This window comes from Electrophorus electricus, chromosome 11 (genome assembly GCF_013358815.1).
Source record: "Electrophorus electricus isolate fEleEle1 chromosome 11, fEleEle1.pri, whole genome shotgun sequence".
NCBI classification, from domain to species: domain Eukaryota; kingdom Metazoa; phylum Chordata; class Actinopteri; order Gymnotiformes; family Gymnotidae; genus Electrophorus; species Electrophorus electricus.
In genome coordinates this window covers 10,151,733-10,213,830 of record NC_049545.1, presented here as the reverse complement: position 1 = coordinate 10,213,830, position 62,098 = coordinate 10,151,733, and the positions used below count along the sequence as shown (strand labels likewise).

General features: G+C 40.1%; 5 protein-coding genes and 1 pseudogene across 6 annotated transcripts in view; 1 reads left to right on the top strand and 5 right to left on the bottom strand.

Moving 5' to 3' along the window:
* The first annotated feature begins 2,444 nt into the window (after nucleotides 1-2,444).
* mat1a (methionine adenosyltransferase I, alpha) lies at nucleotides 2,445-10,194 on the top strand. Its single transcript, XM_035531767.1, has 9 exons — nucleotides 2,445-2,521; nucleotides 4,976-5,053; nucleotides 5,806-5,928; nucleotides 6,021-6,133; nucleotides 6,227-6,370; nucleotides 7,054-7,272; nucleotides 7,395-7,577; nucleotides 7,842-7,991; nucleotides 8,907-10,194. Exons 1-9 carry the CDS (start codon nucleotides 2,449-2,451, stop codon nucleotides 9,006-9,008), a joined length of 1,185 nt encoding a protein of 394 aa, XP_035387660.1. The 5' UTR covers nucleotides 2,445-2,448; the 3' UTR covers nucleotides 9,009-10,194.
* Nucleotides 10,195-10,434: 240 nt separating this feature from the next.
* zgc:154058 (uncharacterized protein LOC795538 homolog) lies at nucleotides 10,435-31,371 on the bottom strand. Of its 2 annotated transcripts, none has more exons than XM_027023520.2 (8): nucleotides 31,282-31,371; nucleotides 30,582-30,787; nucleotides 27,414-27,461; nucleotides 25,882-25,968; nucleotides 23,495-23,562; nucleotides 19,180-19,307; nucleotides 14,721-14,898; nucleotides 10,435-13,040 (listed from the first exon to the last, which is right to left on the bottom strand). In XM_027023520.2, the coding sequence occupies exons 2-8, from the start codon at nucleotides 30,644-30,646 to the stop codon at nucleotides 12,796-12,798; spliced, it is 819 nt and encodes a 272-aa protein (XP_026879321.2). In that variant the 5' UTR covers nucleotides 30,647-30,787; nucleotides 31,282-31,371; the 3' UTR covers nucleotides 10,435-12,795. The 2 variants fall into 2 exon arrangements, with proteins under 2 accessions (XP_026879321.2, XP_026879322.2); XM_027023521.2 differs by lacking the exon at nucleotides 31,282-31,371 and adding an exon at nucleotides 31,059-31,197.
* A 1,493-nt stretch (nucleotides 31,372-32,864) lies between these two features.
* On the bottom strand, nucleotides 32,865-35,852 carry ftr14l (finTRIM family, member 14-like). Its single transcript, XM_027023518.2, has 6 exons — nucleotides 35,433-35,852; nucleotides 34,914-35,009; nucleotides 34,534-34,767; nucleotides 34,218-34,377; nucleotides 34,055-34,114; nucleotides 32,865-33,388 (listed from the first exon to the last, which is right to left on the bottom strand). Exons 1-6 carry the CDS (start codon nucleotides 35,850-35,852, stop codon nucleotides 32,865-32,867), a joined length of 1,494 nt encoding a protein of 497 aa, XP_026879319.2.
* A 933-nt stretch (nucleotides 35,853-36,785) lies between these two features.
* Nucleotides 36,786-48,101, bottom strand: LOC113585813 (annotated as a pseudogene).
* Nucleotides 48,102-52,345: 4,244 nt separating this feature from the next.
* On the bottom strand, nucleotides 52,346-57,892 carry si:ch211-198a12.6 (uncharacterized protein LOC563253 homolog). Its single transcript, XM_027023516.2, has 2 exons — nucleotides 56,503-57,892; nucleotides 52,346-54,628 (listed from the first exon to the last, which is right to left on the bottom strand). The coding sequence occupies exon 2, from the start codon at nucleotides 54,490-54,492 to the stop codon at nucleotides 52,912-52,914; it is 1,581 nt and encodes a 526-aa protein (XP_026879317.1). The 5' UTR covers nucleotides 54,493-54,628; nucleotides 56,503-57,892; the 3' UTR covers nucleotides 52,346-52,911.
* Nucleotides 57,893-58,346: 454 nt separating this feature from the next.
* The window catches only part of stox1 (storkhead box 1), a 15,148-nt gene continuing 11,396 nt past the window's right edge, over nucleotides 58,347-62,098 (bottom strand). Inside the window, exons 2-4 of the mRNA XM_027023515.2 lie at nucleotides 61,533-61,685; nucleotides 59,105-61,415; nucleotides 58,347-58,770 (exon numbers count right to left, since the gene is read on the bottom strand). Coding sequence (XP_026879316.2) covers nucleotides 58,617-58,770; nucleotides 59,105-61,415; nucleotides 61,533-61,685 — 2,618 coding nt within the window. The 3' untranslated portion in view covers nucleotides 58,347-58,616. The remainder of the gene's footprint in view (nucleotides 58,771-59,104; nucleotides 61,416-61,532; nucleotides 61,686-62,098) is intronic.

Below are 62,098 nucleotides of genomic sequence, written 5' to 3'. Positions count from 1 at the left end.
TGACCCCCAGAGCAGTATAACCAATGTTAAATTTACTCCTACAGAGTTTGTTACATCAACCTTTTTTGGCAACAAAAAAGGTTTTCATACTACCTGTTGATTAAGTTTTTTTTTCGTAGAAAGAAGCTATACAAGAATATGATACAAATTAACTAAAACCTGTTATACCATATTGTACTTCACACCTTCGACTGAAATCATGGCCAATGTTTTACTGAAATCTGATACTTGAAAAGTGAGTCAGAGTGTGTTCTCTGATGAATATTAATGTTTCTTCTTTCTCTTATAAGCATGTAACTCATAAATTATATAATCATGTCTATATGGGCAGTAGTTTTGGCTAAAAAAGTAAATAAAAATGACTAGACTGTTTCATCTTAAACTCAGTCACACAGCAGGATATATATGTACACACTTACTGTTTGTGTTTTGAATGACGCAATAACAGCAATGTCAACAGTCTGCTCACTGTGCCTTGAGCCCTATCACTTTATTGTGTCATGTGTCTTATGGTAGTGTATGCATGCCTGTTGGTTATTAGCATGGCTGGGTATCATATATTTAATGTTGCGATGTTTATCAGGGCAGTGCCATGTGGTATTCCTTTTTTCAAAGTTCAAAGTTCAAAGTTTTATTTGTCACGTGCATAGTCATACATGACATAACTCTCAGTGAAATGCTTTGGTAAATGCTCTGTCCGAGCTGAGGAGAGATACAGGGGACTATAGGGAAATGGATGTGGTTTGATGAATAAATAACTATGTAATGAAGGATGCACAGGGAATGTATGATATGTATATATACACAATGTCTAATTTCCATGTTTTTGTTTTACAATTTACAGGGTTTTTTTTACCTTTTTTTAATGATTTTATGATGTTATTGTGGACATCATACCCAGAGTACACAGAGTAGTCCCTACAGTTCATCAGTTGCCCTGATTCAGGGCCGGAATGGCCTGTGGGAAGAAGCTCCTCTTCAATGTTGGTCTTCAGGGAGCAAAAGCACTTCCCTGACCTCAACAGAGCGAAGAGCCTATTGTAGAGATGGGTGGGATCCTTCACAATCCTCCTGGCCTTGGTCTGGCACTGCTTGTAATATATGGTCTGCAGGTCAGGGAGTTCCGTATGAGTGATGCGCTCTGCTGAACGCACCACCCTCTGGAGTGCTTGTCTGTCCTGCTTGATGCTGTTCCCAAACCAGACTGTGATGTTCCCCGTGAGGATGCTCTCAATAGTGCAGGTGTAGAAGTTCCGCAGCACCTCGGAGGGCAGTCTGAAGTCTCGTAGGCGTCTGAGTTGTTAAAGACGCTGTCGAGCCTTCTTTGTGTGGCGGGACCAGGACAGGTCCTGCGATATATGAACTCTAAGGTACCTGAAACTGTCTACTCTCTCCACCATTCTGACTTAGGTACCAATGTTGGCATAACTGGTATTTCCTTTTCAAGATGTTTTAAAGCACAGGCACTTCAATACTATAGCTATAAAATAAATAAACATTAAACAGCCTGGTTTTTAATTTTATCACATCTGTCATACAAGTTCAATCACTATTTTGTTGTACTTTCAAGAAATAAGATTTTGGCAGACAGGCCTAACTTTCTTTTTTGGCAGACAGGCCTAACTAACACAGACCTCCAATCAAATTAACCAAAAGCTGGAAATAATCCACCCCATCCCCGTGAGTACTGACATATCTCAATTCTGTCACGGCTAAATATTATTATGTAAGACACTAAATATTATTATGAACAACAAAAATCTTGTTAAATATGAAGCAATTATTTTTTATTTGTAAGGCTTGATTAGCTTTTGGAGTTCCAAATGACATGGCATCAGAGTGTGAGACACTGAACCTAGCACTCAGGGCTCACAATTCCCAAATTCTCATAGACATCTGATCACAGGAAAGCAAGACCTACCGCAGAGCCACAAATACCCTATGGACTGCCATTAACTCTACACTATTTGTCAGAGTATAAGGGGTTAACTAAGAGCTCCTAAAGCTTTGAAGCCCCTCCCTCCAACAACTCCCCCTGGAATGGCTAGCCCTACTGGTTCACATGACATGCGTGTATATGTAGGTTTGTGCATGTGTGTGTGTGTGTGTGTGTGTGTGTGTGTGTGTGTGTGTGTGTGTGTGTGTGTGTGTGTGTGTTTGTGTGTGAGTGCACGTGTGCGCATGAGAGTGTGTGTTTGTGGGTGCACACGTTTTCTCCTGGCCATATATAGGAGAGTGTTTGGGTCTGAGACCTGTTGATAATCAGTGATCTTACTGTATCTCTCTCTTTGTTTTTCTCTTCCAAGGTCTTATATACAGCCTGTGAGGAATATAAAGAACACTGCAGTCTTGGCCTACTTCAGCTGAGGTTGGAAACTATTTAAAAGCCCCTGCCTCAATCCATTATTGTTTTTTAACATAATTTCAAAGCTCTGTTACCCTGTCAACATGGATGGAGTGAATGATTTTCATGATGATTCCTTCATGTTCACATCAGAGTCAGTGGGAGAAGGCCATCCAGGTGAGTCTTCATCTTCATAAAAATACTTTAGCGTATCTCCTATTTTCTGTATAATGTCTATAAAAATCTTTATTTTATACAGCTATATGAAATATTTGTAATGCTGTGTCCTCTGTACCAGTCCATTTTATGGCAGTCTGTAATAAAACTGCCTGTACATTTAAAATTTTCTAATCCTGTGTAGTATCACACATGCAGTCCTGCTAGCAACCACCTGCTGACACTGCATTCCACTTGCTTCAACAAGTGCTCATTGAGAGGCCAGTGAATGCTAATCCCTCTCACATGACAGAAGGAAATAAACGTAATCTAGGTTAGATGTGTGGCAGCAATTGTGTGACAGGTGCAATAAAGGTAGTGAAGCTGGACTGTTACAAATACCAACTTTGACCATTCATGAACTATTGCACTAGCCTGTGCAGAAGAACTAAGGTGTTGTGCATGTGACTGGATTTTAGACATTGACCAGCAAGGTGATTTACACTTACAGTGAAAACATTTACCATGTCAGCCACTCAGGTTCTATTTCATTCAGTGAGCACTGTTACTCACATGCCCTGACGCTTAGCTACCTGAAGTGTTACACTGCATTAAATTAGTAGCTCTTTGAACCTCCAGCCCTATTAAACATATAGCAGTACATTTAGTACATTTGGTAATACTTCAGCATTTATGTGTGATAAAACTAGCATTTTCAATGACATTTTGTATCAGATACACAGTGTATCAGATTTGGTTGCTAGACATCTGAGCATTTGAGCATTGTCTCACAGCACAGAATAACCCACTGATATTGCAGTTTTTGAAGTTTTATGTGGGAATTAGCCAGACCTCTGATTTCTTATCAGGCAGATGGCTGTTGGTTCATACTGCAAGGGCAGCACACTTAAAGCCTGGGCAAAATGAGTGATGTCCACCACAACTGAAGAGAATGCAAACAGGCTGTGTTTTCACTGAATGCATTCAGTAATATCCATTCAACCTTATGAAAGTTAAGCGAGAATAGAATTTTTCATTAAGACAAATCCCTCATATAGTCATTAGCTCTCTCTCAGTCAACCTTTGAATCTAAATCAATGTTAAGGGTTATTGATGTGTGGGGAAATGTATAATCTATGCTTAATCTTTTTGGTTTAGTTTTAGACTTTACAACAGCAACACCTGATTCCATTCATTTTAACCCGTCGTCAGTTCTCTGTTACCTCTATTGCTGTCTGATGTAACTCACATAAGCTGTTGCCTCAGTGCAGAATGGCCTTGAACATGTCTAAAGCAGAAGCCGGGTGGTTTTGTTCCCTCAGTACTGCTTAGCTATGGTATCTCTATGCTATAGTATCTTTATGGAATGGTATCTCTTTACTGGAACAAGAGCAGCATTTTATGAACTTAGCATGCAAATCCCACTACCTGGTGGGAGTTCAGATTCTCAGGTTTTCCTTCATCAGGTTTTCCACTTCTGGCACGCTCATCACAAATCACCCAGATTCTGTAAGGCTGATTTGTGACGATGTCTGTTTTTAAAAGCAGTATACAGGTAATTCTAAAGACAAAGGAACACTTTAACTGAGGCAGAATGAGAACGGCCAGAGGAGGACATCATTCTCCTTTGTTATCATATTTTGTTCTCCATCTTGATCCATCTTCTTCTCTTGTGATTGTTCTTTTCCTTTTTTTTGTGACAATTTTAAGTTGTTTAAGTGTGAAATTTATATTTAAATTTAAATTTAGTAGGCTTAATGCAAAATCTTAGTAGGCTTAATGCAAGATCTTCATAAATGCCTTGGAATTATTAAAGTTAGCCATTGTGCATCACTATGGCTCATGTAGTTGTTTGTAAATAGACTTTTCAAAAGTCAGAGCTGGTTCATTACTCATTACTTTCACCGAACGCTCGCCTCCCGCGAGTCACATGGTTTGGCCCGCTACATGAAGTGGGAGGATCTTTTGTTTGTTGTCACACCTGCACACACCAACACCTTGTCTTGTCTTTATGTATATAAACCCTTGTCCTTGTGTGCAGGGTACTGGTCATTGTACTCACAGATGTTAATGTAGTGTGTTTAATAATAAATGTTCTTTTCTTAGTTGTTAAATGTATCCGTGTTTATCGTGTTTGTTTGATGTTGACCGTGTTGTGTTCGTGTTTATCATTTGTAATACGTAAGTGGCACTCTTGTCTTTTGTTTTGTGTAATTAAATGTACGTCCATGCCAAGAGAGTCTGTGTGTCCTGCTCCATGCCCTGCGGCACTCTGGCCAACATGTTACAATTACATCTTTGGTTGCTGTTTCTTTGGTGTCCATGCCAAATTCAATTTTTGCATGGAATCTATGTCGTATGTGTCATGAATAACAGGTAAGGTAATATTGCAGAAACTATAGACTGTGGAAACATTTGTGGAATGTTTTCAGTTTGAATAAACAGATTTACTCATTGTTTTCCTCTTTCCTACAGATAAGATTTGTGACCAGATCAGTGATGCTGTCCTTGATGCACACTTGAAGCAGGACCCTGATGCCAAAGTGGCCTGTGGTGAGTAAGTACTGTGACAAGTCTACAAGACACAGTAACTGCACTGTGGGCTCACACTAAAGCTCAGTGGATCGTATTCAAATTTGTGAAGTTAAAAACTGTAATAACTGGAGAAATGTGACACATAGTTATATTTTGAACATGATAATCATGAACTCTGGCATTAAGGGCAACTCATCACAGTATTTCAGCAAAGGCTTTTTAAACCTAAAAAATAGAATGAAAAGTGATCACAATAGATTACCGAGGTGTGCAGTCATTGAAACTGTTACTGGTTGTAGTCTTTTAGCAGCTATTCTGTAATCTGTAGAGGAATACATTTTCAAATGTAAATTTAATATCTGACTTTCCCAGTCCTTGGCTCTGCTGTTAATCTGACGTTTTTTGCCTACCTTCTGTTAGTGTGACTATTATTATTCTCCATCTGTTCAAACCAAACTAGTCATGTCACTAGTAAAGATCTGCTTTGTTATAGATTATCTTTATCTGCAGAAATTGTTTATATAAATGTTTAGTTCTAGTTTTTTGCACTTCTAGGTATCAGCATTAATCCCTGTATTTCAACAGGATTCAAGTTCAATGGTATCTTGGACTCTAACCTACTGTACTGGCTAGGCTGTACTCTATAAGTAAATGACAGCACTTTGTAAGCTCCTCTGGATAAGAGCATCTGCCAAAATGCCATAAATGTAAATGTTGTTTGTGGACATTCTGATTCTTCATTTTATATACACTGATTATCTTACATACAGAGACTGTATGTAAGACTGGTATGGTGCTTCTATGTGGTGAGATCACATCACGGGCCAATGTGGACTACCAGAAAGTTGTGAGGGATACCATCAAACAGATTGGTTATGATAACTCTGATAAAGGTAAGAATGCCCAAACAAATGGTTTCAAGTCCAATTTTAGGATTTGCAGAAGTCTGTGGATTTCATTTAAATCCATATCTCCCTCACATCAGGTTTTGATTATAAGACCTGCAATGTACTTGTGGCTCTGGAGCAGCAATCTCCTGATATTGCACAAGGTGTCCATGTCGACAGACACGAAGAGGATATTGGAGCTGGAGACCAGGTAATAACTCACCTGAAAGGACAAAAGTGTGAATGAGAATTGTGAATTAGCAAGAATTGTAATGGAGATATAATCTATGCTTTCTCTTTGTAGGGTCTGATGTTTGGTTATGCCACTGATGAGACTGAGGAGTGCATGCCCCTGACCATTGTCCTGGCCCACAAACTCAATGCCAAGATGGCTGAACTCCGTCGTGATGGGACTATTCCTTGGCTCCGTCCAGACTCCAAAACACAGGTTAGAATACATTGCCATGGTAGATGGATCTGTGATGGTGATGGCTACAATGTCTTAGAAAACACATAATGCCAACACACCAGGGCTTCAAGGTGCTGAATGTAGCAAAGCAGTCTAGTTCATCTCATCAGATGCTGTGGTCTTAAAAGTGTTCGGTTGGCCAATAGCTGTAGTCCTTGTTGAATAAGTCACAACTGAGTGGTGATCTCTTTTTATGGCTGTGATAAAACTGAACTTCAATGACAGGTCCATGGTCCTTACAGCTAGTGAAATGCTTCTGTGTGCTTGTCAGTTGGCCTTTAGAGTATACATACAACCCAAGCTGTTGTCATCTCTGGAAGATGAAACCTTTTTGCTATTTTGGAGTTCTTGACATTGTCATACTGGAGGTCCAGAATTGCTCAAAGGATTTATGTCATGTGGTATATGTCTTTTAAGAGGCTCATTTGTCTGATTTCATAGCATTGCCAATTGTTCAGATTACAGCAGTGCTGTTATTTCTGTTGCCAACAACCTTAGAAACTTTAATTGGCCATGTTTTCAGTGTTGGATGCCTTATTATGGTCTGTTGTTTTTAAATTTGGTACCACTAAATTGTGAGGAATATCAAAAATGCATTCCAAAACTATTCACAAGATATACAGTAAACTATGAGCACCCTTTTGGCTCTCTGCTCTCCGAAGGTGACTGTGCACTACAAACAGGAGAACGGAGCTGTGATTCCACAGCGCGTGCACACTGTGGTCATCTCAGTGCAACATGATGATGTCATCTCACTGGAGGAGCAGAAGAGGATTCTGAAAGAGAAGGTCATCACGGCCGTGGTGCCAGCCAAGTACCTTGACAACAAAACCATTTACCACCTGCAGCCTAGTGGTCGCTTTGTCATTGGAGGTCCTCAGGTAAACCACTTCATTCTTTGGCACTCTTTGCTGCTTGTTCTCAAAATGTTAAAGCATGATTACTGACAGAATGACTGGTATAGTGAAAGAACAGGCCCATTAGCATCTGCTCTGTCTCTCAGGGAGATGCTGGCGTCACGGGGAGGAAGATCATTGTGGACACATATGGAGGATGGGGCGCTCATGGCGGTGGGGCCTTCTCTGGGAAGGATTACACCAAGGTGGACCGCTCTGCTGCCTATGCTGCCCGCTGGGTGGCCAAGTCTCTGGTTATGGCCAAACTCTGCAGGAGAGTCCTGGTGCAGGTGAAGGAACCCATGACACATTCACAAGAGTGAGCAAGTGTGTGCACGTGTTCTCTCTGTTATAAGTGTGAACATCATGTTTCAGTAATTGCTGGCAAACTGTAGATGCTGTGGACTAATTGTATTTAGGATGAAGATAAATGTGAATACAAAAAAACAAACAAACATATTGGCTTCATACATTGGAGGTTACTTGAGTTCATGATCTACTTGATGATTATCTACAGAGCGTATGATTAAAGTATTTCTTCTCTTGTTGTTCAGGTATCTTATGCTATTGGAGTTGCCCACCCCCTGTCTGTCTCTATTTTTACCTATGGCTCTTCTGAAAAAACAGAGAAAGAGCTACTTCAGATTGTCAACAAGAATTTTGACCTTCGGCCTGGTGTCATTGTTAGGTATATATCCATATTGGTGTTTGTTTTTGTTTGAGCCATGAAACAATGTCAGCGCTTGAAAGAAATGCCCTACAAAACAGTCAGGCATAAGTGCTGGAAAGGATGGAAGCTCCAAAAAAGTCAGATGTGCTTGAAAAGATAAATGCTGACTTTTGAGTGTTTGTAATTTGTTGTACACTTTTAAACTGAACAATCTAAAAAGGAATTCCTATGATTGTGAACACTTCGTTTCAACCATGAACACTTCGTTTGAGTGAGTTGTCACCATGTTATTTTTTATTAATTTGTAGAATTGTATCTCTATCATATAATTCAATTATTTTGTAGGACGACTTTGAAAATAGTGAATCACTTTGAAATAATTGTGTTGATTTCACAATTAATTGAGTTTATTGTGTTTTTCATTACAAAACATCCACGGTAAAATATATGGCATATTGTATTGTTTCGTGAAACATTCTACATCACTGTGTTACATTCATTACACGGTTTACAATGGCTAGTTTCCATATGAAGCAGCTACTGCTCTTAAGATGTCAAGAGGGTTTCTGCACACAGTAGTATCAATTCATCAAAGTACTACAGGCAAAACAAAAAAAAAAGAAAAAGAAAACAAGACCAGAAACATCTATTTCTACCTAATTTTTTAAGATTGATATTCTGTGATAAAGAGCTTACAGTTACACAGGGGGTAACAATAAATGAAACGTAAGAAAAGTAAATCTGGATTAAAATGACTAAATATTAACTTGCAAATGTAATGAATAGAAGAAAAATTCCAAAACAAGAAGAAACAGCTGTAAAAGTATCTGCTCAAAGCCCACCATACTCATTAGTTTCTACCATTGTACATGATTCATTTGTGCTGTCAAATTTGCTCTACAAAAGGCAATCCAATATTTGAACAGTGATGAATTTCTTCCACTGACAGGACCTGAAACTGAAGTGGCCGATTTACCAGAGCACTGCCTGCTACGGCCACTTTGGCCGACCTGAATTTACCTGGGAGGTGCCCAAGGACCTGAAGTATTAAGCTGAGCAAGACAGTAAAGAGACATCCATGAGACAACCACAAAGGGGCAGGATAACAGAGAACAACCTCACAATCTTCCACCTCTTTCCATAATATCCATAACGAATGAAAATTATCTCTTGCTGTATAGAAGTTCTAGGAGTGTAGGAATCTTTTATTACTACACAATCCAAATTACCATACAGTCATGCAGCATTTAGGCTCTCACCTAATTCATTTTAACATGTAGAATGTTCTTACGCATTTCTAATTTGATTTACAAGTTATTCTAGCAACAGTTTTATTGAATATCAAACCATCATATGGACAGTGCTTAGCATGGAATGATTTCTTGCTTTACCCGCTCTATTTCAGAGCCCAAAGCATGGATATTAATATTTATAATTGAAATAAATATAAAATCATTAGTCTTAAATCTGTACTACAGGCCAGTTCCAACTTAGTACATTGCATGACAGTACCAGATCAGACTCACAGATAGAAATGTTCCATTTTTGAAATAGTGAATTTCACAGATTTTAAGTTCATTATAGCCTGTAACAATGGGTCATAAGTCAAAGTTAATTTAATTAATTTTTGATTTCTCCAAGTATCTTAATATGTTATATACAAGTTAGCATCTGAATATCTACCTGTGGTATATTACTTTCTTCTAGAACTTACTGCAGCTTAATGTTTTTTCTATCTAAAAAAAAATTAAGTTGTAATATTAAAATGTTTGGTGTGAGGCTATTATTGATGCTAAAACATTGCAAGCAGCACATAATATACAATTATTCTGTGCGTTATGTCTAATATGTTAAAAACAATCTTTTATAGCCTCTATATGGCATTAATTGTGTAATATAAGTGTTGTAGACTGGAGGCAGTGGTAGACTGATCACACAAGTAAGGAATTCCTGCCTGTTTACATGTACAGATTCACTGTAGTGTACAAAAACATTACTCAGCAGAGGCCAGTGTTTATTAACTAAACCCACATCAAGCTGTGACTAAGAAATACATCAGCCACAGTGGGACTGTTATCTTTCCATATGTCTCCAAAAGATGCTACTCCAGTAGTAACCACTATAGTATTACATGCTTCCATAAGGCAAGTTCTTTTTCAATGACTTCTGTATTAAAGATTTGTAATATGATCCATGTAAATAATTGTGAATAATTATTAATAAACTATTGGAAAGCAGTACCATTTGTCATTGTTTATAATCTGTATCTGCAGTTGCAGTTTATGTGAAAATCAAAACTGTGCCTAGAGACAGCGCACAAACAGAATGTGCATAATTTGTCACATTCTACTTACATGCAACGCACAGAGACAGAGCCATTCAGCTAATTTAGAATGAGATTACATGTCTGACAACTTCTGATATCCACCTTATCCACATGACACAACCGAATTTCAAACAACAAATTATACTTTTATCTTTATTTTTAATACATCTTAAGGCAAATATACAATCACATCTTTTAATTTGTATAAGAAACATTTTAGTCTTTGGTTTAAGTGAAAAAAAAAAAAAAAAAAAAAGAGGCACAGGACGGTACTTTTTTCTAGCCATCGCATAAGATCCTTAACCCGACTGTGGAAGAGTCTGTTCTGTGAGAGAAGTATTTATGCATGTGTAACTGCTGCTGAGATCACTGTATTTTAGTGCTCATCACACATTGCTCGGCAGCAACCTTCCTGTGACTGAGTTTAGGCAACACCTCTGAAACTGGACCAAGTAACCAATGGCCAGCCACATTCTAAAAAAGTCATCATTGTTGAATGAAATGTCATCATTGTGAATCAAAGTCATCACTGTAAATGCAAATCCTCTTTGGTGGGAAGACCCATCTTAAGCAATATCATAGAGGTACTGCAAACTCTGAAGTCAAAACAGGTAAACTGCCACCGAAAACATATAGACCATTTTTAAACATTTGCAAATAAAGCATAATACCTCTGATAACAAATATGCTTCAAGCATTTGTCAGCTTTCAATGTAAAAACTATCAAAAACACACCCCGAAACAAACAAAAATCTCTAATTTTTTTTACAGTTTAGTTCTGGCATTGCTAAACTACTAATACACCATTACTGACTTCAGGCTGGTGTCAACAGAATTTCCTGAGCATTAGACTACAGACTGCAACAAGAAAAGCAGAAAATAAAGACTGAAATTAAAATAAAATGATGGGTAAATTATGCAGTTTTCAGTATGAATGTACCCAGAGAATGTAACATTTTTTACTTCCTAAGGTCACTTAAATTGGCCAAGACAAAAGAATAAGAAACATAAGAGCTTAGCAGAGTATTTTTTTATGAAATGTATAACTCCTTACTGAAAATCTTGCAGTCCCGCTGCAATACCATGTTGTGAAAAATATATATTGAGTTTTGTGAAAATAAAGAACACTGCATGTACGAACAGTCACATGAGGGCTGTTTGAGCTCCATTATAATTTTCATCCTCAATTTGAGTGTCATTATGGAGGGTGTTTATTTTTAATAAACTATTTCTGTTATTTTTTTTAGTCAAAACAGCCAGCATGCTTTCATGAGCTACATAACAAATCACTTAAAACACAAGGGGCAGACAGCAAGGTGGACCAGTGGCCAAGCTTTCCAGACATGGAGACTAACGTTGCATCTACACAGAAATTATACACTTCCAAAATGTCAGACTGGACTGTGGAGAGGACTCTGAATCTCAAGATTCAGGATGGTGTTTATCAGACAAGTTCAAATGAATATTTTGCTCTAATTGTGAATTGCGTACAGACCAATTGCTGCACACAAAGATGTAAACACACAACCACTTCTCAATAAATGTCAGTCTTCCCCTCTCACTGTACTGTCCACAGCCACTGAGAAGAGCAAGAAAGTTTAAACCACATTTACAATAAGAAACCAACAACAGGCCAAAATATACATCAATATATGAATGTTTTTGTTGGCCTCACTGGCATCTCTTTGATAACATCTCTAGTATAATACAAAACACACTTTACATATACTGGAGCCTTAGACATTTTTTCTTGACATTCTGATAACTGACATAATTAGATTATTCATAATGATGTCCATTTGCAGGGTTTCTTAGCCCCTCTTCATAAGGCACAATGGCAATGAATGATAGTCCCCCTGAACTGAAGATGAAATGCCATAATACAGGCAAAGAAATCTACCTCAGGCCTCTCTGCTATGAGAGCACAGGAGGTGGTATAGGCAATGAGCTTAACCAGATTTGGCTGAATACAAATGGGTAAAACAAATCTTTTCACTGGTTAAATATTTCTGGTCTTAAAGTAAATTTCTTGAATATGTGTAAACTGGCATATCAACACTTGGCATGTGTTTATATGTGTGATTGCTATTGACTTTAGCCCAGCCTGCATCTTACATTTTCTATAAACACAAGTACTCACAAAACCAATTATAAAAACACACACACACACACACACCCACACACACACACACACTACATACAGTCCATGTAGTCCAAGATAACACTGCCTCTTAACATTATAATTTCAGCTCTTCAGAGTTCAACATGGTGGAGGTTCCAGTGAGGTGTTGATTTAGTATCTCAACGATGTACAAGACGTGAACAGGGTCCTTTGGCAAACTTTACCTCAGGGTGGGAGATCCATGGTCACATTTCCATCTGGGTTTTCCTCTGCTGGTCCTTAGTGTCTTGCTCTATACCTTCCCTAACACATGTGTGAGTACATGTAAGCATTTGTGTTAAGAGCGATACGGACATCGAGTGCACCTGGGCAGGTCTGCCTCATGCCTCCCTAAAGCATGGCCGTGCCCTCCGACTGATGTGAGTTCGCGCCACTGAGGGACTCCATCTTGTGGTCTCGGCTGGTGCTTCCCAGCACCCCTCCTCTTGCCAGCACCATCATGGTGTCGCTGGATATGCCAGCAAACTCGAAGGCGAACGTGCCATAAAACAGCATGATGATGACACAAAAGACCCACTCAAAGATAGCTGAGGCGTGCTGCAGCACAAAGCTCTCCTGGACGAAAAAGACCCCACCTGGAGGACGGCTGAGTTAAGGAGCTCCCACTCAGGAAGCAAAAGGCCCACAATGGTAATCAGTGTTCATCAACTGTCTTTAAGAATTAAAAAAAACAAACAAAAAAAAAAAAAAACACAAAACACTCCCACATGACTCAGATATTAAAAATGTAGTCTTATTAGCCTCTGCTTATCTATATAAAATCACCAACCATTTCGTGGCAAATGTTGAACAGTAGGTACAATATGTAGGTGTACAGTTAAGAGTTCAAGGCACAAGTTGTGCTAGCCACATTAATGGTCATTGCTGATTACAAGACAGCTGTTAGTTGGATATTCTGGGTAAGTGGACCACTCTAAATTCAGAAGTGACACTGACCCCTAAAAGAGGTCTGAAGTACAAGTCACATAATTACTACAGGAGACTCCATCTGCATGTGGTTGAGGTATTCCATTTTTTCCCCCTGAAATATACCTGTCATCTATACCAGGTTCACTAGTGCATTTCCAAGAACACACTACTCAATCAAAAAAAAAAAAAGGATTCCGTGCAGATATATTTGGGTTAAATATACCCAAAGCACAAGTTCATCACTGAACCACAAATCGAATAGGGAAAAGGTGTGATGCTCCCCAGAACTGACCGTCCTCCAAAAATAACTGACTGTGCAAGAAGGGCCATAGGAAGTCCACCGGGAGGCCTCCAGCAGTGTGACAGTAATATCAACAACAGGCAACAACAGAACTTGCACTTCTGGATTGTACTGAAGGGTGGAAAGAACCCTTGTTTGAAGACTCATCTGAGCTTAGATAAAATGTGTGCAACAGCATGATTCTTTGGTCTGAAATAGCCAATACCTTTGGATCTAGCTATGCTAAATACAATTTTTAACACAAACCTAAATGCTGCATGTTACACTCAGAACACCAACCCTACAGTGAACCCTGGTGGTAGCAACATCAAAGTTTGAATAGGCTTCTATTCAGCAGGGTCTGTAAAACTCAAAGATAGAAGAGAAAAAAGATGACTGTCCACAAAGCCCCGGAGGAAAACAAGTGCACTGGGATCTGGAAAACTCGGGACAATAACCAAAACACAACGAAAGTGATGCTGCAGGGGCTTAAGAAAGGTGAATGTTCTGGAGTTGCCCAGTCACAGCCTAGACTTCAGTTCAACTGAACATCTGTGCAATGACCTTAAAACTGCTGTTTACAATCAGTCCCAATCCAACATGGAAATTTCCCCAAGAAGAATAGCCAAAAATTCCAGTGTTACTTAAAAACACTCACAGCTGTTTTATCTCACTCACATTCATTCATGTTGGCCCTCTTTTGTTCTCCCTGCTATTTAAAGCCACAAGTACCAGCCATGGGTGCTGCGCATTGCCAGTCATCCTGGGTCTGGAGCAGCCACCTCTACATGCTCTCCAGTGCCCCACCATTCCTGGGTTAACTTACACATTGAGCCATTACAGCAGCCTTGTCAGCTTTTTTGTTTTGAGTTTCCTCAGGTCGAGCTGTTATGAAGAACAAAGATTCACTTTTACTCACCTCTATACAAAAAAAAAAAAAAAAAAATGAAGTTGAAACACAGGTGAAACATTTCAACATTACATCTTTTTGTAGTCACTGTAGCTAATAAAACGGCCACCGAGTACAAGCACAATGTAGGCAAACCTTGACATGATTTAAGGATACTGAGCACCAGTGCCACAAAGGCCAGCAAGGTCATGCTGAGTCGCAGGTGGCCCACGCTGTATTCGCCCTGCGTCTTAGCCAGGCGGTAGGTGAGTGCACACTGCAGACACACAAACAGCATGCTAGTGGGGAAGGCCACGCCAGCCCCCACGTAGTGCAGCACCTTCGCATTATCCACCTGAAAAACACACACACACGAACAGAAGCCGTCTCAGCAGCATTCGCCATCGAAATGCATACAACACATGTCATGACAGCATCCAGTGGACACAGATGCAACAAACACCTTCACTACGTAGTTAAATCTAAACCAATACAAGTTTGTGTACCCATGCCCGGTGCTGATCAGAAAGCCTGAGCAAGATGGTATGTTTTAAAGAAGTAAAAAGATCTAAACTAACACACACACACACACACACGCGCGCGCGCACATGTAAGGGAGTTGCAATACTTCCAAAAACATCAGACACAAAATAAGCACTTCAGAATTTTTTGGTTTCTGTGACAGAGTGTAGGCAGGAGCATAAGGTTGAAATAGCCTGACGTTGCCAAGTCAGCCACAAATGGGTTTCCCAAAATGACCCAGAAACACAGCACAGCTCAAGCAGTAATTACTGTTTGCACAGATTTCCATTTCTCTAGCTTTCAGCTATTTCCACTGTTGGGTACACAGGATTGTTATATTCAACAACCCAGTCAGTATATTTTAAACAGGTCTACACACCAATCACTGTAAAAGTTCCCCACAATACATGTGTAAATATTTGTTGTCTGAGGTGTCACTTTTATGTCACTGAACTATGGTCTTAACATTTTTAAGTTAGCAATCTATTCCCAGATTACTTCTCAGTGGCAAGTCTACATGCTCCTCCTCAACCTCACCAATAGAGGGCAGCAGACTTCACTGATTCCTCTAAGCTCTTTGCCACACAACTCAGTATATGTGAAACATCGGAGGGCAATTAGCCATACAGCATCTGTTCAAAACTCTCTCCCACATAAGTGTAAATGGAAATTTAATCCCAAATGACAATAGATGTTCCCTGGGTTCCTTACACATAATTAAGTGTAAGATGCACTGGGAGAGCAGCAGACCCAGGCCCTATACCAGTATAGTGCTTTCTTGTTCACTGGCTCCCAGCCACAAAGCACAATGGAGCAGCCAGTGGTCATGTGACCCATGCCACAGGACCCTGACCAAGCAATAGTGCCTCCCACACTGACCGGCTGATCAAACCTGATAAAGAGCCCGCGGCCAATCACCCGCCACAGTGACATTTTAGAGATTTTAGCCAGATTTTAACATGAAAGGAAGCATGTGAAAAGTCAACAACCTTGCAGTCCAAATGCAACAAGCCAGCAGACCAGGCCCCACACCTGAGGAAACAGACAACCATTTTGGAATTTTTTTCAAAAGAGAAGAGTGTTAGAAAATGAAGGAGAGACTTCGGATTCCTGGCTAACTGGCTTATATAAGCCCATGTGTGCTGGTTCTTTTCTTATGCAGCTCAGCCTCCAAGTGCCCAATTAGTGGGACACACACACACACTCAGACAGACTTGCGGTAACATGTGGTGTTTGAACACCAGACCTGGTTAAAGATAAGCCTCTTACATCTGGCAGTCTCAGTGGACTGGGTTGTATGGCATGTAAATGCAGGACACCACCAGCGCCCAGGAACACCTCCTCTAGACTGTGCGAGTAGATTGTGGCACTTAAAAGAGTAGTGGCCTGTAGATAGCTAATGTGGCCTGCCCAAGCAAAGTTATTGTACAGTATGGAGAATAGAAAAATGATCACCAATTTACACTATAGTCTAGCAATGGAAGGCAGCAGGCATAGAGCGCCACACACTGGCAGGTGTGTTAACTTGGCAGGCTCTAAATGTCACTGACTAGCCTCACTCACACACCATATTGTTTTTTTTACCATAAGAAGATAAACATAGTTTATTCATCCAGGCCTCAGAAGGTCAAACATTTCAGTGGCCTACACACACTCTTGATGGAAGCTTTGGGTGGACAAATGTATATGGGGGACCACACACACACACACACAAAAAAAAAACCCAGACCAACACATGCAAATGCACAGAACGAAGCCATCACAAACCTCAATACACAGACTCACTGATAAACAAACATGCTTAATAAACAGTAGAGTGGAAAAAGTAAGAAAGATGGAGAGAAAGAGAAACAGAAGGAGGAGAGGCACACAGAGTGAGAAATGAATGGGATAGAGGAGAGTGAAAGAGAAAGCAAAAAGAGGAAGAAGCCAAGAAAGACAGATAGAGAGCTACGTGGCGGTGTCTTCCCAGCATGCACAGACAGGTTCATCAGAGGCTACCTCTCCTCACCCCTCCCCATGCCTAAACACACCTGCACCTGAAAAGCCCCTCTGTTCCTCCAGCCTCTATCGCTTCCCCCTTCTCCTTTCCCTTTAATCTCCTCCTCTTCTCAGTCCACTGGATGATTCAGAAAAACAACTCAAATTACAAATGTCTCAACAAAGTTCTATTTATAAAGTTTTGGTCAATGCAAAAGAACAGCCAGAGGGCTCAGTAAAAACAGCATTCCCTCTGCACTAATGGGCCTGATGTAAATCACAAGCTGCTGGAGGCAGGAGGTGTTGAGCAGGACCTGCGGACAACCTGTGTGTCAGCGGAGTGGTGTGGTGTGGTAGGGGGCTGGAGAGGAGCTGGTGCCCAGGCTGAGGAGACGCACACGTGCCAGCCAAAACCTGGCTTGCAGTCACCCTGCCCCTCTGATGCATTTAAGTCCAAGCACACCCGCATGCACACACAAGCACCTGATGACACACACACCTAGTAAATTTCCCTCCGTTTCGTAACATACAGGATTCTGGAAATGAAAGGAATGGAAAGAAACCCCCTCTCCCCCAGCACTGGCTGCCTAATACTTGTTCATAGATGAAATGTCTTCCATAGAGGCTCATTCCTCAGCACTAACCAAATATGTACACACTTTGTCATCCATTTGATCGCAGCGTAGATCATCTCACTCTGTATGGGAGCTTTATTTAGCAGCTGGAATCCCTATTCATTCTTCAGTGACTGTTAACAGAAGTTGTATTGAAGCACTATATGGCAAGCAGAGGCCACATGAGTTCCTTCCACAAGCACAGGAGAGTAAAGACACTGGTTCTGTCATTCCACATATGGAAGGGCCACACACACACACACACACACACACACACACACACACACACACACACACACACACACACACACACACACACACACACAGTTACTTAATGGTTTGCAGACTTCATGTGTTCAGTCCAAACATGAAACTTAGTGTTCAGCAGTGCTTTCCACGCATGTGGGAGGTCCTTCATTTGTTTATAATCTGTGAGCCAGTCATTCTAACAGCCTAGAGACATGAGCTGATAGACATTTTAAAAATTATGGAATTTCTACAGTCTGACAACCTTGATACTTTCAAAACAGTTAGCAATACAGGACTCCCAAAAATTTAGAGAAACCTAGTAACTCAGCCAGTTGTTCAGCTATCAGCAGTACAGGTCAAAGTCAGACTCACTAAGCCTTCACAACACCAGGGAAGAGTGGCAGTGCCCGCTGATACTCCTTAGGCACCTACAGAGACAGAATACAGCCAGACTACTGCTTCTCATGCCTACATACAGGGTAAGCAAGCTTTCTTTCTTCTCAAACACACACACACACACGTTTGATGGGAGTGCATAGTTAAGATGTGGACGTTTACATTATCAGGGGGAGAGCTTGCTCTCCCCCTCTGTCTCTATGGCAACTGGCCCATAAAAACCTCTGATGCCCTATTGGCCGACCTCCCTGCATTGCTTGCAAGCTGGGCACTCAGCCAATAGTCAAACATCTCAGCTGCCTAAAATTCATTCCCTGGAAGGCCAACGCCACTACAGAAATAAAGAGAAAACATGTTCATTTCAGAGTGAAATAGTGGCCACAGCTGAATGATTCTCAGTGTCTAAGGAGATTATGGAGGCTGTCGTACATATCTATTAGCACCAGCGTTGACTGGTCTGGGGGGGAGGGGGGGGGAGAGAGAAGAGAGTCAAGTGAACCATAGTTACAGAGGGAATGGTACAAGAATGCAGTGGCAATATATATGCATCCCCCCCCACCCCACCCCCCACACACACACACACAAGCCAAGCAGCTGAGCGCCTACCTCTTAGGTAGCAAATTAAAGTGGATCACACAACAACACACTCATCATGGCCCACTTTCCCCAGAAAATCCTGATGGTAAGGTGGCTTTACATGGCCTATGTTCACACTAAGCTGAGGGTAACCAGACAGGAAGGCCTATCTGAGTGCTCTGTTCAGGAAAGCAGAGGAAGCTTTCCCACCCTGCAGCAGTGCTTTAGTCCACACACCCCACCCCATGCGCTTGTAGACACAAAGTAGCCTGTGGTCATCAGGTTCATGTGAGTGTTACCTGGAAGTTGCCCACCATGATGAGTCCCGCTGAGCAGATCCAGCCAGTAGAGAGGCTCGCCGTGTTCAACACACAGTTCTGGTGTTTCTCAATCACATGTGCATAACGCAGCAAAACTATCACCATCACTAAGAGAGAGAGAGAGAGAGAGAGAGAGAGAGTACAAATGGAATCAATACATTTTATGAAGCAACAAATACGAAACGTGATGCAATACAATGTAAATTTGAGAAGTTAGTTATGGTTATACATGCATGGACAGGACTATATAAAACAAAGATGAAAAATCCATGCAGGGGATCAGATGTTTACTTTCTTTAAGAGATCATGCCAAATTGATCCATGCTTGACATTTATCAGTATAGCTTTAAAACTACAAATAAAACAGCACTATGAAACAATCAGAACCTGCTAGTCACAATACCCCGAGCCCAACACATCACACATCACTGTCACCCCTTGTCACTTGTGAGTATTTACACTTGAACACACCAAACATACTACAGCTGATGATTAACATGCAAGTACGCTCCGTGCCTATGCAAAATAAAAAAAACACAACACCCCCCCCATCCCGCAAAAAAACACACTCTCCCATGCCTGGAGGTGCAGAAGCCCTTGTTTAGTAACATTAAATTTAAACCACTGCTTCCTGAAAGTGCAGGCTTCTTATAACAAACATTCTAAGTTCCTTTTAATTCCAACCTCTTCTTCAACACTTTACTTACATAAAATTTCCTACAGTAATATGAAGGTAATGACACATGTTCTCTCAATAGTTAGCTACTTTCCATGGAGCAAAATATTAAGTTTATCTACTTTCCATGGAGCAAAATATTAGTCTTGCACAATGCATTGGTTGATAAAGTCACACAAAAAAAAAAAACCTTACACAGGTTATGTCTATTATCTTGTTCTGTGACTGAACAGCCAATCAGAAAACAATTAGGGCACTCCACAGCATGGCCTGTGCACTCCATAGCAGGACCCATGCACTCCATGGCAGGGCCTGTCCCTGCACAGGCCTGTCCTGTGCACTCCACTGCAGGGCCTGTCCCTCCACGGGCCCCTGCACTCCACGGCAAGGCCTGTCCCTGTACTCAGCTGGCAAGATTCTGCACAACATCCATGCACACACACATACACACAAAACAGCCTAATGTCCGGTGTTCCTTAGAACCTATTAATTGTTTTCCTGGAATAGCAGGGGGTGTGGGGTGACTGAGGAAAGGGGTAGAGAAGGGGTAATGAGGTTGATTGTTATGTGCTGAGAGGAGTCTAATGCGGGTTTGCCTGCTCCATTTGCTCGTCTGGGTTAATGCTTAATGAAAGTGGACTTGAGCCAGCCGGCTCAGGGGCAGCATGGTGAGCGATTGCCCTTCATGCCATTAATGGCATCATCAACCTCGCACTCCAAGGGAATGGTTTCAGAGTTTTCACACGCATAGCAGGCCCACATGCCATGTTCGCTAGCATCCATCTAACAGCGCTGCTGTCACAGGCAGAAAGTGAGAAGTTAAAAGGCAACAGGCTTCTGTGACCTTCCGCCCCTATGTGAGATGGACGAGGGGCAGAACTCGGGCTGCACGTGGACATATTTCATGTGCTTCACAGTGAGGGCAGTACCACGAAATCTGTAGAACATGCATGGGTGCCACACACTTTGCCTGACAATTCAAAGAGAAATTAGGTGCATTACCAGCATGGAAAACTAAACTACATGCCCTTAAGGCAAAAGAAATTAGCCCTTGTCTTTTTTAACAAAGTTTAGCTGCACTAGAGAGAGAGAGAGAGAGAGAGAGAGAGAGAAAGTGCAAAAAATAACAGCTGTTTACTCCATTAGATTAGCACCAGCTCAACAGTGTCCACGGACAGACGCCAGCCATGCCTCCGGACAGTCACAGGAAACAAGCGCAAGTCCAGCACACGCAGCAATTCTCAAACAGCTAAATTTATCTGTGCAATGACTACAGGGTGCTTAGGGCTGACCGTAATGGGATACCAGGTTGACATTCTTTATCGTACCTTGACACTTGTGTGGAAGAGCATTGCTCACTGCATTCTTAGCCAAGGGGAGATCGCAGACTCGCATGCAATTTACCCAAAGCAAATGCAAGAGATGTCATGAAAGATTGATCTGAACAGTCTATAGACAAACGAGAGAGAGAGAGAGAGAGAGAGAGAGAGAGAGAGAGAGAGTGTGAGTTTGTGCACAGGTTTCTTAGAGCTGAATACTCCTCCCCAGAAAGCAGCACACAGAGGGGGGTACTTTTATTATTTGTCCATGCGGTGCACACCACACCTCAGACGTGTACGGCTTAACTCTAACCAGGTTCACCATCTCTGGCGGCCCAACTGAACGAGAGGTCGAGTCAACAAAGGTAGTGAACGACCTGGAGAACAGGGGCAGGGACAGGGCCATTGCTCTCGCTGCAGGTTCAGTGGTGAGCAGCCCACCCCTTCATCAGCCTGGCCTTACGTAAGCTTCCTTAATAACACCCACAGAAATTAGCCCAGTTGTGACAGCTTGAGTTCCATGCGAGCAGCTCACCAGTGAAGCATGTCACAGACGACGTCATCACGGCAGCAACAGACAGGCAGCTCTGGCAGTCGTATTACAGGAGCTGTTAAAATTGCGCTGACTGTTAACACTGATGGTGGGCATAGTATTAGTCACCCCATGAGTGTATTGACTGCCCTGTTAAAGTTGATAAGACTGTGGCTGGTGCTTTTTCATGGCTGCAGCTCTCATAGGGGAGACATAAGTTGTCTAACAATGTCAGGTCATGGAAAAAACATTTATTACCCCTGGTCTAATGGTCTAAACTAGGGTAGTATGTTTGCACAAAGGCCCTAGGTTGCCTTTCAGTTGCATAACAAAACATGAACTCCCAAACATATCAGACTGGATGTGAAAGTGAAAGTGCTCAAAAGAGAAGTCAAATTTCTGTGTGATACATGGATGAAGGAGGTCCCAGCTGCTTGTGCCTCATGCTAACGGGAAGGTAGTAGAGCTGGGCTTGGCAGTTTGATGACAGGCTCCCAGCGTTACAGCACTGACTCCTGCTCTTCACAGCCATCTTCATTTTTTTGTTCTGCTCTGCCTTGCTGTCTTTTGGGAGGTGTACCTCAAAAACTCATAAGATGCAACTATGGGGTGTGCAAACAACTGCTTTAGAGCAACACAAATCTACATGAGCAAGGATGGTATTGACTCTACTGGCGTTTACAGTCCTGACTGGGTGTAGTTATACAAAACCCCTTCCAGAAGGTCCCCTCTACACAGCTAAATTACACTTGCATTGTTTAAACATAGCAGTAGCATACATCATGAGGCACAGAATAGCCCACTCAGATAGCACAATTAGGCTAAATAAAGGGGAACTTGCAAAGTAAATCCTCACCCTGGAACCCGCAGGCTCTGTTGGAAAAAGCACTGCCCTTTCCACATCAAACCAGTGAGTCTGATCTGCCTACCAGGAGCAGTCTCTCGCGCTCACATTAACTCATGGGATATGGAACACCACCAAGCATCAGCAGGGGGACATTATGGGCCAAACCAACTGCACAGTTCAGAGGTCATGTTTTACCTCCAACACCAAACAAAAAGCCTTTTCCCACTCAGACTCCATTGTGCCTGCAGCACAGTACACACTTGTTGTGACAGGTTTGTTCTGGTATCTTACAGAGTGTTTCATTTGCAGAACTTGTCCGATTGGCTGTTCTCAGTAATGGCTCTCCAGTCAGTCCCAACAGCTTGTGCCCGCAGATCTAATTATAAGACAAATCTCTTGACCCAAATCACATTAAATGCTGGGTGATAAAATGTCACATTTGCTAGCAGCTAAGTGCATACCTCACCAGTAGACATCTCCGATATGGAATGTGGTCTACTAATATTTTGATAATTAAGTAATTGTTTGTTGTTTATGAACTTGCTTTTTGATGACTCCTCACTGTCTGAATGATGTGGTTCTTGCAGAATTTCATGATTCATCTTCAGGTTTCTGCAGCCCTTGTATGGTAAACGCTGTTGGTAATACATTTCTAATGCTGCAGTGCAAATGGCATGGAAATGGCTCAGTCAAGTATGAGGGAAGGAAGCATGCTCCCACAACTCTTCCCCCCTGCAACCTGCCCACATGCCCCCCCCTACACACACACACAGAATTTCCTCTGTGTATGTGGTCTATTATGGGTTATTATTATCTCACAACCTAAATTAAAAAAAACAAGCTGTTCTTGTTGTTTTTAGTGTTAAGGAAATGTTAAGATTACTTATTTGTGATGTACAGCATGGTAAATACACACTTACCCATGAAGGATCCTGTACTGCAGATAAGACTAAAGAAACAACTCTCTGGAGGCAGTGTACCACACTTACTGCAAAAGAATACATGCAGACACACACACACACACACACACACACACACACACACACACACATACACACGTTAAACGCTGAACATCTTATTCTGAATGGCCAGACAGGCTGAATCAGTTATCTATTTTTTGTAAAGATTGGTTACCATACTCAGAGCAGAATAACGATATGGCAGTCCTAGATCAGTAGTGCTATTCCCAAATGCTCCATGATCATAAACCTTAGGCTCTCTCTCTCTCTCTCTCTCTCTCTCTCTCTCTCTCTCTCTCTCTCTCTCTCTCTCTCTCTCTCTCTCTCTCTCTCTCTCTCTCTCTCCTCTCTCTCTCTCTCCTCTCTCTCTCTCTCTCTCTCTCTCTCTCTCTCTCTCTCTCTCTCTCTCTCTCTCATTCCTGTCATGACCCTATGATCCAGCTGACCAAACCAGCTCCTCCTCAGGCTACTGGGAGTCACCACAGGAGCTGAGTGACAGGAGAGACAAGTGGGAGAAACACATCAGGAGCTGAGAGACAACACGACCACACCAGTAATTCATCACCCAGCCGTCAGATCACATGCGATGCAGGAGCAGCAGGACTAATGCAGGAGGAGGAGGTGACCCAACAGAAAGCTGTTCCAGCCATACCCAGCACAGTGGTCCCACCTATGAGACACCACAATAATGCATGTTCACCAACAACAGACTACCCCTTCCACACCCTGCTGCATAGGTTTCATTTCAAATTTGAGGGGGGTAGGGGATTGACTGCTCACATCATACAACCCAATACATCAGATGATGCTGCCAACAAGAATTATTGGTTGGGACACGCCCTGACAAATCTGATTAATAACAGCTAGGCAAAAAAAAAAACAACAGCATCTCATCTGGCATCTTTATCTTTAACTCCCTTTACACTGAATCTCAACGAGGGCAGAATGTACATACTCTCAATCACCAGAATGAATATGGATGTTAATATTCTATAAATCCTTATACAAAACACTATGATCAAAACTGTGCCCCATTTTCCTTTTGTTGAACAACTTATGTGCAGACAGCCTCTTTTCTGTATTTCTATACATAGCACACACTATGCACCACCTATAAACACCTGCAGCGTGTGTGATAAGTGGATTTGATGAAGGTCTTCTGCAGTTTATAGGGTGTATGTATGCTTTTGTCTCACACCAAGTCTGGCCTTTCACCCACTTTACTACACCTCTGTGGCAGGAAGAGAAGATTACTGGAAAGGAATAACCCCTTCCCCTCCCAATCAGACCCACACCCACAGAAACACACCCGCACAACCAACACACAGGCAGCATCCACAAGGACTGAGCATACCCAGGGACATCCAAAAATAGCACATGCATATAAACACAACAAATTCCATAGGATACACTGCTTTGATGGAACAGAAAAAAAAATAGCTTATGGGAAGATGAGGTGCACGTCCCATTGCACAAGAACCTACAGTATTTACTATTGATTCTTCACCTAAGCAACTAAGCAACCAAAACCCACTTCCCCTAAAGTCCAAGTTCTCTTCCTGGCAAAATTGGGGGAATTCCTTAATCAAGAAGGCATGCACAAGCTCATCCCTGAGCAGAGGCAGACACACACACACACACACACACACACGGAAAGAGTCTTTAGGCTTCTCTCCACAGCAAACATCTCTTAGACTCCACACTCACTAAGGCACAGGTCACACTAAAATACACTACAAGAAAGAGAAGACACGGGTTTTCTCTCTCTATCACACAGAGACACACTGTCATTTTTCCCCACCCTTTCTCCCATACTACAACAAGTGGTTATATCAAAATGACAAAATAGGAGAGAGAATCAATGGAAGTTTGAAGAAAAGCAGGAGCTCAAAAGCAGAAGTGGTTGTATGAGCAGCAGACAGCAGCAGTTAGGAGGAGCACTCACTGAGCACATGGCCCAGGCAGGATGTGAACTACTCCTCACAACACCCGCTCAAGAACCATGTGTTCAGACACACTTTGAAGATATGTTACACCACATTGGGCCATAGAGTAAATCACTGATGCCAAAAAGTTGAAACGTTCACCCCTCCCTTGCTTAAGTAGCTGACCAAGCTGTGATTGGCAATACAGCTTGTATAGCAGGTAAATTATCCAATTGGTAAGTTCATGGCATGTCCATTGGTTCTGTCTTATAAGTTCTAAATGCCATCCAACACTCTTTACATGGTCATATATGGAAGCTACAGAATATGTACGCTGTTACAATGTACAAAAGTGCAAAATACGGAGCACACAGAACATACTAGCTAAAAGCAGACAGAGATGATATAGAGGGTTTGACAGACCTGATGAGCGGGACATCGTCCAGAGTACAGCATAGAGTTGGTCCTCTCTGCATGGACAAATCCTCCTCACATGACTGATTATACATCCTGAAGCACACACGGATAAATGCATTGAAGACTGAACTACTGACTGTGCCAAACTGGTGGCAGGGCCATATGATCTCCAGACTTTAAACAACCCTCACTCACACCAGGCAAATCTAAGCACTTTATACATGATGAGACCGACCATCTGGTTTTGAACATAGAGAGCTGGGCTGTTATTAGGAGCTGCATTCCAGCCCCTGGATGCTTTGAAAAAAAGGAATAGTCGATAGTCAAGTCAGAAAACAATGTTAATTAATGAAAAAAAACAAAAAAAAACATTAAAAAATAGATACAAATTTATCGAAATGTATTTATTCATCACTAAAACAATTGTGACTTGTATTATAAGTGTAAGGAATCATCCCTAACAGAAAACATTAAGAGCAGAGGGGTTTTTTTGGGACAAACCATGACTGTGTAATCCAGGCCCCTGGAAAAACTCAAACACTCAGCTAGGTTGATTCAGAGGCTGTATGCACTAAGACTGAACATCAAACACTAACATCACAAGTGTTTGTGCAATCAATAGCACTGATCTACACTTTGTACCATTTTACCAAGATTCATACTTCATACTTTTAGCCTAGTTTCTTTAGTACTTATTGGTTTACAATCCACCTTTATAAGCCTAGGTCATGGCACCAATCTATTGTACAGCCTGCCACTTGTTCTTTTGTACATGCAGCACTGCAGACTCGTTCGGCACACTTGAACACCACTCCATGACCATTCCGAAAGGCTGGCCCAAAGAGGGCATATGGCAGCATCTGGGTTTAAACCTGGGGTCCTGGTCCTTAGGGAGCACCCTCTGCCTTTACTAGATGTTATGGGGAATATGTCCCAGCTACTAGATTAAACATTCCTTTGACTAAATCATCCATGTGCTATTATCCATATAAAGTCAGGGAGATTAAATCATGAACCTAAGTTGTTCAATATCATTTTTCTCTGAAATGATTTACCAAAAGCTCTTACTTCCCTCACATTTAGAGAACTTTAGATAAACAGAAGGTTTAAACTGGTCAATGGCTAACCTGCCGAATATGCACACATTCTTTCACCATTTTGTGGAGTAACCAATTAATTATAAACTGTACTGCATGAAATCAAGGGGACATCAATTTCAAACAGGAATTATTTAAGTCACACTTCAGTTTAAACAGGTAAATCATCATCTACCTCAGAGTCAGGTCTCATCTGAAGTGTATACATAAATGCCTTGTATTGGTACTACTGGACAACATGAAGCTGGATGATTTTTTAAAAAATATGTGTAGAACTTTATAATGTCTGTCCCAGTTCAAAAGTCTTGATTCTGGAGTAAATGAAAGAATGTTCCTTGATGTGACAAACTTTCCTATTGAACAGAGCTGTGTTACTGCAGACAGGCACCAAAAACTGCACAATGCTCTGAAACGTAAAGAAATATGAGCTCGAAATCTTACCAGTTATCAACAGGACACACATGCTGGTTGTAGAGGGCCATGGCATACCTAAAAGATATGACAAGGTTCATTAAGCAGTGATTATAGTGCCTGGGGACTTTGAAAGTAGGATTTTGAAAGAAGAAATATATTCCTCAAACATGCAGAATCTAACAACTTTCCAAAACTTGGGAGAAAGAAAAACAGACTCAAAGAAAATAGAATTTGTTGAGGGTAAAGAAATTAGCTCCAATGCATGCTAGCAAATTAATGTCCAGAGACAAATATTAATGAAAAGTAATCTCATTACTGCAATGACACTTCATTGACCTGCTTTCCTATTTTTCCATGAATTAATGAAAAAAAATAAATTAATGAAAGACCAGAGAAATCTGGGCATCTGAGTGAAACGACCAGCTGATTTGGAGCTTACACCAGAACTTCATTCCTCACACACACCAGTGCAACCAGATCAAAGAGCATCCAGCCAGAGAGACACTGACTCTCAATATGTCAGTGCACAGAGGACCATCGGGACACCATCCAAGTAAACACATGCCACATGAACAACTACATTCTCAGGTTCATAAGACTGGCAGAGAAATGTGCCATCAAGGAAAATCAGTATATAAAGGGACAGCACAAGATAGAGACATCATGCAGTAAACAATACCATACACTCATGACACCACCCTCCTGTTGGCTCTCCTCTTGGCCACTCAACCTACACAATGTGTGCCTGTCTGGTGTAACTGCATCTGACAGTGTGCAGGGTCAGCAACAGGCTAAATACCAATTAGAGCCGTTTCCATCTCTCCTTGCATCTTTGTGCGTGTGTGCGCGCATGTGCATGTATGTATGTACATAGTGGGACGCATCTCTGCAGCCCAGTCCCGCACTTAGCATCACACTGAGTGAAATTACATTTGGGAAACAAACATTCTGCCATCTGCCTCAACTAGTGTTGTGAATAATAAGAAAGGCCGTTACCAGGTCACCCTTAACACCAGTGGGAAGGGGGCAGGCAGGGAGCAGACGTCTGAACAGAATATTAAAGCAATTATTCTTAACAGATTTTTTTATGCAGATGTTTTACATGGGCCAAATCATCTGATGTTATAGAACACAAATTAAACGTATTCAATTATAAACTGCAAATATGAACAGTCATGCCTGTTCACAGCATCTCTCTGCTGCATCTTAGATAGATGAATTCATGCAAGATAATCCAAGTGTAATGTGTGGGGTAAACCAGGGGTAACATGTGGGGTAAACCAGGAGCATGCTGAAGGGCGGCAGCTCCACTGTCTTGGCCATTCCTAACTGAGGCCCTGAAGTGGCTTGAAATGGAGATATTTATTAAAGGCCGAGTTTACATGCATAGTGTAAAGGCACACTCCAGAACACAAAGAGAACAGCATGAAAACAACGTGTATGCCCGAGGGTTGAGTGGGAGAGAAACCACTTTTTCCTGGTTCCTATTTACCAGCCTGAACATAAAGAAAATTGCTATGGAAACTTACTCTAAATGGAAAGGTCTTAACAATATAGTCTTAAGATGAAATTATCCAAAGTAACAAACAAATAATTTGTTAGTAAGTTTGACCCTATGCCTTTGGGGCATGTTCCAGTAATAGATTAAGCATAAGAGGCATGTACAAGCACAATAAAAATGTAGCACATTCAACACAAGAAAAATGTCAGCAATACCTTTTTTTTCTGGGAATACAACTCTTGATAAATCCTTCTTTAAGGCCATAATTAGTTGTTCCTTTTATGAGTCAAACCAACAAGAGCATCTATTTAGGGAGTAGCACAAGTTAGTCCACATTTTATTGGGAACCACTCCCAGATTGTCACTTAGGGAAACATAGAATGCCAATGCTCCACCTGATCACTGAGGCAGCCAATGAGGAGTGTCTGGTATTGTCTGGAAAGTGCAGCTAACGGCTGCACATTTGTGCTTTACTCCCTCCGGTCATAGCGGAAGCTTTATGTAACCACACCTGGCCCACCACACTCTGGATGAGGGAGGAAGGGGACTCCCGAGTGCTCTCAGAACCTATGAGCATTCCACAGGAAGGAAGTAGGGAAGAGGACTGGGACGGCTGTGTACTTCTATGCCACCTCGAAGAAAAAGGGAGAAAGAAGACTGTGTGGCACATACTCCTCCTGGGTCTGCATTCTAGAGAATTTACCTCAGAGCAGGAGAGAAGCTCCCTCAGCCCCACCATGGAACAGGTGCAGGGTCCCATTGCCCGATCATCCTTTTCCAGAAAATCCTGTTCCATATCCTGGGCCTGCACCTTGTTCTTCAGTTGACTTGTGATGTCAAGACTGATTCATGTTCATTGTTAGATTTGTATCGGTGCAGTGTGCCACCAAATTCCAGCTGGGATTTCAAGTGTGTTTACAATAAAGCCTGAACAACATGTTAGTTGGTTTTGTATGTATGTTATTAACTCTGTATTCATTACCATTAGTAATGGAATGTCACTATATGACAAACAGCAGAGGGCATGGTTATGCCCTCTATCTAGTTATGCCTTAAATGGGAATTTTATGCCAGATAATATTATGCAATATAGCTCACTTATTGACCGAAAGTTACTATTAAATGATATTCAGATGGAAGCGCCCCTGAGCACAATATGTACAAAGAAAAAAAAAACCTCCAGGAAACTTCTTAGTGATGCTGATTCCAGAGTTCATCACAGAAATCTCAGATGACATTTACTGACGCTAGTGTGAAACTGCCTTTAAAAAGTCTATAGGCCTATGCCTTTAGGAAGGAATAGTTACAAGACTGGCAAAAGAAAGCAATCACTTGAAGATACATCAGCTTTTAGAACAGTTTTCTTCCCTATAAACTTTAAGACTGCTCAAAATAAAATGAATGATTAAGCAAACTAATCATTTCCTAACTCATTTAATGTTTTCTTGGGTGCAAACTACACCAGTATAAACGACTATGAGCCGTTTGTACCAACAGTAGTGTGTATGCACGCTAGCGTTACCACACTCTCTCGGGAAAAAAAAAGAAACAATTCCATCCAACATAGCCAATGGTCGTGAGCCAAAATTAATCTAAATCCTTGCACATGCTAGGCTCGTATTATAACAGGGGTAAAAGAGAAATTATGTCACGACATCTGAAAGAGCTCCCACAGCAGAAAGAGGGCCACTCACACGACCCATATTCCAGTGATGGTAAGGGCGGGAAGGCTGACGGGCAAGATCATCCACAGAGACATCTCCTCCACGCGCTCCTGGGCAGCTCTCCGGGAACGTTCCACTTCTTTCTTCGCCTTCGCCAGCCTGTCACTTTTTGCTCATAAATGTGCATTTACGTTCGTGTCAGGAACACCAAAGCGTTCATCTCCGAGATCGTAAGTCTAAGTGGAACACGAGAAATTGACATAAGAAAGCGAGAACTGTGATTTGATCACGGTAAACTGGTTTATTTATGTTACGCTAGGGTCCCTTTCAAAAGGCCACAGAAGAGCGTCTCAATTTCAATTAGGTTAGCCAACTAAAGGTTGAAACGTGAACTTTCCAAATACTTTTTCCAGAGCAAAATGGCTGAATGTACTAGTAGCAACTTCTGTTAAATAGCTATACAACTGTAGCTACTGTATGTGGCGAAAAGGTTTTTCATTCTCTTACCTTCCCCCACTTCAAGGACAGCAATCGTCTATTATCCCACCTTTTGCTACACTCCAAATCTTACGAAGTGCAGGCTGGTCTGTATCTATGTGCAATTTACATCTGTCTCTCTTTTCCAACGTACACGACTAGCTCAAACAGAAACACTGAATCCCCCCCCCCCCCGCCCCCCAATCTTGTATCCTTTTCACTTTGTAAAAACATGTATTGCACTCGCTCTCACCTCCTCGTTTAGGATACTAGACGCTCTGTTGTATTTGATTCGGCGCTGTTTCGTCCTCCGCTGATCTATATGTACGTTAAATAAGACAGCTGTTTGGCGCAGCTCCTCCCCTCGCCTAAGACATCAGATAGGTGTAGACAGCGGAAATCAGAACTACCTTTCTACATATTGAGTAATCTTTCCACGTCTTTTTTGGTCTTTGCAATACTTTGTGAAGGCCTAACGTATTTTTAGTCTAGTGATTATTTTCACTTTATTATTTAAAAGCAACTTTGACGGCTTAGTTTAATTATCGTTGATTTTGACATTCCGCTTTAACTATGATCGTGAGAAAAAGATCTAAGCCTCTATTACATGGTCAGCCGAAAAAGCTTCTTTGGCAGAGACGCATACATTAGTATTTAATCAGTGGGTTGCAAGATTGAACTAACTGAAACCCGAGATTCCTAGAGACTTCCAAGAGACTCAATATTATGTCACATAAGGAAAGTTGTGGAGACCACAATGAAGATGCCTTCATTGTAGGCTAAGAGAAGACATATTTCGATCTAACCGGTTTTGAAGATCCACATCTATGTTTTTTCCAGACTCCTACTTTTCTGCATGCCTAGTAATATTCACATGTCAAGATCTCTAAATAAACAACATTTATATTCACAGAAATATAGGCTCGATTATATACACATTTATACTCTCAATATGAGTAAGAAACAGCATTCTTAAACTTGTAAGAACATCATGTCCAAGTTATACTTGAATGCTGAATTTGTTGCAATGGATGATTAGAATATATAAATATGTACATATGAGTGTAGTTTTCATGAATCATTTGTGGGAACAGCCAGGATTTGGGCCTTGAGGAAATTAACACTGGTAAAAGGGATGATTTTATTGATTTTCAGGAAGGAATCTTTGGATTGGATAGTGGTACAGAGTACAGGATATTTGTCAAAGGGTCAAGTAATTGTCAGGAGTCAAATGACCCTAGCTAATGGATGGCTGATTTTATTGTGCCTTTGAACACTGTAACCAAAGTTTGTTAACATATAAACATTTAGGATGAAGAATCTGTTAAATTAAATGTGAATATTCTTGCACTTGGCACAAATACAGGACATGCATGTGTTTTATACATTATAAAAGACATCTTTTAAGTATGTGGACATACAATTTCAAACAAAGAGAAAGGATACTACATAAACATTATTTTAAAAATTTGTAAGATACTCAAATTTTGTTCAAACCAAATCAGAAATCCAGTAATTTATGTGGCTTTTTAATACTAAGCAAAAAAGATAGAATTATACCATCTAGTGGTTGGGTGTAATTATAACATCTACTTTACATCTATTTATTGTAGCTTCTCTCTTTCTTTTCTTCAGTTCAGTTTTGCAAATGACAGTCGCTAAACCAATAAGAAAATTGGATATTCAAAAGCCAAAGTCAAGCTTTTAAATATACATGTCCTTTAGTGTCTTTAGAATGTATTTATAAAAACAACAAAGAACTAATAAACTTAAATATTTGAACCAGCATTATATTAATGTGTGTGTGTGTATATAGAGTGTTCTTACATTCCTTTCTTACAGTATCCTTAGAGTGGTTCCATAACCCCAGACTCCAAATCCAGCATAGATTGGCTGGATGAATGAGGTATGAACCTTGTGGAGGAGCGTCATTGTGTCAGACACACTGTAAAACGCTAGTGTTCCAGCGCTGTGGTCTACATACACTGCTATTTTTGAAGAACTGGGCACTGGTATAGTGGTACGTTTACTGTTGTGAATAAAGGAGTACTTGGACTCAGAGCAGTACAGGCTCCAGGATTTGTCATTCCAGCCAAAGCTGCAGGCATTATCATTGCCTTTCCTGTTAATGTTCTTGTAAGTCACAGCTATGTCAGCCTCAGTGCCGGTCCATTCCACTTCCCAATAGCAGCGACTTGCAGACAGGACCTCCCTGCAAAGCACCTGCTGCCAGTAGTCAAACCTCTCCAGGTTTTCAGGGTACTGCTTGAGATCACTGCTCATTTGCACCATGGTGTTTACTTTGGAAAGGTGCAGGTTTGGGTGAGTTGTTAGAGGATCCAAGGAAAGATTACAGGAATCTTCACAGAAAACAGGAAAGAGAAAGATTATTAAAAGTTGGAGTTTTTCAAGTGTTTCAGATGCATGCACATTAATAAATATACTTATGCTAATGCAGATTTATACATTTGTTAAAAAAAAAAAAGATAAACTATAACTTCTTGATTGAAGTAAACAATACTAGTACTTTTCTTAATCAGGTTTACAGTTTTATCTGCTCTAATTTGATATGGGATGTAGGTACACTTAGGCTCCTGTCTGAACATGTTGCATCACAAAAGTTTGTTTTATGTAGTGAATAAAATGACCACAGATGAACATGAACAACATGATGAACATGTACTTATTTGTGACCAGGTGAGCTACACACCGAGACATTCATGCATAAAATAATGGAGACTAAATATCATTCATTGCTGAAGTCCCATACAGTAACTAAAGTTTCACTTTTGTAATATGGATTACCGACAGCATTATACGTTGTATTGAATGGCCTGTTAATATTTTGCAAATTGCAAGTGCACTTTTCACCATAATCTCTTTTCTAAGAGTGAATATTAATCAGGACTTTACAGTTTAAGGTTGTCGTGCAGTTTTAAGGTCAAATTATTAACTTACTTTACAAATGTATAAAGTTATACTAAAAGTGTCTTTAACTCTAATTTGACTTGAATGAAGAAACTTACATTGTAAAAACTCCTCCCTTGTTTTTGGGTGCACAGTCTGCAGAATTTGAACATCTCTCACTGCAAAATTAAATAAATAAAAATACAAATGTCATAAATACTTAGAACAAATGAGTTAAGCTCCATCCATGATTAAGAAACTTTAAAGAAATATTTTACCAACCTGCATGTGAGATCTTACTCAGTTCTTCCTTACTCACATCCTCTAGCTGCACTTTAAGATCAGAGATAGCTTTCTTTGCCTTATCAAAAGTGTGCTGTGGGACAAGTGCCGTTTTGGACAAGTCCTCATACCCTGATGGTCCAGTTAGAGCCTGCCAGCTCTGGAATCACAGGCACAATCTTATTCTATCATATTTCCATTATTTTTGTACAAAATTATAAAAGTGCATACACATGTTCCTAAAAATGTTCTCATACTGTTTTTTTCATGTTTATAAAAGTATAATATTTTCATACTGACTTTCTATGCCAGGTACCTGTAGGAAATGGATGTGATCCTCAGAGTGCGAGAGCTTTTCCAGGTCATTGTGTTTCATCCTCAACAGTGTGATCTCTTCCTCCATCTGGCCCTGGTGTCTCTCTGCTTGAGTCAAAAGGGCTACCTCTTGAGTTCGGACCATCTCCTTCACATCCGCATGCCTCCTCTCCAGAGCCTGAATTAACTCTGTGAAGATCCGATCATTCTCTTCTAACAAACTCTGAGATGAGTGCTGTGGGAAAACAGTACCGGAACATACACAAGGTGAAGCAGATAACACAAGGTACAGATACAGTATTGCAGAGAGGAGAAAAAGAGTGACAGAGGGTGTTCAGTTGTTTCCAGGATCAAAGCCCTACCTTCAGAGACTCCACCTACCTTAAGAGACTCAGCTGCCTGCCTTAGATCCTGCCACTTTTTTACTCGCTCCTCAATCTTCTGCTGAGAGGTCATCAGTGTAACCCCAAGCTCTTTCTGCAGGAGTAGAATGTAGTGCATACATCACTGTCCAGACCAAAGAGACTGTAGGAGCAAACAAACCAGGAAATGTGCACACACAAGATTACTGACACCTGTGAGGGTAATCATTAGCTTATGAGTGTGTGCTTTATGGTTTGTGTTGTTCATCAGAAAACCTGAGTATTACAGTACCTTCCAAGATCTTTTTACAGGTTCCTCAATTCATTATTTTCCTGCTTTTGTATCCAGCTCGGTTTCACATTGTGCCTTGACATTTTTTTTACAATATTATAAATCATTTAAATAATTTAATATTCTTAAGATATCTAGTGACTTTTTGGTTGCTGCAGTTGCCCTTATTTCTTCAAGGCCCTCACTGCAAATCTGAGAAGGACTGTATAAATAGAGAATGGAAGTAGATAAAAAAAACAAACCAACCTGCTTCTCTGTCCTCTCAGCTGCGGCTGTAACAGTGTCATGTTTTTTGTGCTCTTCCATGATACACAGAACGCAAACACACCTCTGATCAGAGCGACAGAATACTTCCAGTAACTTGTCGTGCTCTGCACATATCTTCTCTCTCAGCTGCCCTGTCGCTGTCACCAGCTTGTGCTTCATCAGAGCTGGATATTCATAGTGAGCTCGCAGGTGAGTCTCACAGAACGAGGTCAGGCATGTGAGACAGGACTTCACGGCCCTCATCTTCTTCGCCAGGCAGAAATCACAGAGTACATTTTGCTGACCATTCTGGCTGCTCGATCTTCTGTATCGGTTGTATCTGTCAGAGAAATCAGGCCTCCGGGACTTACCCTGCGTGCCGTAGCGGCCCTGGTCCATCATACTGCTGCGACGGGACATTTTTTAAAGCTCTCTTAAGTACAGGAGAGATCTGTGTGTGCCACCTAGTTTCACTGAAACTGTTGTGTCACAGGCTTTATATGGAGGAATGTGAAGAATGAATGAAGTGAAGGGTAAACCTGTATGCCTTGTTGGAGGAGTATGCTATTCTAACAAAGGGGTCAGAGGGAGGAGGCAGAAGTTAAATAAATACATGGTACATTTATAAGTGTATTCCATATAAGGGTATTTGGTTGATAATTATTTAAAGAGAAGTAGAGGTGGTTTTTCACATGCAAAATACTCTGGAGCTAAAATAAAGAACTGAAACAATTTCACATTTTACAAGAATTTTTTTTTTAATACTGGGGCTTTTCCATTTAAAAACTGACAAATTCAAATATTTTTATGTATTGTTTAATAATACAGAGGAAATTTATCTCCTCTCTGACATAACAAAATAATAAGCAATGCATTTCTTATTAGCAGTAGTGGGAATACACTCACTATACTTTGAACAACTTTTTTTTTTTTTTATTAAAAAATCAGTGGTATGTTTCTTCAGGTACAGCATTTTGCATACTAAACTTTTCTATAACCATTGTGAACTGAAATGTTGAGTTCAAGGCACAGAGATTTTAGATTTTGGGGTTTTAGGGGTTTTGTTTTTGCTTTTCTTTTTTCCTCTTTTTTTGCTTCAAAGAAATGAATGGCCAGAGAGACTGAACTTCCAACAAAATAAATTAGAAACAGATTCACAATGAGCACAGTAACATCCATGACAATAACATACATGCAACAAATGCCTGAGAAATAACAAATCATTTAATATTGATATTGAATACAGTATTGCTACAATATTTTGCAAATTGATCTAGGGGCATGATGAACATAGAAACAAAACATTGAAAAAAGAAATGTAAGCATAAAATGTTTCAGAACCTAGAACAAAGATCATTTTGAAGCAATAACAGCCTTCTTAAGACGAATCCAGAATCTCATGTTATTGAGAGGGTTCTGGCTCCATTTCAAATAAGTGTTCTTTTTTAGATACTTATGAAGCCCAAATACGTTCTTGGTCTCCTCCTCCACATCTTCTAGAATTATGATGATGATGATGATGGGATTGCCTTGCATCACTAGCCAGGACTGGGGCACCTGAAACTCAAATCAGACTCACTAGGAATTCTCAATAAAGTGTTTAGATACAACCACTATAATTTTACGACTGCCCAGGATTCCTTCATCTATTATATTGGAGATGATGGCCTTGCCTACTTCAAAGTCCCACATATGGAGACAAAGCTGAATGGGTGGTATTCATTCTCTAGACTGTCCACCAGTTCATCCAACACCCAGCATTCATCTTTGCTAGAGTAGATCACAAAAGCATCATAAGAATATGATTGTTGTTTGGAGGCCTGATAACCTCGGAGGAGGATACAAGCATATTGCAGATAAAACTGGAACTTATAGGTCAAAACCGATGCAAGCACAATAAGAATGACAGCACATATGGAAAATAATTATCAATTTTCTAATGTGTACACAACTTTCAGTGTCAAAGTCAGTGACTAAGTTTTGAGCTGGGGGGCAGCGATTTACACAAAATATTATAAGGGTGAGGAAATATTTTCTGATTTTTTATAATCTACAGAATAAAATCTGTTTGAGTGCAAAGGCAATTGATTGGATTAAAAGATCAATCAAAAACTGAGAGGTTTGATGGTAGATTTTGCAGAGTATTAAGTTGGATACTCACAATATTGTTCTACCGCAAGCCATGTTAGGCTTGGAACATTTGGCTGTGTCAAAAAATCGAAAAACATCAACTTGTTTCGACTAAGAAATAAATGCCGTAGTCTTTGCAGATCTTTAAACGTTTTCCAGATTATGTGATCAATGTCAGTTTGACATGTCAAGAACATCCAAAACTGTAAGATTTGCAAATAAATACCCCAGTATATCTCGTTGAAAAGTGTGGCAAAATATTTTCAGTACCTTAAGACTGTTAAGACCTTGAAAAGATGGATGGCAACTGAAAGTAACACTTGTGTATGAAAGGTCTAAATATGTTGAGTACTTCAGGTTTTGTAAGTCTCCATATTGCCCAATTACATCTAACCTTGTGTGGTGGAAATCTAATACATCAAGCAATTCAAGACCAGAAAATGGTTTTCTGTCTATATTTATGTTTGCATTGAGGCTTAGATTGATGTAGCGAATGTTAAACATATCTTTGTAATAATACGAACATCCTTTGAGTGAAATTTGGTTTCTACTCAGATCTACATACTGCAGGTTGGTCATATCACTGAAACCCCAATACAGTTGGGGTTAAACTGTTATTAATCACCACCAGTTTTTCTAAGGAATGTAGATGAGAAAGTTTAGGTATTTTTGATAAATATTACCTATATAAAATTCTTTAAGATGATGAAATGGGACATATTCAATGACTCTTAAATAGCCTTCTTTCAGAGTGATTTTTGTTGCATTAACCCTACAATGGAGCACATGGAATTCAGTATTTGAAGATTCTTTTTGGAGAAAATATATTTCTGTGAAATTGATTAAGCAGAGACTATCAAGATAATATGGATCAACTGCCTTTAAAGAAATGGCTGGAATATAGCTTCCAATTATAAGTTTGCTGACATTAAGACCACTGAGTGCTTTTAGACTATCCCTCAGTGTGTTTAAGGAAACAAAGGTACCCTGTATGTTAAGCTCTCTGAGCAAGATATATCGAAATGCTCCTGGTTCTATGTATAATATTGAATTCCTGGAGAGTATTAATGTTATATTTCCCCTCATCTCATGCAGTACAGTCATGTGATTTACTTTTATGATGGATATGTGTAATCTGTGTAGGTTATGTAATGAATTCAAGGCATCGGGTCCTATATGTGATATCGGGTTTCCAGCCAGAATTAAAGTAGTCACATTCTTCACATTGTGAAAAGCATCATCAGCAATGTACTGGATATGGCATCTGAAAGGGAAAGAACATTTAAAGATTTGCTTTGTTCATTTAAAATCCAATAAAGGTAGGATAAGATTAATGCTTGAAACTGACTGCTGTATAGACAAACCTCATTTGCCTTGTAAGATCGAGGACATGTAAACCATACAGCCAGTGTAGTACAGACTTGTACAAAGAGGGCAAGAAATTAAAACTGAAGTCCAGTATCTCTATAGAATAAGGAATACTGCTAGGTATATAGGCAAGATTCCCTTATTCACACGAATAGTATCCATCCTTTAACTGTGTGAATCAAAATCATGAAATATGTAGTTATTGAAGTAATAAATTTTGATTAAATTTTGATTTTGATTTGAGACTGATGTGGAAAAACATTGCATACTCTTTATGTAAAATAGGGATTCATAATCATAGCGCACCAAATTGATCACAGGAACAACATCAAATACATCTATTTTTTTCTTTGATTTACTTAACAAAGCTTATCTTTGTGCAATCCTCACCATTTCCATTTTGTATAAGAATGAAAACTATATAAAGAAACATACCTCCATCCATACAAATGGCTGCCATAATAAAATATGACCAACTACCCCAATAATGTTGCCTAACAGAGTGTGAAACTAAATCTGTGAGGAAGTTTTATTGTGCACATATGAAATAAGGAAGAAATTTAGTCACATGCAGATGATGTCAGCTAAGTGCTGGAAATTTAGCAATGAAGAAACAGGAGGCTGTTTTGAGCCTCAGATTCTCAGTGGTTACTTGTGCATGGAGAAGCTTCCCATCATTTTTTTCTTATCCAGAAAAGGGGTGCTAGTCTAACTTCAGGTGGTCAGGCCAACACCATTAGAGTGTTGTCAAACTTAAGAAGCAGGAGAGACACAGGAGGAGGAGAAAAGGGAGGGGCATAGAGAGGGAGGGGAGTGGGTCAGGCCTCAGGGGTCTCAGCTGCTTGTTCAGAAGTGCACAAGGTGCAGAAAATCAGAGACATTCAGAAGAATTATATAAGTACAAATGTAAAATTTCTATTACTGTAAATAGTTAAGAAAGTACAAGGTGAACTTATCTCCAAAAATCATAAAGTTGAAATCATCACTGAAAGATTATTAGGAAACATTTTGAACAAGATTAGTGTATTGGTTTTGTTTTGTACAAAAAGTGAAAAAAGTACATCATGCCAAAGTTTGAGCCCAAGACATTCAAGATCTCACAACTTTTATCAAGGTCTCAGCCATTGTTTAGGCTTGTTCACAATCATCATTAATCTAGATGATGCAAATTTCAAAGCTTTATCAAATAAAACATGAAATATACATGAGCAAAAGTATGTTTGAAGCAAAAAGATTTCATAAGTTTGTGAATAGAACACCTCTCCACCTGTTAAATACAGAGGTGAATTAATCATGCGTTGCACTTGTAGTGTTGTAGCCAGTGGCACAGGAACATTTGACTGGTAGAAGGAGGGATAGATTCAATTAAACAGCAGAAAATTATGGAAGCATACATCATACTATGTGCTTTTAAAAATAAGTCGAAGAGGAGGATGGCCATGGACTACCTTGAGAGGTGCTAGCTAAAGGTTTTACCATGTTTCTCATAGTCCCCTGACCTAAACATCATTGAAAATTTGTGTATACGCTGTGTGCTTAATTATTAGGCAAGTTGTATTTTGAGGATTATTTTTATTATTGAATAATTACAGTGTTCTCAGTCAATCCAAAATGTTAATAAACCCCAAACCTGAATATTTAAGAAAGTAAAAGTGAGTTTTTGGCTTTCTTAGGAGAATGTCCATGTGTGTATAATTATTGAGCAACTATTAGTGTGCAGAATCATGCATCTAAATGAAAAATGAAAATTCCCATCTCACTTGTTTATTTTCATCTAGTTAAAGTGAGAATAAATAACTCAATTTACAAATAAACATTTCTGACATAAAAAAAAAACTAACAAAAAACCCAAACCAAAACAAAAACAGTGACCAATATAGCAAGCCTTTCAATAACAGTCTTCCATTAGGGAATCTGTCAGTTTCTTAATCTGTTAACAATCAACTTTTTGTGCAGCAGAAACCACAGCCTCCCAGACACTGTTCAGAGAGCTGTACTGTTTTCCTTCACTGTAAATCTCCAGTTTAAGAAGGCCCACAAGTTATCAATAGGGTTTAGGTCAGGTGACGAAGGGTGCCATGTCATCTTTGCATCTTTAAGGTCTTTACTGGCAAGCCTGGTGAGAACTGGTGAGCTGGTGTGAGGTCAACAACCTGTATCTGAATGTTGACAAGACAAAAGAAATGGTTGTTGACTTCAGGAGAGCAAGGTGAGATCACTCCCCACTTACCATCAATGGCTCCTCAGTGGAGATCGTCAAGAACATCAAGTTCCTTGGTGTTCACATAGCAGAGAACCTCACCTGGACCCTGAACACCAGTTCCATCACCAAGAGAGCCCAGCAACGTTTTTACTTCCTTCGGAAGCTGAGGGAAGCCCATCTCCCATCACCCATCCTCACTACCTTCTACAGAGGTACTGTAGAGAGCATCCTGAGCAGCTGTATCATTACCTGGTTTGGGAACTGCACCGCCTTTGACCGCAAGACCCTCCAAAGAATAGTGAGAACAGCTGAGAAGATCATTGGGGTCTCTCTTCCCTCCATCACGAACATCTACATAACGCGCTGCATCCAGAAAGCCACCAACATTGTGAAAGACCCCACACACCCCTCACATGAACTGTTCACCCTTTTGCCATCTGGAAGAAGGTACTGCAGCATGCAGTCCCGCGCCTCCAGACTGTGCAACAGCTTCTTCCCAGAAGCCATTAGACTCCTGAACTCTGGCTAACTCCAATTCAGATTCCAAAATGGGCACTTTTATACATGCTTATAGACAGTCTCACACACACACACACACACATACATATCTATACACACACATTGTTTTGCATCGGACTAGTGCTGAAGTCAAACCTCACACAAATAAACTATGCACTCCTGTTGCAGTCTTGCACATTATCCTACTTGTTGCTAGAGTACTGTACTAAACCAGCACTGTACTCTGAACTGTTCTGGCTGCTACCGGTGATTGCTATGTTCAGGGTAGCATGTTACTGATTGCTATGCACAACACGCTTTACATATGCCCAGTACTGTGTACTGTACTAAACAATTGCACTGTCTGCTCATTTTGTATTTTGTATTTGTCCTGTCCTGTATTTATTATTGTTTATTTAATGTTTATTTAATGACATTTTGCACTATATTGGACTGTTTGCACTTGTTGTTTTTATGTTGCACCATGGGGGAACATTGTCTCGTTTTTGTTGTGTACTTGTATATAGCTGAAATGACAATAAAACCTCTTGAACTTCAACTTGAAGCCACGCAGTGGAGTACTTTGATGCATGCGATGGAGCATCGTCCTGCATAAAAACCAAGGTCTTCTTGAAAGATGCAGATACTTTCCTGTACCAGTGCTTGAAAAAAAGTGTCTTCTAAAAACTGGCAGTAGGTTGGGGAGTTGATTTTGAGTCCATCTTCATCCCAAAAAGGTCCAGCAAGCTCATCTTTAATAATACCAGCCCATAGCAGTATCATACCTTCACCTTGCTGGCATCTGAGTTGAAGTGGAGCTCTGTGCCCATTACTGATCCAGCCCCAGGCTCTTCCATCTGGTCCATCAAGGGTCACTCTCATCTCATCAGCCCATAAAACCTTTGAAGAGTCTGTCTTCTGATATTTCTTGGCCCAGTCTTGACATTTCACCCTATGTTTCTTGTTCAGTGGTGGTCAGGTTTCAGCCTTCCCTTCCTTGGCCATGTCCCTAAGTACTGAACAACTTGTACTTCTGGGCACTCCAAGTAGGTTGCAGTTCTGGAATATGACAGCACTGGTGGATAATGGGATCCTGGTCGCTTCACATTTGATTCTTCTCAAATCTTTGGTAGTTCATTTGCGTCTTTTTTTCCTCAACATGTTTCTTGAAACTCAGTTGACCATTTGCAACAAAACGTTTGATGATTCTGTTACGACCCCATCTAGGCTGTGAGGCCGTAACAAGGAAAAATAAATGCAAACAGCTAACGTAATGGAAGTTGTGAAAAGTAAATAGCAATAAAACATACAGAATCACAAATGGAAGGATTTTTTTCAGTGTATGATTCATAAACAATCATACTGGTGCAAATGTCTTCAGGAGTGACCCAGGCCAAAATAGTAAACAAAACCCACACTAATGAAATACAACTACACACTAACTAATCCTAACAACAAAAGAAACATACAACAGACTTTCCTAACTACCTGACACAAACAGAGGCAACCCACATCCAACAAAAATTGCAGTCACTCCCTACTACCAGTATCCAACACCAAAGTACCAAACAAAACAATACTTACACACTCTACACAATATCTATAAGCATATATAGAACAGCTACCAAAGCAGGAGGGGCAAAGCCAAAGAACAAAGTCCAAAAATGGGGGAAACAAGGTCATACACAAAAGTCATAGAAAATTTTAAATCACAAGCCAAACAAACCCCAACTAATAAAACTTCTCTCTTCCCTTCTCTCTTCTTTTCCTCCTTCTCACTTTTGGGAGTGGCCATTGTATAGTAGGAGCAGTTGTCTTTAAAACCTGGCAAGGAATGGGGTGGGGTCTCAAACGGGGGAAATCCTGGCAGTGAACCTGGAACACACACACACACATACACACACATCCATCTTTCTGTAACAGTTCTGTGATCACGCTTCCATATCTTTGATATCTTCCAATATCTTGGTGTTGGAAGATATTCATAAAAATTATGATATGGTCAAAATACTCTCTTGTCTAATAATTGTGCACACAGTGTAGACCTCAAGAACAGTGAATGTAAGAAGGACATAGAATCTCAAAACTAGAAAACCTTTGCAGGGAAGAATGGGTGATAATCCCCCAAACAAAAATGAGACTCCTAGCTAGCTATGTAAAAGCATTTACAAGTGATGATACTTGCCAAACAGGGTGTTAGTAAGTCATGACCATGCAGGGTGACCAAACTTTGGGCCCTTTTCCTTTTGTCATTTTCAAGCTGAGAAAAGATGGAAATAAAGTTGTCATGTTTAAAATATTTAAGAAATGTCATCTTTAACTTCGTGCCTCTTGGAAATCCGATTCTTTTTTGCTTAGCTATTCACAGTAACAGAATTTGACCACGGGGGAATAAACCTTTGCAAGATACTGTATCTTATTACATGGGGCCAAAGTAGAACTAGACATCAAACCATACTCAGTGTTGCTTTATAAATCCAAGCCATATTCCCCCCTTCAATTCTTCTCTTCTTGTTATGGCTTATTATATATTCAGTCAACTCAATCATAACCTTTTGTTTAGATAATGGGGGTGGTCTACAAAACAGGAATTTTTCATCTTACTGATGAGCTTGTGTTGCGGTTTTTATATGTATAGAGGTAAGACTCATTTCCTCTTTTTTCAAAAAGCAAAAGTATTCCATTCAAAAAGTGAATTGGGTTTTTATTCCAAGAATTCCCATAGAATAATATAATGCTTGTCTCTGCTTATCTAAACAAAGACAAATGCTGAACTTAATTACATTTTGGTATTTAGCAGGTGCTCTTGTGCAGAGCAATTTACAAAATATTTTGTCTCCATGGTAGTAATCTTTATGCTAGTACATAAGAGTCTAATGGTTCCATTCAGCTAAAAGCCCTCTTGGAGAAAATACAAGTAACAGGGGAATTTAAGTACATATATAAATTAAATGCAGAACTACTTATTTTTTGAAGTGCCTAGAAATCCTTCAAAGGCCATTGGAAGAGGTTGGGCTTCAGTTTATATCTGAAGACAGCAATGATCCACTGTTCATTCATTCCACCATCTGGGTGCTAGCACAGAAGAGACGTGATGTACGTCTTCCCTGTCTCCTGAGGGACAGTGGGGCTGTACTTGAGGCATAAATGGTGTGAAGATTATTGCTTTCAGGTAGGAGGGGCAGTTGAAGGAGAGAATCAGACATGTGCCATCAGCATACCAGTTGAAGGAGAATCTACAAGCATGCTACCTCTCCCACAGGTTAAATATAGAAATAAAAGAAGAGAGGTCCCAGCACTGATCCTTGTGGTGCACCTAAGGAGAGCGTGCCAGGGGCAGATGAGCATCTTTTCAATGTCACATAATATGAACATGTGGTAGGACGCAAACCATTGCTTAAATCACTGTAATGGAGAGGGAGTGACTTAATATTTTGTGAAAACAGCCATCCAAACAAATCCAGATCTCATGTCAACCTTGCTAGAGTAGATCACAAAAGATTCATAAGAATATTCTTGTTTGGAGCACCGATAACCTCGTATGAGGATACAACTAAGCAAAGAAGAATGACAGCACATATAAAGAAAACAATCATCAGTTTTCTAATGTGTACACAACTTTCAGTGTCAAAGTCAGTGACTCTACGTTTTAAGTCTTGTTGCAGTGTTTACATAAAATATTAATTGGTTGTAGAAATATTGGTTAATGGCTATTGATCCATAAAATAAAGACTAATTGTGAACAGGAATAATCAGTGGGATTAACTAACAGATTAATGACAGAGATTTGTGGGCAGATTTTGCAGAATATTATTTGGGACACTAGAAATGTTATTTGTGTCTACCTTTAACAACATCAAGCTTTTAGGATCTGGGATAGGTTAGGAAACCAATAGGAAACCAGAACCATTAACTTTTGGTCTGCACCATGGTGTAGCTTTTGGAGATATTTAAAAGTTCTTTAACTTGTGTTCTCAATACCACAATTTGAGATATCAAGAATTTCCAAAACTATGAGACTTCCAAATATATATCTAGTTATATGTTTTTGGAAATGGTTCCCTGCTATTTTAAGTACTTTTAGTTGGGTTAGATAACCAAAGGTCAAAGTGCTCAAAAAGGTCTGAATGTGAATATGACATATCTAGTATTTGTAAATGCTTGACGTTATTAAATATTTAAAATTGCCCACTTAGTCCACTTAAATATGTATAATGTAAATCCAATATGTCCACAGAGGGAAGTCTAGCAAATGGAGTTTTGTTAAAATATATGGCTGAATTAACACTCAGATTAAGGTTGTCAATGTTTGGAATCTCTGTGAAATGCTGAAACAGCAATAATGTAAATTGCTAATTAAATTGCTTCTACTCAGAAACTACATCTGACTACATGCTGGAGGTTGGGTATGTCACTGAGGCTAATAAAAATAGGCTTGTGATCAACCATCACAAGTTTTTTTTTAAATATACATGTGAATGTTTGAGTAAGATAGGTACTTCACTATTAATTCTATAAAGTTCTTTAAGACAATGAAACTGCATTATCCATTACTGATATTGCTTTTTTCAAGAGTAATTTCAGTTGCAGTGACCATACAATGGAGCACATTGATTTGGGAATGTGACACTTGATTTGAGAATTTCGTTAGTCTAATAAAACAGCAAATAGAGATCATCAAGAAAATCAGCATTAGGTGTCATAATTGTGTTGGTCAGTCTACAGCCTCCACTGATGACCACTGAGTGCTTTTAGGCTATCACTCTGAGTGTTTAAGGAAACAAAGGCACCCTGTATGTTAAGCTCCCCACGTCTCATGAAGTAGTCACATGATGCATATGTTATTGGCATGCAGATCAAGTAAACGGAAGTCTGAAGTTTGTCATGAATACTGCATGAGCCATGGATTAAATGTTTTTGGTCCCAACGTGTAGTTCCTGAAGCTTGGTAAGCTTGTTTAGTGGAACATTTATATGACACAGGATTTCCAGTCAAAATTCGAGTTGTCACGTTCTTCACATTGTGAAAAGCATCATCAGCAATACACTGGATATGGCCTCTGAAAGGCCAAAATATGCAATATTATGGTTCTGTTATTTAATATTAGAGTAGATTAATGTTTGATAATGATTATGAAATGGACAAAATGTGGATATAGGAATACCAGTGGGTACATATGTGAGATTCCTTGCTTTCCGTGAATAGTGTCCATCATTTATCAAGAATATCAATCATATAATCAGTGGTATTTTGTTGAGGCCACATACACTGTGGAATTTTTTATGGATATATATCTTACCAGTCATAGACAAATATAATTGTTGCTCTAAAGACATATAAAACTTAATGTCAAAATATACAAAATATAAAAAGATTTGTAACTGATTTAGATATCAAAGCATACATTTTCACACTTTTCTCCATTTACATTTTGAACAAGGTTGAACAAAGAACTTTGGCTTTGTGCAAAATAGTCATATCAAAGCATAATCAATATACCAAAATGTCTGACTGAGTATGTAACCAAATATGTGAGAAACTCTGGATGAAATAAGAAACCAATAAGGGGGCATGGTGTACACCTAAGAAATTAAACATCAGACAACATTTTTGGATAAGACCTACAAAATCTGTAGCAGCACTGTAACCTTTATGTTTTATTTTAAAATTCTGTAAAAATTATGGAGTACTTATAGGAAATACAAATGTGCATTTTGTGCATGCTATGTACATTTGTACTTTTTGCGTATGCATAAGCAACTCTCACGTTCCCTTAATTATTTCTATTATATTGAATTGTATACATTTACACAGAAAAATAATTATATTATGCATACATTATGTGTGTGTGTGTGTGTGTGTGTGTATATATATATATATATATATATACACACACACACACACACACACATATACATTGCATTCAGAAAGTTTTCAGACCCTTTCATGTTTTTCACATTTTAATATGTTGTGGCCTTGCACTAAAATAAGAAATCTAGTTTTTCCCCATCATTCTGCACTCAATACCCTGCATAATGACAAAGTGCAAACAGAATTTTTGAAATATATGCATATTTATTGTAAAGGAAAAACTACAGTTTTGCACAGACATAAGTATTCAGATCCTTTGCTATGACACTTGAAATTTAGCTCTGTGGGCCTCCCATTTCTCTTGATCATCTTTGAGATCTGTGGTAAAATAGGTTGATTGGACATGATTTGAAAGACACACACCTGTATAAGTTCTGACAGCTAACAATGCATATCAGAGCAAAAACCAGGCCATGGGGAGGAAATAACTGCCTGTAGAGCTCAGAGACAGGATTGTGTGGCAGCACAGATCTGGAGGATACAAAAAAAATTCTGCTGCACTGAAAGTCCCAATAGCAGTGGCCTACATAATTCTTAAATGGAAGACGTTTGGAAGAGCGGTGACCAAGAACTCACTCTAGCTGACCTCCAGAGATCATGTGTGTAGATGGGAGACACCTCTACAAACCATCACTGCAGCACTCCACCAATCTGGGCTTTATGGCAGAATAGCCAGACAGATACATCTCCTCAGTAAAAGACACATGAAAGCCTGCCTGGAGTTTGCAAAAAAGCACCTAAAGGACTCTCAGATTGTGAGAACCAAGATTCTCTCATCTGATGAAACCAAGATTGAACCTTTTGGGCTCAATTCTAAGTGTCGTGTCTGGAGGAAACCAGTCACTGCTAAATACCGTTCCTACAGTGAACCACGATGGTGGCAGGGGTGAATTACACAGGGGTGAATTTCAGCATTTAGGACAGGGAGACTGGTCAGGGTTGAGGGAGTACAGAGATATTAATGAAAACCTGTTTCAGAGCACTTGGGACCTCACACTGGGCCAAAGGTTCACCTTCCAACAAGACAATGACCCTAAGCACAAAGGCAAGACACCACAGGTGTGACTTAGGGACAACTCTGTGTATGTCCTTGATTGGCCCAGCCAGACGTGACTTGAACCCAATCAAACATCTCAGGAGAGACCTGAAAATGGCTGTCCACCGACAGTCCATATCCAACCTGAAGGAGCTTGAGGGGATCTGCAGAGAATTGCAGAAAATCCCCAAATCCAGATGTGCAAACCTTGTGGCATCATACTGAAGAGGACTGTAGGCAGTAATCACTGCCAACGGTGCTTCAACTAAGTATTGAATAAAGGGTCTGAGTACTTATGCCAATGCAATATTGTTACATTTTTCATTTTCAACCAATTGGCAAAAAATTCCATAATTTTCGCAAAATGATTGGGGGGGGGGACTCGATTTTTAAAGCACAAGGTTAGAACATAACAAAATGTGGAAAAAGTGAAAGGGTCTGAAGACTTTCCACATGCTGTGTGTATATATAGCTCATAGTCCATCCCTTCCCCCTCAACACATAACGCTCCTGCTGTTTGAGAAACCAAAAAGTGGAGGTGAGTACCTCAGCTTTGTGGATCTGCAGAAACGCTTTGGATCATTGTCCTGCTTGAAGATGCAGCGAGTAGTCTGTTTTAAACTACAAGCTGAGGTTGTTTGATTTTGCTTTAAAATATAGAGATAAATGAGTCCATTATTCCATGTGCTGTGATAAACAACTTGTTGGCACCATCCCATTGTGTAAGGTTCTTATGTGATTTCTGCTGGGATCCTTATGCCGAAAGCACTTGTTTCATCTTACCATAGAATTATTTTTTAAGTTGCAGTAGCAACACAAAAACTCCATAGGTTTTGGTAATGAGGTTCAACTTGCAATCTTACAAATAATTTGTCAGCATGAAGATAGGGTACTGTAAATATATGAATGAAATTTGTATGTTTAATAAATAACTTCCAATTGACTCAGAGTTCCAAGGCAATTAGATGAACTTAAAGTAAAATATAAACAAATACATATGAATTTCTGGAAGTGCCCTTCCACAAGGCCATATACCAAGGAATCGGATCGATCCTCTTGCATGTGTCCAGGTATGGTCCTGTCAGGTTTAGCTCCAACCCTAATACACCTGATCCTGTTGAACAAGTGCTTCTGTAGCATGGACCTGGGCAGCCCTGATTGAGCAACTAGTCTGCTTATCGTGTTTGCTCCCTCCTCTGAATCAGCACAGTTCCATGGCTCTAGCACAGGCACTCTCACCTGCACCTCCCAAAATCACAGCACTTCCAAAGCCATTTCTACAAACGTATATTTTAACCACACATCCATCCTACCAAAAAGCCAGTGCCCAACACATGAAGAAAGACAAGACAAAAAGAGAAAAATATTAAATGTGTCAGTGGCAGGATCAACTGCTTTATGCACTTTGAGAGCTGTTGGGTTTTTTTTAATCCAAAAAAGGATGGGTATTGTGCTGGACATGTAAGGCATGGCCACAAAAGGAGGCAGAATATATTTACTGTACTTAAGATTGAGTAAAGGGGTTAACTTGTGAGAACCCCAGTACAACATAGCCCATCATGTTTACTATACACAAATTGAGTGAATCATGTCATAGGCTACTATTTAGGATTTGTTTTTGCAAGGATTTGTCATTTGGTACAACCTACTCAGATAAATCAAATAAATCTTTCACTACAATTCATTTAGATGGTAGAAAGTTACATTTTGTTCACTGTGGCACTTTGATCAGAAGTGTTTCCTTCTGCCTTTAGGCATTCTGGAGATACATTAGTGGCAAAGAAGCATGTCTATATGGACATTTACTACTACTGTAATTTTCTTATAGCTATCCTCTGAAAGGTTAACAAGGTTCTGCCACATTGTACCAGAAAAATAAACAATGAAACCTAGAACTCAGAAATTAGATTCCAGTAGGAGGAACCTTTTCAGTCAGCTGGTCTCTTCAAAATAGTGCAATCGGCACACTATTTATAACTTCGATACACTAACAGGCATGATTTACAAACTGTAATATGAATTTTGTATTCATGCATTGCATAGTAAATTATACTGTATTTAACTCCACACTGCAACTTTTTTTTATTGTGCATATTTTGAACTTTGAGATTGTAAGCTTTGATGCCTAGTGAAGGACTTAAGTCACTTTTTGCCCTGTGCAGTAATTCCTAGAACATATTTCATAATCTCTACCAATGCCAAAGGTTATTGTTTGGCAATTATTGTTAAACGGTAATAGCATTTCATAGATGCACCGAGTGCTTGACATTCATGTAATTGATAGCTCCAAAAAGGTATTCCGTTGTCTATGGTGGTGGTTAAAGGACATGTACCTAGAGAACGATTGTTTCTACAGAACCTTCTTGGACAAAGTCTCATCAATAAATAAACTTTAAACAAAAAAATAAATCAGGAAAAAACAGGTAAACAGATAGTCAAGAACCTTTATTTATCCATATGTGTGCCACTCAAAGATGGGGAAGAGACATGGAACAATATCTGACCACTTAAGAGGGCAATCAAAATATGGATCAATGGCATTGTAACTCCTCATTTTAACCTCTAATTATTCTACAATGAGGCCAGCTGACAGACAGAAATTAAAAGACAGCAGTAACAGTGTAAACATATATTCATATACAGAGAAGCAAAACAAATTACCTGAAATCAAAAGTAAAATATGTTGGTTAGTATGTAAAGGAACAAAAGGGAAGAGCCAAAAACCTTTTTTTTTCTATTACAGCTCAACATACATTTCTACACAGCATGCAATAAGGCACCTATCTAACAATGAATAAGCCTATGCTATGAGAAGAAGCACAATCATCCAAATTGGGGGGAGGGGTGTCAATGTTCACTCCCATAAAAACAGTATTCCTTTCGTTTTCCCAAACCATATTAAAAAAATACATCAGTTTGTAAAAGTTTTTCCTCCATACATAGAACTGTAAGTAGAAAGCATATATCCATGGAATTTTGAGAAAAAAAAAAAAAGTGAACCAAGAGCAAGCTATACTTTTATTCATTGTTTAGTATACACAATCTATTACACTAATTTTTGATAAATTGCTGGATGCGTCCAGAATACAAGTTAACTACAGGTTTTTATAATATAATATAATTTTATATATATATATATATATATATATATATATATATATATAAATAAAAATAGAGATGAATGACCGAACTAGTTCTATAGCAATTGCAAGGAACAAGTTTGCATACAAATGTCAATGATTTCCCCATTCCCCATTAGTGAGTGGTGCAATACCAAATGCATCTAGTATACCAACATTTTAGAGGCAATATTTAGATCAAATTACACAGAATTTGTAGTATACAATCATTTATCAGAGGCCAAATAAGATATACTGAAGTCAGCCAGACAGGATGGAAAATTTAGTTCTTGTTGACCCATCTCAATGTTTTTCTGTAGCTCATTCAGAACTAAACTCCCTGTACAATGTGGGACATCAGAGATAAAGAACGTGTGATAAGGGCATGACCGCAAGTACTTTATTGAATGTATGCTACAATTAATACTCATTTGTATTTTGCTCACTACTCAGCAGATGTGATTGCTCTTAAAAGCAGTAGAGCCCTCTTGTATTTTAGTTGCAGTAACTGAGGCAGATTTTACCATTTATTCAGACTCACCTTTGTTAACAACTTGTCTGGAGCCAGTGAAACACCTCAAGCACCATCCCAATTTTTCATTTCAAAATAAAGATGGTTAAGACTGACTGGATCATACATCCAACAGATGGAGAAAAAAAAAAGAAAAAAAAAGCACACTACTTACCCATACATATGTATATAAAAAAATTAACACTTATTTACAAATGTTTTTGAACAGCCCATAAAGGAGATGGGGAAAAGATACAAGGACTAGGGAGTGCCTATGCGAGTCAAAATCTGTTGGACTTGGCCACCATTTATGTCTAAAGCTCAATACGGTCGGTCTGGACACATCCTGGATGCACCACTTTCTGAAACCATCCATCTTAACTCCAAGGACACTACTAAGAGCATAACTGGCCCAAGTCACTAAGCATGAAATTGCTACAAGTTGTGTCTACATTATTATACAGGAGTCAAATTAAAAACAGCAAGCTTTATATGCACATTACGCAGATCTGTATCGGCTAAATGTCAATCATACCACGTATTGAAATTCATCGCTCTTAAAAGGTAAAGGATTTAACCAAAAGCTTACTTTCAATATAGCATCAACATCCTTCTGTAGGCCCAGATTAAAGTTAGATTTTTTATTTTTCTGAAGACAAACTCACCCATATAAATGGGTTAGGTTTGACCTGCAACTAAACTGGGACAATTTGTAAAATACACCCAACACTTCAGTGGTGAGTTTACTGATCAATATGAATTCTATGATGCCTAGACAGAGAAGAAGAATGATTGAAACCTTTTCCACACTGAGAGCACCTGTATGGTTTCTCACTCTGCAGAATTCTCTGTTTCAAGATGGTAGTATGAGGGAATCCCTTTCCTGACGGAATAGCACTATAGGACGACTTCTCATCCAAATGAACACGCTGATGCCTTGCAAGAGAAGAGGAATGGTTAAACCTCTTGCCACAGTGGGCACAGGTATAAGATTTTCCATCAGAATGAGTTCTCTGATGCCTGGATAGGGATGATGAGTGATTGAAGCTCTTCTCACAGTGGTTGCAGCTGTATGGCTTTTCACCTGTATGCATTCCTCTCTTCATAGGAGTATCATAAGAGAACTCCTTGTCAGACTGAGGGTACATCTTAGCCTCCAGATGGACCTTGTGGTGTCTTGACAAGGACGAAGAGTGGTTAAAACCTTTGTCGCACTGAGAGCATCTGTATGGTTTGCCACCCTGGTGGACCAGCTGGTGCTTCTTCAGGTGGCGTTTCCTCACAAAGCTCTTCCTGCACTGGTTGCACTTGTAGGGTTTCTCACCAGAATGAATCCGTTGATGTTCTCTCAAAGTGGCTGCTGCAGCAAAACATTTGCCACATTGGGAGCATCTATGTGGCTTATCACCAGCATGGGTCTTCTGATGCTGTTTCAGATTAGAAGCAGTAGTGAAACCTTTACCACACTGGGGGCAGTTAAACGGCTTCTCACGAGCATGCAGCTCTTGATGTTTCTTTAGGTGGCGCCTACGGACAAAACTCTTCCTGCATTGGGTACACTTGTAGGGCTTGTCATCAGAATGCATCTTCATATGCTCTCTGAGTGTGATAGCTGCAGCAAAGCTCTTCCCACATTCAGAGCATCTGTGTGGCTTTTCAGGGGAGTGCATCATCTGATGTGGTTTCAGGTTAAATGCATCAATGACTCCTTTACCTACCATCTCTACACCTGTGGTGGCATAGCTCTTCTCCTTCATATGTATTTTCATATGCCCCCTAAGACTAGCTTCTACAGCAAAGCTTTCACCACAGTGGACACAGATGTAGGGATTTGTTGCTTTATGGATTTCAAAATGTTGATGCAGATCAGTCATGCTGCCAAATATCTCTCCACACTCATTGCACTGCAGACCCTGAGCTTCATGAATGACAACACCATTCTCTGACTCCACTGTAAGCTCTCCTCCATGGTCTGACTCAACCTTTACAACATGCTCTGCACCTGCTCCACCCATCTCCGCCTTCAACAGCACTTCACCAAGCAGGGCCTCATTGCCCTTCATGTCCGCACTTCCAAAGTATTGGGGGTCGTGTTGCACCTCAGATTTGGTGTAGTCATGGTCTGTCTCTGTAACTGCATCAACACAGGCCACTGCCCCAAGATCTCCATGGATAGCTTCCAGGTCAAGCCTCTTGTCCTCTTGGGTAATGATCTCTGTCTCTGCTGCATAGTGCAAGTCTCCAACTTGTGTGTGTGCAATGACACACTCAGACCCCAGTGTATCAAGGCCTGGTGTGTCACACTCAGTCTCTGACTCGGCCATCAAGACACACTCCAGCCTGACGACTTCCGTCTTCCCGTTTAAGTGAAACTTAGCGTTGCTCTGGGAGCACCGCTTTCTCAGAATAAAAAGATGCCTGAGGTCCTTTTAAACCAGCCTGAGCCAGGAGAAATCCTGCCTGTTGGGAAGACAAAAGGCTGACTTTCCGCATATGAAGAACAATCAATTAATTAACAATTACAGGGGAAAACATTCATGGACATTGAATGCATTCAGACAGACAGTCAATTCTCAATGGATTTTACACAAAGTTACTGGCAATTAAATTTACCAACTACAACTGGAAAGGGCAAACAGGGGTATGGGCAAACAGGGGTATGGCTAAACGCATCTGAACCTGCAAAAGGCTAGTTTACATCAAACTGCTTGGCCACTAGGCTAACACCTGAAATGTTGATATGCTAAGTGAACAAGCTGCATAAACAAAACATTCATCACACTAACTAAAAGTGCTGTTGGCTGACACAGGAGCATGCCAATACCAAAGTGCATGTCGTCCATTACCAAAATAGATTATGGAAGCGATTTAACAAACACAGTAAACACAAATAAGGCTATATAGCCATTACCATTACGCTAGTTAGCAAATTTCTGTATTGCTAAAATCTGGCTACTGTTAGCCTAATAATAACTGTCCATCGGCTAAGTTAGCTGGCTATGTATACCTGTTAAAACAAAGTTCAGTCAAACTTCTTAGAAAGTCTGAACCGCAGATGAAATTATGACATTGACTTGTTTTTTAAAAGAAACAGTAGTAAAGTTATATTAATATTACAACTGGCTAACTCGTAATATGCAACTATCCAGAAAGTAAACATTGGTATGCCATTGTTGGCTAGGTTAGCTGGCTAAATAGCTTGCTAGTTAGCTTCGTGAAGCATGCAATATCTGCTAACTAGCTGGCTAACTAGCAATTTAGCTAGTTCATAAAGAATATTTTAGTTAAACAGGCAATTTAAGTGGAATTATATATCCACTTCTGTTTATGAGTCCAATATACAGACCCTCACGTTCCAACTTACGGAAACTGACACAACCACTTCGAAGAATTACAACGCCTTTCGCGGTGTTCATCTTGTGCGACTGAGGTTGAAACAGCTAACTAGCTCTAAAATGGCCGCCGCTAGCTTCCGCCCTTCAAGGTGCATGTAGCCACGCACTTGTGCTAGAGCACAGCGACGCCGTGAACAAATACAAAACGGGATAACGCGTCCTAAAACTCGAGGCACGACTACAAATTCGCCCCGACACCAAAGTAAAATGTTGTTAAACATGGTCGCATAGAGCGCCGGTAAGACTTTAAAATAATGGCTTCGAAAAATGGCTAACTATGGTTGAACACTTCGCAAAAAGCCCGGGAAAGGCGTCCCCCATCTTACATAACCAGCAAGGCGAGTCCTTTGTCGTCGCAAAGATACACATAAAACGAACGTGCTGGTGTTTTGTGTTTGGAAAACCTTCGTAAATTACCTAGTTTTTACCTAGTCGACAATCACTACAAATAGTGTAGATAATGCTAGCTAGCTAGCTGAAAATTCTTACAGCACATTCTTAGCTCAGTGAAACAACATGGCCTACCATTTTGCTAAACTAACCACCTCGCTAGCTAGCGGACTACGAGATGGACACCGCCATTGCTAACCAAGATATTCAAGCTTAGTGACGTTCACGGAGTTTACTACTGACACGAGCTAAACCAGGATAAAGTACAATTTTAACCTGTTAAATATAACTATATTAATTATGGCGTAATAAATATTAATAAATAATACATATTGAATGGAAAAAAAACGGGTTAAGACTAACGTCTATTGCAAATTAACTTTGTCACCATAGCACGCTAGTTAGCTAGCTAGCAGCTAGCCAGCTACCTAGCTAACGTTAGGTTAATTTACAAAGTTTAATCTGAAACCACGGATTAATTTGGATACAACAAAATATACATATATTGTACATTAGGATACAAAAACAAACTTTAGGGATTTTTCCGACCTGTTTGTCCTTAGATTGATCTTCAAGAAGCAAAGAGATCGCTACTTGCAGGGTTTGCACAATCGACGGCCTCTGGATCTTCGCTTGCGTCTGCACAACCTGGCTGCGGTCTGCACTCTTTCTCTCTGGACGCAGAAGGACTGGCGCCACGACTCTTCTGGCGCCAAGTATGTTTAAGCGCATGAGCAAAAAGACAAGTCTTCCACAAAACCAGCACACATCTGCCACCTAACGTCTTGGCGTTATGAAATGTTACGCCTTCTCTACAATACAGTAGTAGTGAATGTGGCAAAACACCAAACCACACCCGATAGCTATCTTAAGTCTTTTTGCCAGGCTGTACCTACTGCTCCGACTAATGGTAGGGGTCATCGCTAACGTAACAAGCCTTCATGCAAAATGTTTTCGATGGGGTTTATGCTGCGCAAGTGTGCTTGTCTGGACTGCTTTGTTTTCATCGTGCTTCTACCGTAGGAGAACACTAGCACAATTTGGTTGTTACTGAGTGGTTTTTAGACGTGATACTTAGCTAAATACTAAAGCTTCTTGCAAAAAAAAGCATTACAATCCTCTTTGCCCGTCTGTTAATGCTTTCCCGTCAGTAGCCGCTAGGGAGCACCTCCTCGCTGTTTATGCATTTGACTATAGATAAATGCATGTCAATTAATTTTAAAAAATCAGAATGTTTAAATCAAAAGTCAGAAAAGAAAGGACTGCATCAATACTTGTTGAATTGAGACAGTGGTTGAAAAGATAAAAAAAATCTAACACATGCATGATTTGTTTTCGAAGCCTTTGTACTTGATATCTTAGGCTCACAATTGCGTGACTCAAATTCTACCTGCAACCAGAACCATAAACACCTAGTTTTTAACTGCATTTATGATCACCATTCTTGGTAAACATAACAATCTCGTTATTCAGGAACAAGATGAGGTAGAAGTTGGTGGTGCTTTTTGATCAACGGCTACCTTGCCCAAATGAAACTTGAGACAGACAAACATCTTTCTGAACGTAACGCATGGAAGGCTCCCAAAGCTTCCGGGGCCGGCTTTCCTCCTTACCGTAAACAGGCCTCTCAGTAATTTGGCCTATGTCTAGTAATAGACTGACTACTAAGTTCTTGCCATCTGGGGATTTGCACGAGCTCGTATTAAGGTAACTTTTTGTTTTTCTTGGCAATATAAATGTTAACATCACAACTCGATTGAATATTTTCACAAAAAACTAGTTTTAAGTTGCATTCTTCATTCATATTAAAGATTGATTAACTTAATCCTCCCTTATATTACAATAAACAGAATTTCCTCAGGTTTTGGCTGAAACGATATAAGCAGTAGCCTAAATATGAAATAGTAACACAGTTCAGAGTTGTTTAGTATCACTTGTTCTGTTCTTAAATGCATAATAAAAGTAATGTTATGTTTTACTTGTGATCCTATGACTTTAACTAATACTGTTAACTATAACTAATATTGTGATGACACCTAATTCACTGTATACAGAAACACTGTGCAGTACCCCAAAAGAAGAAGCCACGTTTAACAAAACTCTTTGTAGCAATATGTAATATACTATATATTAAATTTTTTTCATGCAAATAAAATCTAATGAAAACACCTAATTTCCAGTGGTTCTGGATGAGGTGGTGTTAAGCATTTCTTTTATATAGTGACTGCACTACTGTTCATGTTAACCTACCAATGACAAAATATATACTGAGAGATTCTTATAAGCACTGGAAGGCTTATCTTTGTTGGAGGTTTACTGATAACTACGTGGGCTTCATAAGAAGGAGTGCACTAAATAATTACTACCTGAAAATGTTATTATTATGCTTTATTTTTGTTTACACTTGTGATATTTTACTTTTAAATGATAAAACAATATAATAGGATTATAAACCATTCCACCTTATAAACAGGATTGTATGAAAATAGCACATAAAAATATATAATCCCTTTATCAGTAGTCAGGTAGCCCAAAATGTCACCTGAATGTACTGTATAATATTGTGTGGAAAGATATTTACATCTAATAGTGATAAATATATACATTTATACATAGACAACCTAACAAGCTCAAAGCAGTGTTGTGACTCTTCATTCAGCCGTTTACACATTCATGACAGGTGTGAGTTGGAGAAGGGAACTCTGAGGATGAATGCCATTGCTTTTGGAATGGAGCTTTTCAAGGTTCTGAAGGAGACCACGACGTGTCAATCCTTTCAGTATCGCTGAGTTACTTGAGGTTAGACTCATGCGTGTTCTGCAGATAAACAAAGATAAAACTAAGATACACATAAGAAAATGTATAATAAATAAATATACAAAGGCATTTTTATATATTTCTAATATGTAAAATGATATATAAATAGTTTTACCAACTATTAGGCATATCTATCTTTTAGATACATTTTATAAATGTACAGTTACAGACTGGAGCTCATCTGCAGGCATGCACAATTCATTACCTGTTGTCTGCCCTGTAAGTCTATATGGTTTTAAATATACAAAGATAGCAGTGTGAAGTTGATTGCTATGACAATCCAAAAACAGTACAGCAAACACAGATATTGGAATAAAGTCCATGTGTAACTGACCTTGGCGAGTCTATTCCACTGTCTGCTGTGTTGCTTTGATTCTCTGCTGCTTCTCCCATACAGACTCCAGTATGGTCACCATGACTTATATTTGTACACTGATGGTCATCAGCATCCTTAGATGCTTGAGACTGGCTCAGATTGTAGTCCTTCCCTTGTGAGTGACAATTCCAAAGATTGGACTGGCCATCTGTTTCATCTGCAGACTTGAGAACTGTTTCAGCATCTGATTCCCTTTCACTGGTCTGACAGTAATCAAAGATGCTGCTGTCCAGGGCTTTGGTGGGCTCACAATGACCTGGGCTGGGCTCATGCGGTCTTTCATTCAAACACTGAGCCTTCTGACCGGGGCTGGCATCTGTCAGCAAGTGCGACATCGTATGCTGATGATCAGTTGGCTGCCACCTGTATTCGTGCTGTCTCTGAGTGCATTCAGGATCTTGGGGAAGAGTTGACAGCTTATTTTCCATGAAAGTGCTGTCCCAGTCCCCATCAAGACAGACAGGTTCTCGGCAACGAGCTGTACCAGGATGAACAACTTCACTGACAAACTCCTCATTCAGACACAGGGAACTACAGCCATCCTCTTCCTCCTCCACAACATTCTGATAAATGTGGTGCTCATCATCAGTATACACTTCACTGTCCGCATGGCTGGTGTCTCTACGCATGCACTCATTGTCTGCCAATGGTTGTTTGCTTACCATGCTGCCAGTTTGCTGGTGTGTGGACAGTAGGTCAGGACAGTGGTCAGATTCCTCCTTACTGTTCACTAGATGAAGAGAGAGTCTACGCTGAAGTTTAGGTTTGGGCCATGACACAGGTAATTCTGTTGTTTCATACTGATGTGGAGTGAGGCCCATGACATGCTTTTGATCAGAAATACCTTTACAATTTCTCTCTTGAATAACCTTGTATTTAATTTCCTGTCCTCTCCTATCTCTGAACTCTCTGCCTCTAACTTTATTGTCCCTCAGTTTGACTTTGTCTTCTATCCTCAGTGTGCTGCTTTTAGGGTAGATGGAGCTGTAATCTCCAGAAAGCTCTTCAGTGGGGTTAGCATCTATAATGGAGTCCACCCTTAGCTCTGTTTCATGAAGTTGATCACAGGATCTGTCCATTAATATGTGGGATTTCTCCATCTCCTCAGTAAGCCCTTTAGCACGGTGGGGATCCCAGGACTTTGACCTGTAACCTGCTCGCTCTCGTCGACTAGAGATTTTGACTTCTCTCCTTCTTTGTTCCTTGTGATTAATGGCTGGTACTGTGTCCCTCCCTGGCAGCAACTGAAATGGATTCTCTATGCGTTTCTTGTAGATACATTTTGCCTCTAAATCAGCACAATCTTCATGATTGTCAGGTTCATCTGGAACTATTTCAGGCCTGAGAGCATCTCTGTGCAAATCATCCCCACATGGGACATCCTTATTTTTTGCCCGTATGTTTTTCTCTTTGGATGAGGTACCTCTTCTTTTGCTCCGATTGGCTTTAGGGACCGATCTCTTGCCAGCAGTCCTGGATGAATGGTGCCTCTGCTTAGAAATTAGGACCTCTGTGGACATGCCTTTGTCAGTAGTTAGGGCTTTCGTCACTCTTTCTGCCTTCTCTTCTAGTTTCTTCATGAGGACTGTATGGCGGACCAGGTTGTCCACAGTGAGTTCGGGGTTGATCCGTTTAATGATGGCATGCTCCAGATCTCTAGGAAGATTATTAAGATCATCCTCATCCCTGACAGGCCACTCCTCAGGTGGGAACTGTCCAGAGAAAGTGGCATATTCCTTCTTTAACTTGTTCTCCTTTTTCCCTGTGTTACGACGAAACAAGTTAAGACCAAACTTGCGTCCAGTTTTCTCTTTGTCTTTACGGCTAGTGGTTGTGGACTTGCTGATCTCACTGGCCTGGTAGTCTGCTGCCGTAGATGTGGACTGATGCTGGACAGTAGGCTTGTGATCTTTTGGCCACTTGAGGCTTTTTCCAGTACATTCACTTATACTAATAGACTGGTCCTGGACTGATGGAGGAGCAGTTGGCTGGGGTATGAAGCAACTGCAGGACTTGCAGTGGGCCATAATGGGGACTTCAGTGGAGGCATCCATGCAGCTCTCATTGCTTACCAGGTAGGTGATGGGAGGAGGAGAGGGACATTCATTTTCACTTGTCCACCAGTTCTTCTCTTTTTGCATGCTGTTGGTGATGAAATATGTCTGAGGAGTGACGATGAAGTACCCCTCTCCGGTGTGGTAGATTTTTCTTTCTTTAATGAGTGTTCCTAGGGCATTGTAGAGGATGTCTTGGGTTGGAATGGTCATTCCTAAAACATTAAAAAGAAAGACACGGAAAAACTAATGAGTATTGTATGTACAGAGAGAGCAAGAGAGAGTGAGTGTGTGTGCGTGTGCGTGTGCGTGTGCGTGTGCGTGTGCGTTACCTGGATGAACTTTAGTCATGTGATTAATCAGTGCTTCTTGGTTGACCATGATGTGAGAAGCATTCATATCAGATATGACAGAGCATAACACCTCAGACAATGGGATGAACTGAGACTGGGAGATGGGTGACATCTGCACTGGGGTCAAGTCACCTAAGAAAAAAATAACAGGAAAGACATTTAATATCCATGAAGATATATTTGGTAAACATGGTAAACATGCTCCTACATACATTGATAAAATAACCTGCTTGAAACAGACATATTAAAAGGGTACATAGCAGATATTGCAAGTTTGATCACCAAAAATGCTACAGCCGGGAACCTGACAGAGCAAAATTGGCTATGCTCTCAGGAAAGCATACTCTCTCTCCTTTGTCAATTACAGCAACATTAGCCAATAATGAGTGTCTGTGAGCTCATGCATCAGAAGGAGCGCTATCTTCTGAGTGTGTTGTGCCACCCCCTTTACGTTGGATGAGCCACAGTTCCAAAAGATTTGGTGGTTGGCTGCATGTGCCTTGGAGGAAACACATGTGTGATAGGGGAGTTACCTGACAGGTTAT

Excerpts from the sequence above, each read along its gene's own strand:
- mat1a (XM_035531767.1), top strand. The coding sequence starts at position 2,449 with ATGGATGGAGTGAATGATTTTCATGATGATTCCTTCATGTTCACATCA. Across the intron at positions 2,522-4,975 it reads AGTGGGAGAAGGCCATCCAG|ATAAGATTTGTGACCAGATC; the intron begins GTGAGTCTTCAT and ends TCTTTCCTACAG. Across the intron at positions 5,054-5,805 it reads TGATGCCAAAGTGGCCTGTG|AGACTGTATGTAAGACTGGT; the intron begins GTGAGTAAGTAC and ends TCTTACATACAG.
- zgc:154058 (XM_027023520.2), bottom strand. The coding sequence starts at position 30,646 with ATGTCTCTGTGGATGATCTTGCCCGTCAGCCTTCCCGCCCTTACCATC. Across the intron at positions 19,308-23,494 it reads CAGTACAGGATCCTTCATGG|TGATGGTGATAGTTTTGCTG; the intron begins GTAAGTGTGTAT and ends TCTCTCTCTTAG. Across the intron at positions 14,899-19,179 it reads TCATGGTGGGCAACTTCCAG|GTGGATAATGCGAAGGTGCT; the intron begins GTAACACTCACA and ends TGTGTTTTTCAG.
- ftr14l (XM_027023518.2), bottom strand. The coding sequence starts at position 35,852 with ATGTCCCGTCGCAGCAGTATGATGGACCAGGGCCGCTACGGCACGCAG. Across the intron at positions 34,768-34,913 it reads AGGCAGCTGAGTCTCTTAAG|CACTCATCTCAGAGTTTGTT; the intron begins GTAGGTGGAGTC and ends GTTTTCCCACAG. Across the intron at positions 33,389-34,054 it reads AAGGGAGGAGTTTTTACAAT|ATTCCTGTAATCTTTCCTTG; the intron begins GTAAGTTTCTTC and ends TTTTCTGTGAAG.
- si:ch211-198a12.6 (XM_027023516.2), bottom strand. The coding sequence starts at position 54,492 with ATGGCCGAGTCAGAGACTGAGTGTGACACACCAGGCCTTGATACACTG.